Genomic DNA, 72,089 nt, shown 5'->3' with positions numbered 1-72,089 from the left:
TAACGTAGTCAATTGCTTAGGGACAATTCCGCAACTCCTACCACCACTTTTCCACACTCGTTAAACTAACATAATTGTTTCTTTATCTAACCAGCCCCTAGTTTCTATTTACGTGTTCTTTCTTTTCTTGCAAGCATATCCTTTCACACCTACAGAGTACTTCTAGTTTCATACTTGTTCTAGGTAAAACGAACGTAAAGTGTGCGTAGAGTTGTATCGGTGGTCGATAGAACTTGAGGGAATACTTTTCCTACCTTTAGCTCCTCGTTGGGTTTGACACTCTTACTTATCGAGAAAGGCTAAAATTGATCCCATATACTTGTGGGTTATCAAGACCTTTTTCTGGCGCCGTTGCCGGGGAGCAATAGCGTGGGGTGAATATTCTCGTGTGTGCTTGTTTGCTTTATCACTAAGTAGATTTGTTTGCTGTTCTAAGTTGTTCTCTATCTTTAGTTATGGATATGGAACACGAAATACCAAAAAAATTAGGTGTACTTGCTACTCATGGAGATGGGGAACCTCCTAAAACCCTCGATGCTCGTTATGTGGAAAATATTATGCACTTCTTTAATAATCCTGAGAAAACCCCATTAAATTATATAATGGGATACACGTTGGATCAACGTCAATACTTTAGGGATTATCGCTTGACTCAAAAAGTGAAACTATTATGGGATCAAATTCATATGTTGAAATGGTATGCTTGGGAGCTATGCTCGAGATATGATATTACTTGTTGCTCTAGGATGAAGGCTAAACACCTTCCCTTTTCTTGTAAATTTAATGCTAATGAAACCTTGTATTCTTATGCTAATGGTATATATGATTACTATGATGTGGAACAAATAGAAGAGCTTGTTGCTTTCATGGGTGCTTATGAAATTGAAGCTCTGTTTAAAAGGTGTGATGATAATGATGATGCTGCTTACCGATCTGAAAATTTGGTTATGCTTCGTTATTGTTATACTAATTATGAATAAAATTCCCATATTGATTGATTTATGGAGAAATTCTACGCTGACCAAGAAGAGACTAATATTTTGCACGAAACTATGGAAGAAGAAAATGCTGAAATTGTGAGCTCATTAGATGAAAAAGATGACGAGGAGAGCGAAGAACAAAAGGAGGAAGAGCGGACTAGCTACCCGTGCCCACCTTCTAATGAGAGTAACTCTTCAACTCATACATTGTTTAATTTCCCTTCGTTCTTACCGAAGGATGAATTCTATGTTGATTGCTATGATCCCTTGGATTCGTTTGAAATATCCCTTTTTGATGAACTTGGTGCTTGCTATGCTTGTGGCCATGATGCCAATATGAATGGTGCTTATGAAGATGAACTTGCTATAGTTCCGTATGTTAAACATGAAATTGGTTCTATCGCACCCACTTATGATAGTCCTATTATCTTTTTGAACTCTCCCAATTACACTATATCGGAGAAGTTTGCTCTTATTAGGGATTACATAGATGGGTTGCCTTCTACTATTACACATGATGATTTTGATGAATATAATATGCATGTGCTTGCTGCTCCTACTTGCAATTATTATGAGAGAGGAACTACATCTCCACCTCTCTATGTTTACAATACGATAAAATTTCAAGAAACTGCTTATGCTATGTATTGGCCTTTACTTGTTGTGCATGAATTGTTCTTTTATGACATGCCAATGCATAGGAAGAGCGTTAGACTTCGTCATTGCATGATATATGTTACCTTGTGCTCACTACTGAATGACAAATCATTGTTAATTAAAATTGGCTTTGATATACCTTGGGATTAGGGTGGATCCATTACTTGAGCACTTTATGCCTAGCTTAATGGCTTTAAAGAAAGCGCTGCCTGGGAGACAACCCGGAAGTTTTAGAGAGTCATTTATTTATGTTGAGTGCTTTTATACAGTTTTAAAACAAAATAAAATATAGAGGGGAACTTAAAACTTTTTAAAAAAGAGAAGCGATTGAAAGGTGATGCATTGCGGAAGTGAGGGTCGACCTTGAACACTTCTGTTCGTGCTCATGGAAACAATGTAGAATTTTTCATGGAAGTTTCTTGCAAAAATAATTATCCCCTTGTACAATTCCATTGTATTATAAAAATAATGTGCCAAGTAAAGCCTTTATGATTAGTTTGCGTGATAGTTGTTTGATCATGCTGAAAAAGACAGAAACTTTGTGCTCACGAAATTATTTTTAATTCCTATCCAGAAAGACCTTTTAAGTTGATTCTTTTTGTTGCCGATTGATATGCAAATTGCCCTAATTTTCATAATTGTTTCTGAATTTTTGGAGTATCATAAGTATGGTATGTGTTCATATTACTACAGATTGTTCTGTTTTTGACAGATTATGTTTTCTATGCATTGTTCTCTTATTTTGATGAATCTATGGGTAGTATCGGGGGGGGGGGGTATGAACCATGGTGAAGTTTTATTACAGTAGATGTAATGATAATAGGAATTTGGAATGAGTTCACAATAGTACTTGAAGTGGTGATTTACTTTATTATACTAACGGATCTCACGAAGGTTTTGTTGAGTTTTGTGTGATTGAAGTTTTCAAGTTTTGGGTGAGACCACGATGGATGAAGGAATAAGGAGAGGCAAGAGCTTAAGCTTGGGTATGCCTGAGGCACCCCAAAGTAATATTCAAGGAAGACTCAAGCGTCTAAGCTTGGGGATGCCCCGGAAGGCATCCCCTCTTTCGTCTACAATCTATCGGTAATTTTACTCGGAGCTATATTTTTATTCGTCACATGATATGTGCAAATGCTTGGAGCGTATTTTTTGTTTATTTTTCCTTTTTATTTTGTGCACCATGCTGGTATGAGATAGTCCTTGGTTGATTTATAGAATGGTCTTTGCACTTCACTTATATCTTTTGAGTATGGCTTTATAGAATGCTTCATGTGCTTCACTTATATCATTTGAAGTTTGGATTGCCTGTTTCCCTACACATAGAAAACCACCATTTGGAGAATGCGCTTTTGCTTCAATTATATTTGTTAGAGCGGGGCATATCTTTTGTACAAAGAATTAAACTCTCATGCTTCACTTATACCTATTTAGAGAGTTAACAGGAGTTAGTCATTCACATGGTTTGTCATAAAATCCTACATAAAACTTGTAGATCACTGAATATGATATGTTTGATTCCTTGCAATAGTTTTGTGACATGAAGATGTGATATTAGAGTCATGCCAGTGAGTAATTGTGTATTCGTAGAAATACTTGTGTTAAGGTTTGTGATTCTCGTCGCATGCACGTATGGTGAACCGTTATGTGACGAAGTCGGAGCATGATTTATTTATTGATTAACATCCTTTGTGTGGAGGTCGGGATCGCGCGATGGTTAACTCCTACCAGCCCTTCCCCTAGGAGCATGCGTGTAGTACCTTGTTTCGATGACAAATAGACGTTTGCAATAAGTATGTGAGTTCTTTATGACTAATGTTGAGTCCATGGATTATACGCACTCTCACCCTTCCACCATTGCTAGCATCTCTAGTACCGCGCAACTTTCGGCGGTGCATTACACCCACCATATACCCTTCCTCAAAACAGCCACCATACCTACCTATTATGGCATTTCCGTAGCCATTCCGAGATATATTGCCATGCAACTTCCATCGTTCCGTTTATTATGACACGCACCCTCATTGTCATATTGCTTTGCATGATCATAAGATATCTAGCATGATGTTTTCATGGCTTGTCCGTTTTTTGATGTCATTGCTACGCTAGATCATTGCACATCCCGGTACATCGCCGGAGGCATTCATATAGAGTCATATTTTGTTCTAAATATCGAGTTGTAAGTAAATAAAAGTGTGATGATCATCATTATTAGAGCATTGTGCCATGTGAGGAAGTAATAAAAGAGGCCAATGAAGCCCAAATAAAAAAAAGAGGCTAAATAAGCCCACCAAAAAAACGGAAAAAATATATATAAAAAAATGAGAGAAAAGAGAGAAGGGACAATGCTACTATCCTTTACCACACTTGTGCTTCAAAGTAGCACCATGATCGTCATGATAGAGAGTCTCCTGTGTTGTCACTTTCATATACTAGTGGGAAATTTTCATTATAGAACTTGGCTTGTATATTCCAATGATGGGCTTCCTCAAATTGCCGTAGGTCTTCGTGAGCAAGCTTGTTGGATGCACACCCACTAGTTTCTTTTTGATCTTTCATACACTTATAGCTCTTGTGCATATGTTGCATGGCAATCCCTACTCACTCACATTGATATCTATTGATGGGCATCTCCATAGCCCGTTGATACGCCTAGTTGATGTGAGACTATCTCCTCCTTTTTGTCTTCTCCACAACCACCATATTCTATTCCATCTATATTGCTATGTCCATGGCTCACGCTCATGTATTGCGTGGAAGTTGAAAAGTTTGAGAACACTAAAGTATGAAACAATTGCTTGGCTAAAACCGGGGTTGTGCATGATTTAAATACGTTGTGTGGGGAAGATGGAGCATAGCCAGACTATATGATTTTGTAGGGATAACTTTCTTTGGCCATGATATTTTGAGAAGACATGATTGCTTTGTTAGTATGCTTGAAATATTATTGTCTTTATGTCAAATGATAGACTATTGCTTCGAATCACTCGTGTTTTAGTATTCATGCCATGATTAGATTATATGATCAAGATTATGCTAGGTAGCATTCCACATAAAAAATTATCTTTTTTATCATTTACCTACTCGAGGACGAGCAGGAATTAAGCTTGGGGATGCTGATACGTCTCCGTCGTATCTATAATTTTTTATTGTTTCATGCCAATATTCTACAACTTTCATATACTTTTGGCAACTTTTTATACTATTTTTGGGACTAACATATTGATCCAGTGCCCAGTGCCAGTTCCTGTTTGTTGCATGTTTTATGTTTTGCAGATTATCCATACCAAACAAAGTCCAAACGCAATAAAAAACCTACGGGGATTTTTTGGAATATTTATGATTTTTGGGAAGAAGAATCTACGCGAAACGATGCCCGGGGAGGTCACAAGCCTAGGAGCCCCCCCCTAGGTCGCGGCTGGCAGGCTTGTGACCAATCCCTAAGGCGGTTGGGGCCCTTCTTTAGCCGCAAGAAAGATAATATCCGGAAGAAAATCGTGTTAAAATTTCATCCCAATCAGAGTTACAATCTCCGAATATTTAAGAAACGGTGAAAGCCAGAATCTGGGAGCGCAGAAACAGAAGGACACAGAGAGGGAGAGATCCAATCTCGGAGGGGCTCTCGCCCCTCTGCCACCATGGAGACCATGGACCAGAGGGGAAACCCTTCTCCCATCTAGGGAGGAGGTCAAGTAAGAAGAACAAGAAGGGGGCTCTCTCCCCGTCTCTCCCGGCGGCGCTGGAACGCCGCCCGGGACATCATCATGTGACGGCAATCTACACCAACACCTCTGTCATCTTCACCAACATCTCCATCACCTTCCGCATCTATATTCAGAGGTCCACTCTCCTGCAACCCTCTGTACCCTCTACTTGAACATGGTGCTTTATGCTTCATATTATTACCCAATGAGGTGTTGCCATCCTATGATGTCTGAGTAGATTTTCGTTGTCCTATCGGTGATTGATGAATTGCTATGATTGGTTTAATTTTCTTGTGGTTATGTTGCTGTCCTTTGGTGCCCATCATATGAGCGTGCGCGTGGATCACACCATGGGTTAGTAGTATGTTGATAGGACTATATATTGGAGGGCAAGGGTGACAGAAGCTTCAGCCTAGCATAGAAATTGATGCATACGGGATTGAAGGGGGAGCAATATATCTTATTGCTATGGTTGGGTTTTACCTTAATGAACGTTAGTAGTTGCAGATGCTTGCTAATAGTTCCAATCATAAGTGCATAGAATTCCAAGTAAGGGATGACATGCTAGAGTGGCCTCTCCCACATAAAACTTGCTATCGGTCTAGTAACGTAGTCAATTGCTTAGGGACAATTCCGCAACTCCTACCACCACTTTTCCACACTCGTTAAACTAACCTAATTGTTTCTTTATCTAACCATCCCCTAGTTTTTATTTACGTGTTCTTTCTTTTCTTGCAAGCCTATCCTTTCACACCTACAAAGTACTTATAGTTTCATACTTGTTCTAGGTAAAGCGAACGTAAAGTTTGCGTAGAGTTGTATCGGTGGTCGATAGAACTTGAGGGAATATTTTTCCTACCTTTAGCTCCTCGTTGGGTTTGACACTCTTACTTATCGAGAAAGGCTACAATTGATCCCCTATACTTGTGGGTTATCATCCTCCTGGTTCGATAAACCTTACCATCCCCGTGTAAGGGAAATCTGCTGCTAACTACATCTCCACCTTCCACTTGGGGTAACCAACAAGGGGCGAGAAGTACATCCATCCACTTGTCATCAGTGGGTCCCCTGATGTATCTCTTTCGCCCAGTATTTTCTATATATTCCAAAATAATTCGCCGTAACTTTTCAGGACTTTTGGAGCTGTTCGGAATAGGTCTCTAAGGTTTGCTCCTTTTCTGGTCCAGAATTCCAGCTGCAGGCATTCTCCCTCTTCATGTAAACCTTGTAACATAAGAGAGAAAAGGCATAAGTATTGTACCATGACGTGTAATAACAGCCCATAATGCAACAAATATCAATATAAAAGCATGATGCAAAATGGACGTATTAGCAATTTCAACAGAGGTATATTAGATATACGTGTTATTGATGTGTACATTACTAGTAATCCTAGTAGCACCTGGGTATTAGATACCAGTTCAATTGCTAAATGTTGGTAACTCAAAATAAAAGCTATGGAATAAATGGAGACTAGCTAAATGTTGATGTGATCACCGTCGCACGCTCCCTCTACCTTTGGGATTGGTGCTGAATCTAAATAAATGTTATTTGGTGCTTGCGTTGAGCACGAACATGATTAGATCGTGTTTATTGCGATGCGGTTATTCATTTAAGTCAGAGAATAATGGTTATCCTGTTTACATGAATAATACCTTCAATGGTCATGCACCCAATGTGAATGGTTTATTGAATCTCGATCATAGTGATACACACGTTCATAGTATGTATGCCAAAAGATACAAAGTTAGTAATGATAGTACCACTTACTTGTGGCATTGTCGCTCAGGTCATATTGGTATAAAACACATGAAGAAACTCCATGTTGATGGATCTTTGGACTCACTCGATTTTCAATCGTTTGAGACATGCGAACCATGCCTATTGGTGTAGAACGCATGAAGAAACTCCATGATGATGGAGCTTTTGGACTCACTTGATTTTGCATTGCTTGAGACATGCAAACCATGACACATGGGGAAGATGACTGAGGGCCTCCTTTTCCAGTAAGATGGAACGGGCAAGTGACTTATTGGAAATAATACATTTTGATGTATGTAGTCCAATAAGTGGTGAAGCATGAAGTGGATATCGTTATGCTCTTACTTCACAGATGATTTCAGTAGATATGGGTATATTTAATTGATGAATCACAAGTCTGAAATATTGAAAAGTTCAAGCAATTTCAGAGTGAACTTGAAGATCGTCGTGATAAGAGGATGAAATGTCTATGATATGATCGGAGAGGTGAATACCTGAGTTGCGAGTTTAGTATACAATTAAGGCAGTGTGGAAATTGTTTCACAACTCATGCCACCTGGAACACCATAGTGTGATGGTGTGTCCGAACGTCGTATCCGCGCCCTATTAGATGTGATGCATACTATGACATATCTTACCGAATTACCACTATCGTTTTGGGGTTATGCATTAGAGACAACCACATTCACTTTAAAAAGGGAACCATATAATTCTGTTGAGATGACACAGTATCAATTATGGTTTGGCAAGAAACCTAAGCTATCGTTTCTTAAAGTTTGGGGCTATGATGCTTATGCTAAAAGGCTTTAGCCTAATAAGCTTCAACCCAAAGCGGATAAATGCATCTTCATATAATACCCAAAATAGTTGGGTCTACCTCCTATCTCAGATCCAAAACCAAAGTGTCTTTTATCCTAAACGGGTCCTTTCTCGAGAAAGAGTTTCTCTCGAAAGAACTAAGTGGGAGGATGGTGGAACTTGATGAGGTTTTTGAACTGTCACTTCAACCAGAGAGTAGAAGGGCGCAGAAAGTTGTCCCTGTGGCGCCTACACCAGTTGAAGTGGAAGTTGATGATGGTGATCATGAAGCTTCGAATCAAGTTACTACCAAACCTCGTAGGTCGACAAGGACGCATACTGCTCCAGAGTGGTACAGTAATCCTGTCTTGGAGGTCATGTTGTTGGACAATAATGAACCTACGAGCTATGGAGAAGCGACGATGGGCCCAGATTCCGACAAATGGCACAAGGCCATGAAATCCGAGATAGGATCCATGCATGATAACAAAGTGTGGACTTTGGAATAGCTACTTGATGGTCGTAAGGCTATTGAGTACTAATGGATCTTTAAAAGGAAGATGGACGATGATGGTAAATGTCACCATTTAGAAAGCTCGACTTGTCGCAAAGAAGTTTCTCACAAGTTCAAGGAGTTGACTACGATGAGACTTTCTCACTCATAGAGATGCTAAAGTCTGTTGGAATTAGTTGTCAGTTGCTGCATTTTTCGATTATGAAATCTGGCAGATGGATGTCAAAACATTGTTTCCTTGATGGTTTCCATGAGGAAAGGTTGTATGTTATACAACTAGAAGGTTTTGTCGATCCTAAGGATGCTAAAAAGTATGCAAGCTCCAGCAATCCTTCTATGGACTGGAGCAAGCATCTCGGAGTTGGAATATATGTTTTTATGAGATAATGAAAGATTTTTGGGCTTATACAAAGTTTACGAGAAACTTGTATTTACAAGGAAGTGAGTGGGAGCACTATAGAATTTTTGATGAGTATATGTGGTTGACATATTGTTGACCGGAAATGATGTGGGATTTCTGGAAAGCATATAGGGTTGTTTGAAAGGAGTTTTTCAAAGGAAAACCTCAATTAAGCTACTTGAATGTTGGGAATCAAGATATATATAGATAGATCAAGACGCTTGATAAAACTTTCAATGAATACATACCTTGACAAGATTTTGAAAGAGTTCAAAATGGATCAGTCATAGAAGAAGTTCTTGTCTCTATTGTAAGGTGTGAATTTGAGTGAGACTCAAAGCCCGACCATGGTAGAAAAAGAGAAAGGACGAAGGTCGTCCCCTATGCCTTAGCCATAGGCTCTATACTATGTCATGTTGTGTATCGCACTTGGTGTGTGCCTTGCCATGAGTCTGCCAAGGGGTACAAGAGTGATCCAGGAGTGGATCACTGGAGAGTGGTCAAAATTATCCTTAGTACATTGAGGACTAAGGAAATGTTTCTTGATTATGGAGGTGATAAAATAGTTCGTCGTAAAGGGTTACGCTGATGCAAGCTTTGTCACCAATCCGGATGACTCTGAGTAGCAAACCGGATTCGTATAGTAGATCAGTCATTTGGAATAGTTCCAAGTGGACCATGGTAGCAACATATACAGTATGACATGGGGATTTTTAAAATACCAACGGATTTGAATGTTGCAGACCCATTGACTAAAAACCTCTCTCACGAGAAAGACATGATCAAACCCCAAAACTGCATGGGTGTTAGAATGTAAATCACATACTCATGTGAGCTAGATAATTAGCTCTAGTGCAAGCGGGAGGCTGTTGGAAATATGCCCTAGAGGCAATAATAAACTTGTTATTATTATATTTCCTTGTTCATGATAATCGTTTATTATCCATGCTAGAATTGTATTGATTGGAAACTCAAATACATTTGTGGGTACATAGACAACACTGTGTCCCTAGTGAGCCCTTGATGGGCTAGCTTGTTGATCAAAGATGTCAAGGTTTCCTGGCCATAAACATGAGTTGGCATTTGATAAAGGGATCACATCATTAGGAGAATGATGTGATGGACAAGACCCTAATCATAGCATATGATCGTGTCAGTTTATTGCTACTGTTTTCTGCATGTCAAGTATCTGTTCTTATGACCATGAGATCATGCAACTCCTGTACACGAGAGGAATGCCTTGTGTGTATAAAATGTCACAACGTAACTGGTTGACTATAAATGTTCTCTACAGGGATCTCTGAGGGTGTCTGTTGGGTTGGCGTGAATCGAGGCTAGGATTTGTAACTCTATATGACGAAGAGGTATCTTTGGGGCCCACCCGGTAATACAATATCAGAAGAACCTTGCAAGTAATGTTACTAAGGAGTTAGTCAAGGGATCTTGTATTACGGAACGAGTAAAGAGACTTGCCGGTAACTAGATTGAACTAGTATGCAGATACCGATGATTTAATCTCGGGCAAGTAACATGCCGATGGAAAAAGGGAACAACATACGGGACTAACTGAATCCTTGACATGGAGGTTCAACCCATAAAGATCTTCGTAGAATATGTAGGAACCTATATGGGCATCCAGGTCCTACTATTGGTTATTGACCGGAGAGTGTCTCGGTCATATCTGCATAGTTCTCGAACCCACGGGGTGTGCATACTTAAGGTTCGGTGACGTTTCGGTATTATTGAGTTATGTTTGTTGTGACCGAAGGTTGTTAAGAGTTGCAGATCAGATCCCGGATGTCATGAGGAGCTATGGAATGGTCCGCAGGTAAAGATTTATATATAGGAAAGTGGCATTTCCGGTAGTATACCAAGAGTGAAGAATGGGTTTTGTGGGTCCACCAGGACGGGCCCACCCACCCCGGGGGTCCACATGGGCCCAAGAGGTAGCGCACTAGCCCCTAGTGGGTTGGGTAGCTAACCCCATAAGGGGCCCATGCGCCCAAAAGAAAGAAGTGGACAGTGGGAGGAGTCCTTCTTGGGGTAGGACTCCTCCCCACGCCCACCTCCTTGTAGAAGGTGTACTCCACCTCCTTTGCCAGCGGCCAAAGGCCCTAGGGGAAACCCTAGGGCTCCTCCTCCACCCCTTGTTAATACATATAGTGGAGTTTTTTAGGGAAGCGACCACCCGAAAGGCCATGGGCTGCCCTCTCCTCTCTATATCGTCTCCCTCCTCAAGATAAGTTCGATAGAGCTAGGCGAAGCCCTCCGGATTAGTTAACCACCACCGCCACCACGCCATTCTGCTGTCAGATAACTCATCTACCTCTCCGCCCTTGCTTGTTGGATCAAGGAGGCAGAGAATGTCATCGAGCTTTACATGTGCTGAATGCGGAGGTGTCGTCCATTCGGCACTAGATCGAGATGGGTCGTGATGGGATCGCAGGACGGATCGTGATGGGATCACGAAGACATTTGACTACATCAACCACGTTATATATGCTTCCGCTTAGCAATCTACAAGGGTATGTAGATGCACTTCCCCTCTCGTAGATGTTAGTCTCCATAGATTGATCTTGGTGAGCGTAGGAAATTTTTTTTTCCCATGTGACGCTCCCCTACACAAACTTCGCAAGCTCTAAAACCTTTACTCATAATCACATCCACTAAGTTTCAGAATTTTTTGATTTCTTTTTTTTTTGAATTTACGGTTCACTGTGTGGATGAACCAAAGTTGGATGCAACCACTACTTTCCCAATTAGATATTACCTTATTTGTTTATTGCATTCTATCTTTACAATCTTACATCGCTCCCGACTATCTTTAAGATGTTCAATCTTGATGCTCGTAGCTGGTAAGAGTGAAACCTATCATAGCTATTCACTAATGAACTAGTCAGTTGTCAATAGCCATCCACCTCCATTCTGCTATTTATTTTGATATTACCCCTATAACTTTTAGAAGTTTAGAGTTTTATGAAATATCATCATACACTGCATAGCAAATTGAAAATTGGTAAACTGTATCGTTGTTGGTACCATCAAGTTACGTGATGTTTTTTAATAACTTTTAGGTTTAATCATAGGCATAGTAATGAGCGTTGTCTCAATTTTGCATCTAGAACTTAGTGCTCCATTTGTTACACGTACGGTGAAGCTAAGGAAGGCAAAGATAATGAGAGAAAAGTTACTCAACCAAAATCATGGGTTGTTGTTGCAGTAGTTACTATCACAAAAGACATATATTGGTGAAAGGATGATGTTTACCTTAGGGAATATAGAGAAGACAACAAACAATTTTGACAAGTCTCGTCGGGTTCGTGGGGGCATGGGGTCGTGTATAAAGGAATTATAGATCTACATGTGTCGCCATCAAGAAATCAAAGATTGCGACACAGAGATAAAATGAATAATTCATAAATGAGGCCGCTATTCTTTCTCAAGTCCATCATAGAAATGTGGTGAAGCTCTTAGGATGCTTCCTTGAGGCAGAAGTACCCTTATTGGTTTATGCATTCATTTCAAATGGAACCCTATACTGCCATTTTCATGTTGAAGGACCAAAAACACTATCATTGGAAGATTGTTTAAGGATTGCACTTGAGATTGCTAGAGCTCTAGCCTATCTGCACTCAACCAGCATGTCCAAGAAAGCTTCTTATACCTTTAACTTCTTTAGGACATGGCATTTTATCTATTGCATCAACTTTAGCTTTGTCTGCCTCAATGCCTCATTCAGAAATTTTATGCCCAAGTACAATACCTTCATTCACCATAAAGTGGCGTTTCTCCCAATTTGAGACAAGATTTGTTTCTTCACATCTCTACAAACTCAATCAAGGTTTCTCAAGCAATCATAAAAAGAAGTCCCATAAACGGAAAAGTAATCCATGAAAACCTCAACAATATTTTCACAAAATCAGACTATATAGTAGTCATACATGTTTGAAAGGTAGCATGTTCATTGCATAAACCAAAAGGCATACGTTTATAAGCATAAGTTCCAAAAGGGCATGTGAAAGTAGTTTTCTCTCGGTCTTCTTTTGACACAGCTATTTGAAAAAATCCAGAATATCCATCGAGAAAACAAAAGTGTGTGTGCTTAGATAATCATTATAACATTTGATCAATAAAAGGCAAGGGGTAATGATCTTTTCTTGTAGCATTGTTTAATTTCCTGAATCAATTACCATCCTATAACCAGTTACGATTCTTTGTGGTATAAGTTTATTTTTGTCCTTAGGAACAACAGTTATAGCTCCTTTCTTAGGAACACAATGAACACGACTTACCCATCCACTATAAGCAATAGGATAAATTATACCTGCATCCATAAGCTCTAGTATTTCAATTCTTACCACTTCCTTCATCTTGGGATTCAAGCGGCATTGATGATCAACGACATGTTTAGCATCTGGTTTCATATTAATCTTGTGCTAATGCTACTTCTCGAGATTGCGTTGTTTTTCCATTGAAGAGGAAAGGGTGATGCAGCGAAGTAGATAAGTATTTCCCTCAGTTTGTTGAGAACCAAGGTATCAATCCAGTAGGAGGAACAAGCAAGGCCCCCATATTAGCACCTACACAATAATCAAACACTTGCACCCAACGCAACAAAGGGGCTGTCAATCCCTTCACGGTTATTTGCAAGGATGAGATCTGATAGAGATAGATATAAAAGGCTGAAAGTAAATTAAAAGTAAATAAATTGCAGTAAAGTAGTTTTGGTATTTTTGCTTTATAGATCTAAAAATAATATGTGGAAAATAGACCCGAGGGCCATAGATTTCACTAGAGGCTTCTCTCATGAAGGAAAATAATATGGTGCGTGAACAAATTATTGCCGAGCAACTGATAGAAAAGCGAATAATCATGAAGATATATAAGGCAATGATTATGCATATAGGCATCACGTATGTGTCAAGTAGACCGAAACGATTCTGCGTCTACTACTATTACTCCACACATCGACCGACTCCTCTCTCCAATATGATGAAAACCCCATCTTTTTATCCTTGATGGCAACAATGCAATAGGTGCCTCGCTACCCCTACTTTGTCACTGGGTGAGGACACTGCAAGATTGAACCCAAAACTAAGCACTTCCCCCATTGCAAGAACTACCAATCTAGTTGGACAAACCAAACCAATAATTCGAAGAGACTTGCAAAGATATAAAATCATGCATATAAGAAATCAGGAAAGACTCAAATAATATTCATAGATAATCTGAACATAAACTCACAATTCATCGAATCTCGACAAACACACCGCAAAAGAGTATTACATCGGATAGATCTCCATGAAGATCATGGAGAACATGGTATTGAAGACCAAAGAGAGAGAAGAATCCATCTAGCTACTAGCTATGGACCCGTAGGTCTGTGGTAAACTACTCATGCATCATCGGAGAGGCAATGGTGTTGGTGTAGAAGCCCTTCATGATCGAATCCCCCTCCGGGGGATTATCGGAAAAGGCTCCCAGATTGGATCTCTCTGAAACAAAGGCTTCTGGCGGCGGAAAAGTATTTCTTGGTGTTATTCTGATAATGATGGATTTTTTGGGAATTTATAGGACAAGAATTAGGGTTAGGAGACCTGCAGGGGGGCACAAGCTAGGGGACGCGGCCTACCCCCCTGGTCGCGCCCTACAGGCTTGTGGCCTCCCGGCACGTGCCTTGCCCCCTACTCCAAGTCTGGCACGTCTCTTTCGTTCCAGAAAAAATCATTCCAGAGATTTGTTTATGTTTGGACTCTTTTTAATATTCCTTATCTGAAAAACCCAAAAACAAGGAAAAAACAGAAACTGGCACTAGGCTCTAGATTAATAGGTTTGTCCCAAAAATAATATAAAATAGCATATTAATGCATATAAAACATGCAAAACAGATAATATAATAGAATGGAACAATCAAAAGTTATAGATATGTTTGAGACGTATCAGCTAACATAGAGTGGGGCTAATGCCCTTAAGATCAACAAGGGTATATCCAATAGCAGCCGTGTGCTTGATCAGAGTTTTAAGTAATCTCTTTTCTTCATGCTCTGAAATGTTAGAACTAATAGTAACTGGATATATCTTCTTTTCATCAAGATAAGAATATTTCAAAGCATCAGGTAATTTATTTAGATCAAACACGGGATCTCCCTTGGGTGGAGGAGGATACCCTAATATATCAACAAGCAAGTTGTGTTTATGAATAGGTATTTGTCTAAGAAATATATAATGTATCTCGTTTCTTTCATTCATATGCATATCATTCTCATAGTCAAGCAAATATTGTTCTAATGAATCAGTAGGAGGCATGACAATAGAAGCAAGACCAATTATTTCATCCTTACCAGGTAATTATTTCTCATGCGGTTGTCTACTAAACTTAGAAAAATTAAATTCATGAGACACATCACCAAAGCTTACTTTGACTTTCTGAGTAACACAATTAATTTCAGCATTAACAATATTCAAGAAAGGTCTACCGAATATAATGGGACAAAAGTTATCTTGTTTTGAACCAAGTACTAGGAAATCAGTAGGGTACTTAGTTTTTCCACATAAGACTTCAACATCTCTAACAATCTCAAGTGGTGAAATAGTGTCTCTGTTTGCAAGTTTACTAGTGACATCGATATCTTCGCTCTCACATGGTGCTATGACATTCACAATTCTTGATATAAGGTAAAAGGCATAACACTAACACTAGCACACATGCCACATAAGCCATGATAACAACGATCTCCAATTTTAATGGAAACAACAGACATGCCAACAACTGGTTTATTTTTCTGTAACTTATCCTGAAGATTTCTAGAAGGTTTTGCAATTCTACCAGCTTCATCACAGAATTAAATAACGTGACCATCAATATTATTAGCTAGGAGATCTTTAACCATAGCAATATTAGCCTCAACATTTATTTGTTCAGAAGGCTTAGGTTTCCTAACATAACTTTTCTTAACCATAGTTGTAGCTTTAGCATGTTCCTTAATCCTAATAGGAAAAGGTGGTTTCCCATTATAAGCAGTAGGCACAGCTGGATCAACATGACAAAAAATGTTTTATTATTCAATTTTAGTATGTTCCTTTAGTGATTTTTCAATGTGTGGATGATATTTAAACCATTTCCCCTTAGGTAGATCAACATGAGTATCAAATGATTCACAAAAAGAAGCTACTAGCTCAGAGTTAAGCCCATATTTATTGCTAAACTTATGAAAAGTATCACTTTCCATAAAAGATTTAACACAATCAAACTAAAGCTTTATACCTGACTCTCTACCTTTTTCAAAGTACCAATCTTAAGAGTTGCATTTAATTATTTCCAAAAGATCTCATTTGAATTAAGTAGCCCTCTTCACGTAGGAACAAGTAGAAGAAGAATTGAGTAGTAATTGATCATCATGAGAAAGTCGAGCATAAAATTTTTGTATAATCATTTCTCTTGAGAGCTCGAGTTGGGGCAAGTGTGCATAATATATTTAAGCCTCCCCCAAGATTGAGCGATGCTTTCACCTTCACGAGGTCAACAATTATATATAAAGCTCCGATCACGATGGATTAGATGCATAGGATAAAACTTTTGATGAAATTCCAGCTTCAAGTGATTCTAGTCCCATGATCCAATATCATCCAATAGCCTGTACAACATTAATGCTTTTCCCTCCAAAGATAAAGGTAAAATATTCTTCTTAACTTCGTCTCTGGGTAAACCTGCAAGCATAAAAATCCACAAACTTCATCTACATATATCAAATGGTAATTAGGATGAGATGTGTCCATAAGGACTAGCTAGCAGTTCTTCTTCCATACCCGAAGGAACATCATAATAAATATTTTAAATAGGTTGGGAAGAAACTTATTCAACTTTCGTTCAAGGCGAAGATGCCCCAAACAGGCCACTCAAAGGGTGACTATCCATAGTAACAAGCAACAGTAAATTTCAGCACGTGCCGAATATGTTTCCTTACCAAGTTCCACTTACCAAAGGCGCTTCACTGCCCGTCAACAGCTCCAGAAAAGAGTCTTCATGACCCACAAGTATAGGGGACCAATCATAGTCCTTTTGATAAGTAAGACTGTTGAACCCGACGAGGAGAACAAGGAAATGATAAGCAATTTTTAGCAAGGTATTCTCTGTAAGTGATGTGTGTAACAGTGATAGATAGTTTTGTAGCAAGATAATTCATAAAAGGTGACAAGTCACAATAGTAGCAAGTGTACAGAAAGATATCCCAATCCTTTTTATAGCAAAGGATAGGCCTGAAAGTACTCTTATATGAAGCAAACGCTCCCGAGGACACATGGGAATTTATGTCTAGTCATGTTCATCATGTTGAGTTGATTCACGTTCGTTACTTTGGTAATTTCATATGTGGGTGGACCAGTGCTAAGGTTTTTTTTCTTACTTGAACAAGCAACCCACTTATGATTACCCCCTCTCGCAAGCATCTGCAACTACAAAAGAAGAATTAAGATAAATCTAACCATAGCATGAAACATCTGGATCCAAATCAGCCCATTATGAAGGAACACACAAATTGGGGTTTAAGCTTCTGTCACTCTCGCAACCCATCATCAACTTGTTACTCCACTATGCCTTCCCTTAGTCCCATGACATGGTGAAGTGTGGTGTAGTCGACGTTCACACGACACCACTAAGAGAAGCAACAACATGCATATCATCAAAATATTGAACAAATACCAACTTCACATGATTACTTATAACAAGACTTCTCCCATGTCCTCAGGAACAAAAGTAACTACTCACACATCATAAAAAATTTCAAGATCATAGGTATAATAACGATGATTAAGGATCTGAATATAAGATCTTCCGCCAAGTAAACCAATTAGCATCAACTACAAGATGTAATCAACACTACTAGTAACCCATAGATACCAATCTGAGGTTTTGAGACAAAGATTGGATACAAGAGATGAAATATGATTTGGTATGAGATGGTCTAGTGAAGATGTTTATGAATATTGGTCCTCCCACGAAGGATGAAGCATTGGTGATGATGATGGCTTCGATGCCCCCTCCAAGAGGGAAGTTTCCCTAGCAGAATCTCTCTGCCTCTACGAGAGGGCAAAAAGGCCTCTGCCCAGGTTTGAGCCTCGAGACGGCGGCGCTTCATCCTAAAAGTATCTTCTTGATTTATTTTTTCTAGGTTAAAACACGCCATATAGGAGAAGAGAGGGGTCGGGAGACTTGTTGGGGCCACACAAGCTAACTGTGCAGGCCCAGGGGTGGGCGCGCCCTACTGGCTTGCAGCCAGTAGGTGGCCCCTTCGGTATATTTTTGGCCCAATAGTTCTTACATATTCCATAAAAATTATCTGTAAAGTTTCAGGTCATTCGGAGTGCAGTGAATTTTCACCCTTTTTCTTGGTTTTCAAGTCCAGAATTCCAGTTTTCGGCAATTTCCCTCTTTGTGATGTACCTTGTAAATTTAGAGAGAAAAGGCATAATAATTGTATCATAATGAGGAATTATGGACAAGAATATCATAAATATCAATATGAAATCATGATGCAAAATGGAGATATCACTATGATCCCTTGGATTCATTTGAAATGTCCCTTTTTCATAAACTTGATGCTTGCTATGCTTGTGGCCATGATGCCAATATGAATTATGCTTATGGAGATGAACTTGCTATAGTTCCTCATGTTAAGAATGAAATTGTTTCTACTGCACCCCCACATGATGATTTTGATGAATATAATATGCATGTGATTGCTGCTCCTATACGATTATTATGAGAGATGAACCAAATCTTCACCTCTCTATGTTTCCAATATGATAAAATAGCAAGAACATGCATATGCTATGTATTGGCCTTTACTTTGTGTGAATGAATTGTTATTTTATGATATGCCAATGCATAGGAAGAGAGTTAGACTCTGTTCTCACATGATATATTTCACTTTGTGCTCAATACTTAATTACAAATCATTGTTAATTAAAATTGGCTTTGATATACCTTGGGGTCCGGGTGGATTAATTACTTGAGCACTCTATGCGTAGCTTAATGGATTTAAAGAAAGCACTGCCAGGGAGACAACCCAGAATTTTTAGAGAGTAGTTTTATTTTGTTGTGTGCTTTTTAAATAATTAAAAACAAAAAAAGTGGGGAACTTAAAACAATTTCGAAAAGAAAAGTGAAAGTGAGAAAGATGAGCACCGTTGAAGTGGGGGACGTCCTTGAACTTTTGTTCATGTCCATGGAAACTTTGTGAATCTTGATTACATCAAATTTTCAAAAACAAATTATACCCTTGTACAAATCCATTGTATTATAAAAGTAATGTGCCAATATTTACCTTTAGGATGTTTAAATTGCTTGTTTGATATGTGCGGTGCAAAAACAAAAACTTTGACTGTAGTGTTTGATTTTTGATATTTTACTCGAACGTCAAATATTTCTGAATTTTTTACACAATGATGTTATAAAAGTGTTTTAGCACTTCCTAATTATTTATAATATTTTGAGTTACATAATTATATGATTTATTTTCATCTTTACAAACTCTCCTGTTTTTCACAGATTGTTGTTATAGTTTCTTTGCCTGCTTATGTTTGAATTATTATTGAGCGTCATTAACTTGGGAGAAATAAAATTGTGATAGTATACAATAGATAATGATATATTATAATTATACAATAATTTTATGGTAGGACAAGATGAGATTTGATGATTATGTACTAACCTTTCTAATGAAAGTTCTCTTAAGTTTTGTGTGGCTGAAGTGTTCGAAGATCGAGGAAGTATCGATATGAGAAGAATAACTAGAGACAAGAGTTCAGGCTTCACGATGCCCAAGGCACCCCAAATAAATATTCAAGGAGACTCAAGCGTATAAGCTTGGGGATGCCTCAGAAGGGATCCCATCTTTCTTCTTCAACAATTATTAGTATGTCTCGGTTTTTGTTTTGTTCACATGATATGCGTAAATTCTTGGAGCGTCGTGTGCCTTTTCTTTTTCTTTTAGAAATGCACCATGTTGGTACGGGAAGTCCATGCTTGATTTATAGAATGCTCTTTGCACTTCACTTATATCTTTTGAGTATGGCTTTACAGGATGCTTCATGTGCTTCACTTATATCATTTGAAGTTGGATGCATATTTCTCCACATATAGAAAATCATTATTTGTAGAATGCTCTTTTGATTTGCTTATATTTATTAGATCATGGTATCTTGTATAAATAAATTAAACTCTCATGCTTCACTTATACCTGTTTAGAGAGTTAACAGGAATTGGTCATTCATATGGTTAGTCATAAAATCCTACATAAAACTTGTAGCTCGCAGAATACGATATGTTCCATTCCTCTCAATAGTTTTGCAACATTAATATTGTAATATGTGGGTGCATGAGTGGATGATTGTGGATTATTAGGAATATCGGTGTTAAGGTTTGTGATTCCAAAACATGCACATATAGTCTCTAGTTATGCGATGAAGTTCGAGCATAATTTATCGTTGATTGAAATCATTTGTGTTGTTATAATTGGGGGATCACGATGGTTAAATCCTACTAACCTCCTTCCTAGGGGCACGCGAGTAGTACTTTGCACCGAGAGAGCTAATAAAGATTTGCAATAAGTATATGAGTCCTTTATGACTAATGTGGACCCATGGATGTACGCACACTCACCTTTACACATATTTGCTAGCCTCTTCAATACCATGCATTGCCCATTATCACCTCGAGAATCGTTGCAAACTTCGTCGGTGCATCCAAACCCCACGACATGATACGCTCTGTTGCACATAAGACACCTTTTATCTTCCTCAAAACAGCCACCATACCTACATATCATGGCATTTTCATAGCCATTCCAAGATATATTGTCATGCAACTTCCACCATTACATCATATGACTAGTACACTCATTGACATATTACTTTGCATGATCATGTAGCCGACATAGTATTTGTGGCAAAGCCACCATTCATCATTATTGTATGTGTTATGCTAGATCATTGTACATCCTGGTACACTACTAGAGGCATTCATATAGAGTCATAATGTTTAGTAGTTTTTCATTTCGAATTGTAAGTAAATATAAGTGTGATGCTATTCATTATTAGGGCATTGTATCGGTGAGGAAAGGGTGATGGAAACAATGATTCCCCCACAAGTCGGGATGAGACTCCGGACGAAAAATGGAATAAAGAAAAGAAAAGGAAACAAGGAAAAAAGAAGAGAAAAGGGAAAGAAAGAAAGAAAAAATGAGAGAAAAGAGAGAAGGAACAATGCTACTACCTCTTTTTCCACACGTGTGCTTCAAAGTAGTATCATGTTTTGCATGTAGAGAGTCTCATATTTTGTCACTTTCATATTCTAGTGGGAATTTTTCATTATAGAAGTTGTCTTGTATATTCCGATGACGGGCTTCCTCAAATTCCCGAGGTCTTCACGAGCAAGCAAGTTGTATGCACATCCACTTATCTTTAGTTGAGCTTTCATACACTTATAGCTCTAGTGCACTCGTTGCATGGCAATCTCTACTCCTCGCATTGATATCGATTAATGGGCATCTCCATAGCCTGCGTTGATCCACCTAATTGATGTGAGACTCTCTCACTCTTTTACTACTTCGAAACCTAGCACCATACTCTATTCCACCTATATGCTATGTCCATGGTTAACGCACGGTTTATTGAGTGAGGTACAAAATGTTGAAGCACGTTAAGAAGTATGATCCAATTGCTTGGTTTGACATTGAGGTGCTCACGGTTTATACTTTATGCTAGGAATACCAAGTATGATAGGCTATATGATTTTGTAGGCATATCATTCTTTAGCATTGTTATTTTGAATGACACTGTTGTTTGTTAGTAAACCCGAGTATGGATATATTTTTGTCAAATGATAGACCTTGAATCACTTCTATCTCAATATTCATGCCATGATTAGACATTTGTTCAAGATTATGTTAGGTGTCATTCCACATCAAAAATTATCTTCTTATCATTTACCTACTCGAGGATGAGCATGAAATAAGCTTGGGGATGCTTATACGTCTTTATCGTATCTATAATTTTTGATTGATTCATGACAATATTCTACAACTTTCATATACATTTGGAAACATTTTATTTTACTTTTGGGACTAACTTACTTATCCAGTGCCCAGTGCGAGTTACTATTTTTTGTGTGTTTTTTGTTTCAAAGAAAGTCCATATCAAACAAAGTCCAAACGAGATAAAATATTATGAAGATTTTTTTGAATATATGTGAATTTTGGAAAGAAGAATCAACGCAACACGGTGCCTGATGACCCACAAGTATAGGGGATCTATCATAGTCCTTTCGATAAGTAAGAGTGTCGAACCCAACGAGGAGCAGAAGGATCTGATAAGTGGTTCTCAGCAAGGTAATATCTGCAAGCACTGAAATTATCGATAACAAGTGGTTGTGTGGTGAGATGATTCGTAGCAAGCAACAAGTAACAAAAGTAGCAACGGTGCAGCAAAGTGTCCCAATCCCTTTTGTAGCAAGGGACAAGCCTGGACAAAGTTTTATAGGAGGAAAAACGCTCCCGAGGACACACGGGAATTTCTGTCATGCTAGTTTTCATCATGTTCATATGATTCGCGTTCGTTACTTTGATAGTTTGATATGTGTGTGGACCGGCGCTTTGGTACTGCCCTTACTTAGACAAGCATACCACTCATGATTAACCCCTCTCGCAAGCATCCGCAACTACGAAAGAAGAATTAAGACAAAGTCTAACCATAGCATTAAACTAGTGGATCCAAATCAGCCCCTTACGAAGCAACGCATAAACTAGGGTTTAATCTTCTGTCACTCTAGCAACCCATCATCTACTTAATACTTCCCAATGCCTTCCTCTAGGCCCAAATAATGGTGAAGTGTTATGTAGTCGATGTTCACATAACACCACTAGAGGAAAAACAACATACAACACATCAAAATATCGAACGAATACCAAATTCACATGACTACTATTAGCATGACTTATCCCATGTCCTCAGGAACAAAAGCAACAACTCACAAAGCATAATCATATTCATGACCAGAGAGGTAATGAGTAGCATCAAGGATCTGAACATAAACTCTTCCACCAAATAATCCAACTAGCATCAACTACAAAGAGTAATTAACACTACTAGCAACCTTACAAGTAACAATCGGAGTCGCGAGACGGATATTGGTTACAAGAGATGAACTAGGGTTTGGAGATGAGATGGTGCTGATGAAGATGTTGATGGTGACGAGTCCCCTCCGATGAGAGGAGTGTTGGTGATGATGATGGCGACGATTTCCCCCTCCGGGAGGGAAGTTTCCCCAGCAGGATCGTCCTGCCGGAGCTCTAGATTGGTTCTGCTCAAGTTCCGCCTCATGGCGGCGGCGAATCCTCGAAAAAGCCTCCTATTGATTTTTTTCGGACGAAACCCTTCATATAGCAGAAGAGGGGGGGCAGGGGGCCAGCTGGGTGCCCACAAGCCCCCTAGGCGCGACCAGGGGGTGGCCGCGCCTAGTAGGCTTGTGGCCAGCTGCTCGCGCCCCTCTGGCACTTCTTCGGCCCAGTATTTTTTATAAATCCCGAAAAAAATCCTCGTTGATTTTTACGGCGTTTCGAGTTGCGCAGAATAGGTATCTCAACTTTGCTCCAATTTCAGGTCAGAATTCCAGCTGCCGGCATTCTCCCTCTTCAAGCAAACCTTGCAAAATAAGAGAGAAAAGGCATAAGTATTGTACCGTGAAGGGAAATAACATCCCAAGAAGCGATAAATATCAACATAAAAGAATGATGCAAAATGGACGTATCAACTCCCCCAAGCTTAGATCTCGCTTATCCTCAAGCGAAAGCCTAGCTCAATAAATATGTCCACATGTTTAGGGAGAGAGGTGTCGACAAAACAAGATACGAACGTGCATGCATCATTATCATGATCAGAACAGCAATACCAACATATAATCTCTCATGCTAAAGTGACAATTCCTTCACAAAGTAAAGTATGGATCAAGAACCTTACCGAGAAGTAGCAACCGATAGCCATTAGTCATTGAAGCAATTGCAATTTATCACAACATCAGAAAGAGTCAAATAAGAGCTTGTAAAGCAAATCCACATACTCAATCATCTTTTCATTCTCTACAATTGCTACAACTCACGTGGTACTCATGAGATCAAAGTTTCAGCTGGACACAGAGAAAGATAGCGGATTATAGTTTTGCCTCCCAACTGCTTACCTCAAAGGTAATGTCAACAATAATAATTCATGAATGCTTACCTCCAAATTGACATATGAATATAGATCTTTCACTAGCATATGACGTTAGCCAAGATAAAGGCGAAACAAGGAATTGGTGAAGATCACCATGACTCTTTCAAGGGCAAAAAGTAAAGGTACAAGATAGGCCCTTCGCAGAGGGAAGCAGAGGTTATCATGCGCTTTTGAGGTTTGGATGCGTGTGCTCTTAGTGCAGAGGAACGTCACTTTATATTGCCTCCTGTGATAAAGAACTTTATTATGCAGTATGTCGCTTTTATGTCTTCCTCATCACACGTTCGTACAAAGCTTATTTTCCATGCACTAATAGATCATACATATTAGGGAGCAATTTTTATTGCTTGCACCGATGACAACTTACTTGAGGGATCTTATTCAATCCATAGGTAGGTATGGTGGACTCTCATGGCAAAACTGGGTTGAAGGTTTATGGATGCACAAGTAGTATCTCTACTTGGTGCGGGAGTTTTGGCTAATATGAGGTGGAAGCAATCGTCACATGCTAAGGGATCTCTAGTCATATAACATTGGTCAGAACCAAGCAAACACAATTCATTATGTTGTCTTCCTTGTCCAACATCTACTTCTAGGCATGCAATAGTTTAGTGAGTGTTCACAATCATAGATGGTGTCAAAGATGATATATTTATATGTGAACCTCTCCTTCCTTATCACTTCCTATTAATTGCAACAATGACCAAGGTCTACGTTTGTCTACCCTCAACAAGTTTCAATCAACATTCTTTTTATATGTGAAGCCATCACTTCCCATAAGATCATTACATGATCTTTCATGCTTTTGTTCTTTTCTCACTCTTTTGATCATGGCAAGAGGCAAAGCCCTCAACTAAGACACTCTTTATTATATGGCTCACGAGCTCGAATACATCGGGGGTGACACAAAGCAAAACTCAAGACTAAAACACTAAGACTTTTAATCTACTAGAGAAAAAAGAAAACTGAAAAGGAACAAACTAAAACAAAGGTAAAGGCAAAAGATGTGATGGTGATACGATACCGGGGAAACTCCCCAAAGCTTGGCACAAGCCAAGGGGATTGCCCATACCCATGCTCAGTTGTCTTCCTTTGGAGGTGATGGTGGTGGAGTTGTTGCAACATGAGTTTGATCCTCCGTCTTCCAAGGCATAGGTGCTCCATCATGGAAAGATGAACGAGTCTCCGAAATCCTCAAATCTGCAGGCAACCGTATTGATTTAAATCTATACTCATACTCACAGTTTTGGTTCTACAGGTCATAGATCTGGGCCTGGAGGTGATCAATCCTGTCATAGAGCCTGGAGAGGTGCTTCCCAATGTCATTGGCATCGATCATGTGCTTGCTGGTGAATTCCGTGATCATCATGTGGTTGGCGTTGAGTCCACGCTCCACCATCCCTTGGCACTTGAAGACTTGTTGCTCCATTGCTTCGAGCCTGGCCTCCACGCTCCCAGTCTTGTTAGGCCCCTCAACATCACGGATGTGCAACATCCCCTCACGCATCTCGATAAATTGAGGGTGTTGCAGCACTTCCGTGAGGTAGGGATTGATGACCTTCTCGAAGATCTTGTCCTTAGGAGCTTTTGGGGACGTCATAGCAATCTAGATCTGCAACAGAAAGAGGCTCGAAACGAAAACAGAGGAAATCTGCGTGATACGAGGGTCAGACCTTTCGGGAGAATATATAATGATTTTTTTTCAGACCAGAAGGAGTACTCCGCACGAAAACGGAGTCCGGGAGGCACACGAGGTGGCCACAAGCCCCCAGGCGAGGCCAGGGGGTGGGCCGGCACCTGGCAGGCTTGTTGCCTCCTCGCGCGCTTTCTGGATAACTTCCATTTTTTCTATTTTTTCAAATATCCCAAAACGGAGAAAAATTCCTACTGGAAAAGTTTTGGAGTCTGTTTTCTTACCGAATCACATACCTCTTCGTTTTCGGAGTCTGAAACAGGCTGATAAATATCCCTTAGGTATTCTTCCGGAGTTATGGTATTGATAATATTGCTTTCAACATTTATGGGAGTACCTGAGATATAGTGCTTGATTCTCTGCCCATTTACAACTCTCGGACAATTACCTTCCGTGTTGTTGATCTTGATAGCATCGGAACGATATACTTCCTCAACAATATAGGGACCTTCCCATTTAGAGAGAAGCTTGCCTGCAAAAAATCTTAAACGAGAATTATATAGCAAGACATAATCACCTACATTGAACTCATGCTTTTGTATCCTCTTATCATGCCACCTCTTAACCTTCTCTTTGAACAACTTGGCATTCTCATATGCCTGAGTTCTCCATTCATCAAGCGAGCTAATATAAAATAGCCTCTGCTCACCAGCAAGTTTGAAATCAAAGTTGAGCTCTTTGATTGACCAATAAGCTTTATGCTCTAGCCCAAGAGATAAATGACATGCTTTACTGTACACCATTTTGTATGGAGACATGCCCATAGGATTCTTATAGGCAATTCTATAAGCCCACAGTGCATCATCGAGCCTCTTAGACCAATTCTTTCTAGACCTGTTGATAGTCTTTTGCAGAATTAGTTTAATCTCTCTGTTGCTTAGCTCTACTTGACCACTGGACTGAGGGTGATAGGGAGACGCAATTCTATGGTTTCCATCGTACTTAGCAAGCGTTTTACGGAAAGCACCATGAATGAAATGTGAACCGCCGTCGGTCATTAGATATCTAGGGACTCCAAATCTAGGGAAGATAACTTCTTTAAGCATACTGATAGAAGTGTTGTGATCAGCACTACTAGTGGGGATAGCTTCTACCCACTTAGTGACATAATCAACAGCAACTAAGTTGTGAGTATACCCGTTGGATTTTCGAAAAATGTCCCATATAATCAAAGCCCCAAACATCAAATGGTTCAATGACAAATGAATAGTTCATAGGCATTTCCTGACGTTTACCGATATTACCTACTCTTTGACATTCGTCACAAGACAAGACAAACTTACGGGCATCCTTGAAGAGAGTGGGCCAATAGAAACCTGATTGCAATACCTTGTGTGCAGTTCTATCTCCCGCATGGTGTCCTCCATAGGCCTCGGAGTGACACTTCTGTAGGATCTGTCCCTGTTCATGTTCAGGTACACAACGTCTAATAACACCATCTACTCCTTCCTCATAAAGGTGAGGATCATCCCAAAAGTAATGTCTCAAGTCAAAGAAGAATTTCTTCTTCTACTGGTATGTGAAACTAGGTGGTATATATTTGGCAACGATATAGTTTGCATAATCAGCATACCACAGTGCACTACATGAAGTATCGATGACATTCAGTTGCTCACCGGGAAAGCTATCATCAATAGGTTGTGGGTCATCAAGAACGTTCTCTAACCTAGACAAGTTATCTGCTACGGGGTTATCAGCACCCTTCTTGTCGACAACGTGCAAATCAAATTCTTGTAGCAAGAGAACCCATCTGATAAGTCTAGGTTTAGCGTCCTTCTTCTCCATGAGGTACTTAATAGCAGCGTGATCAGTGCGAATAGTGACTTTGGAATCAACTACGTAAGACCTAAACTTTTCACATGCAAACACGACTGCTAAAAATTCCTTCTCCGTAGTAGCATAGTTTCTTTGGGCACTGTCTAGAGTTTTACTAGCATAGTGAATAACATTCAACTTCTTATCAACTCTTTGCCCTAGAACAGCACCAACAACATAATCACTAGCATCACACATGATTTCAAAAGGTAAGTTCCAATCAGGTGGTTGAACAATAGGTGCAGTTATCAAGGCCTTCTTAAGTATATCGAAGGCTTCCTCACAATCATCGTCAAAAACAAAAGGAATATCCTTTTGGAATAGATTGGTAAGAGGCCTAGAAATCTTAGAGAAGTCTTTAATGAACCTTCTATTGAAACCAGCATGACCAAGGAAACTTCTTATACCTTTGATATCTGTGGGGTATGGCATTTTCTCGATTGCATCAACCTTAGCCTTATCGACTTCAATACCTCTTTCAGAAATTTTATGTCCTAAGACGATGCCTTCATTAACCATAAAGTGGCACTTCTCCCAATTCAAGACAAGATTGGTGTCTTTACATCTCTGCAAGACTCGATCAAGGTTGCTGAGGCAATCATCAAAGGAAGACCCGTAAACGGAGAAATCATCCATGAAAACCTCAACAATCTTTTCACAAAAGTCAGAGAATATAGCCATCATACATCTTTGAAAGGTGGCACGTGCATTACATAAGCCAAAAGGCATATGTCTATAAGCAAAGGTACCGAAAGGGTAGGTGGAAGTGGTTTTCTCCTCATCAGATTGTGCAACTGGTATTTGGGAGAAACTGAAATAACCGTCTAGAAAGCAGAAGTGTGTGTGTTTAGACAGTCTTTCTAGCATTTGGTCGATAAAAGGTAGAGGGTAATGATCTTTCCTAGTTGCTTTATTCAATTTCCAAAAATCGATCACCATCCTATAGCCAGTAGTAATCCTCTGTGGGATCAATTCATCCTTATCATTAGGGACAATGGTAATGCCTCCCTTCTTAGGGACGCAATGCACCGGACTTACCCAATCCCTATGAGCAACAGGATAAATAATACCTGCTTCCAGGAGCTTTAGTATTTCTTTTCTTACCACTTCTTTCATCTTAGGATTTAATCTCCTTTGATGATTAGCACCTGGTTTGAAATCGGGATCAGTTTTAATCTTGTGCTGGCATAGAGTGGGACTAATGCCCTTAAGGTCATCAAGAGTATATCCAATAGCAGCACGGTGCTTCCTCAGAATTCTTAGTAACTTCTTTTCTTCATGCTCTGAGAGGCTAGCACTAATAATAACAGGATATATCTCTTTTTCATCAAGATAAGCATACTTAAGAGTATCAGGTAACTGTTTAAGCTCGAACACGGGATCACCCTTTGGTGGGGCGTGGATCCCCATGCAGTTCAACAGGCAAGTTATTCTTAAGGATAGGATATTGTTCTAAGACAACTCTATCTATCTCATCCCTTTCATCCATATGCATATCATTTTCATGCTCAAGCAAGTACTGCTCTAAGGGATCAGTAGGAGGTACGGCAATAGAAGCTAACGCAACAGTTTCATCCTTACTAGGCAACTCTTTTTCATGAGGTTGTCTACCAAACTTGGAGAAATTGAACTCGTGCGACACACCTTCAAAGCCAAGAGTGACAGTTTGCTTCTCACAATCAATATGAGCATTGACAGTATTGAGAAAAGGTCTATAAAATATGATGGGACAAAAGCTATCTTGGTTGGTAGCAAGAACGAGGAAATCAGCAGGATACTTCGTTTTACCACACAAGACTTCAACATCCCTAACAATTCCCATAGGGCAGATAGTATCTCTATTGGCAAGCTGAATAGTGACATCAATAGGTTCTATCTCAATAGGTGCAATCTCGTCTTTGATTTCATCATATAAGGACTGAGGTATTGCACTAACAATAGCACCCACGTCACATAAACCATGAAAACAATGATCTCCTATCTCAGCAGAAACAACAGGCATGCCAACAACAGGCATGCCAACAACAGGCCTATGTTTGTCTCTAGCGTGAGGTTTAGCAATTCTAGCAACATCTTCACACAAGTGAACATTATGTCCCTCAACATCGCCGGACAGAAGATATTTGATAATAGTAATGCTAGGTTCAACTCTAATTTTCTCAGGGGGTGTAGGTGTTCTAATGTAGCCTCTACGTATCACAGTTGAAGCTTTAGAATGATCCTTTATCCTAATAGGGAAAGGTGGTTTCTCAGTGTAAGCACTGGGAACAATAGGATCATTATAGGTAATGACTTTCTCTTCAACTCGATTGGGTTTAACTACATTGACTTCTAAACGAGGATGGTATTTAAACCACTTCTCTTTGGGGAGATCAATATGAGCAGCAAATGATTCACACAATGAAGCTATTAACTCAGAGTCAAGTCCATATTTAGCGCTAAAATCACTAAAGGTATCTGTTTCAACAAAGGATTTAACGCAATCAAACTTGAAATTCATACCTGACTCCTTACCTTCTTTAAGATCCCAATCTTCAGAGTTGCGTTTAATTCTCTCCAATAAATTCCATCTGAAGTCAATATCTCTCTTCATAAAAGAACCGGTACAAGAAGTGTCAAGCATGGTGCGATCATCATGAGAAAGCCGAGCATAGAAGTTCTGAATGATAATTTCTATCGAGAGCTCATGGTTGGGGCATGAATATAACATTGATTTAAGCCTCCCCCAAGATTCAGTGATGCTTTCTCTGTCACGAGGACAAAAATTATAAATATAATTCCGATCACGATGTACTAAATGCATAGGATAAAACTTTTGATGAAATTCCAATTTCAACCGATTGTAGTTCCATGATCCAGTATCATCACATAGCCCATACCATGTCAACGCCTTATCCTTCAAAGATAAAGGAAAAACCTTCTTCTTGACCTCATCCTCGGGCAAACCTGCAAGCTTAAATAAACCGCAAACTTCATCTACATAGATTAGATGCAAGTCTGGATGTGATGCTCCATCTCCTGTAAAAGGATTAGCCAGCAGTTTCTCAAGCATACCCGAAGGAAATTGAAACCAAATATTTTCAGTAGGTGCAGCAGGTTGAGGAGCAACTCTTTGTGCTTCCGTTCAAGGTGAAGATACCCCAAACAAGCCCCTCAAAGGATTAGTTTCCATAGTGACAAGTGACAATAAATTTCAGCACACTATATGAATGTTTCCTTACCAAGTTCCACTTACCAAAGGCGCTTCACTCCCCGGAAACGGCGCCAAAAAAGAGTCTTGATGACCCACAAGTATAGGGGATCTATCGTAGTCCTTTTGATAAGTAAGAGTGTCGAACCCAACGAGGAGCAGAAGGATCTGACAAGTGGTTCTCAATAAGGTAATATCTGCAAGCACTGAAATTATCGGTAACAAGTGGTTGTGTGGTGAGATGATTCGTAGCAAGCAACAAGTAACAAAAGTAGCAATGGTGCAGCAAAGTGGCCCAATCCCTTTTGTAGCAAGGAACAAGCCTGGACAAAGTTTTATAGGAGGAAAACGCTTCCGAGGACACACGGGAATTTCTGTCATGCTAGTTTTCATCATGTTCATATGATTCGCGTTCGTTACTTTGATAGTTTGATATGTGGGTGGACCGGCGCTTGGGTACTGCCCTTACTTGGACAAGCATCCCACTTATGATTAACCCCTCTCGCAAGCATCCACAACTACAAAATAAGAATTAAGACAAAGTCTAACCATAGCATTAAACTAGTGGATCCAAATCAGCCCCTTACGAAGCAACGCATAAACTAGAGTTTAAGCTGATTTTTACGGCGTTTGGAGTTGCGCAGAATAGGTATCTCAACTTTGCTCCAATTTCAGGTCAGAATTCCAGCTGCCGGCATTCTCCCTCTTCAAGCAAACCTTGCAAAATAAGAGAGAAAAGGCATAAGTATTGTACCGTGAAGTGAAATAACAGCCCAAGAAGCGATAAATATCAACATAAAAGCATGATGCAAAATGGACGTATCAGTGCCCGAGGCGCTTCTTGGGGAACGTTGCATGGGAAACAAAAAAATTCCTAGGCGCACGAAGACCTATCATGGTGATGATCATCTATGAGAGGGGGATCGGATCCACATACCCTTGTAGATCGCTAAGCGGGAAGCGTTAATAAACGCGGATGTCGTAGTGGTACGTCTACGCGATTCAAATCGCCATCCCACGAACAACCCCGATCAAGTACCGAACGGACTACACCTCCACGTTTAGCACACGTACAGCTCGATGACGATCTCCGCCTTCTTGATCCAGCAAGAGAGATGGGGAAGTAGATGAGTTCTCCGGCAGCGTGACGGTGCGCCGGTGGTGGTGATCTTATTCCTGCAGGGGTTCGCCTAAGCTCCGCAGAAACCCGATCTAGAGGAAGAACTACGAAGTAGAGGTTTAGGGTTGCACGTGGCAAAGTTGTGTCTCAAAAGCCCTAAACCCTCTAGTATATATAGGAGGAAGGAGGGGCTAGCCTTGAGGCTCAAGGAGATCCTCCTTGGCGTCGGCCGAACGAAAGGAGGGAGGAGTCCTCCTCCAATCCTACTTGGATTAGGACTCCTTCCCAAATTGTCCACCTCTTTTCGATTTTCCACCTTTTTCCTCATGGGATTTATTTGGTTGACTAGTCAGCCCATCAAGGGCCATTGCGCCACCAAAAAATCCATGTGGCCCCGTTGGGGAGTGGTGGGCCCACTAGGTGGGCCCCCCGGAACTCATTCGTCACTCCCGGTACACTGCCGGCAATGCCGGAAAATCTTTCGGAATCCAAATACCAACTTCCTATGTATCAATCTTCGTCTCCGGACCATTCCGGAACTCCTCATGACGTCCGGGATCTCATCCGGGACTCCGAACAAAACTTAGGTCACCAGCACACATAACTCAACTATACAAAAATGTCACCGAACCTTAAGTGTGCAGACCTTGCGGGTTTGAGAACTATGCAGACATGACCCGAGACACCTCTCGGTCAATATCCAATAGCGATAACTGGATGCCCATATTGGATCCTACATATTCTATGATAATCTTATCGGTTGAACCTCTATGTCAAGGATTCATATAATCTCGTATACCATTCCCTTTGTCCTTCGGTATGTTACTTGTCCGAGATTCGATCGTTGGTATCCAATACCTATTTCAATCTCGTTATCGGCAAGTCTCTTTAATCGTTCCGTAATACAAGATCCCATGGCTAACTCCTTAGTCACATTGCTTGCAAGGCTTGTTTGTGATGTTGTATTAGTGAGTGGGCCCCGAGATACCTCTCCGTCACACGGAGTGACAAATCTCAGTCTTGATCCATGCTAACTCAACAGACACCTTCGGAGATACCTATAGTGCACCTTTATAGTCACCCAATAATGTTGCGATGTTTAATACACACAAATAATTCCTCTAGTGTCAGTGAGTTACATGATCTCATGGTCATAGGAATATATACTTGACATGCAGAAAACAATAGCAACAAAATGACACGATCACATGCTACGTTCATAGTTTAGGTCTTGTCCATCACATCATTCTCCTAATGATGTGATCCCATTATCCAGTGATTACACTTGTTTATGGCTAGGAAACCTTAGCCATCTTTGATCAACGAGCTAGTCAACTAGAGGCTTACCAGGGACATTGTTTTGTCTATACATCCACACATGCATTTATGTTTCCATTCAATACAATTATAGCATGGATAATAAACGAATATCTTGTAACAGGAAATATAATAATAACTATTTTATCATTGCCTCTAAGGCATATTTCCAACAGCGCTCACAAGCCAACACAGCGCGACCAAGAGGGTGGTCACGCTCTGATGGCTTGTGGCCACCCATTAAGTCGGTTGGGGACCTTCTTTCGTCGCAATAAATATAATTTCCCAATAAAAATACCCTCTACAACACAATCAGATCTATGGATCTCCTAATATTTAAAAAACGATGAAGAGGTCAAAAAACAGTCGCGAAAACGGAAGAGAAACGAAGAAAAAAAATCCAATCTCAGAGGGGTTTCTGCCCTCCGGGTGCCATGCGTCCATGGACTAGAGGGGAAACTCTCCTCCCTTATAGGGGGAGACCAAGGAAGAAGAAGAAGGAGGGGCTCTCTCTCTCCCCCTCTCTCCCGGTGGCGCCGGAGCTCTGCGGGGCAACCATCGTGACGACGATCTACACCAACAAATTCGCCAAATTCGCCACCATCACCACCAACTCTCCCCCCCTCTATGCAACGGTGTAAAACCTCTTTTCCCGTTGTAATCTTTGCTTAAACATGGTGCTTAATGCTATATATTATTATCCAATGATGTGTCGCTATCCTATGATGTTTGAGTAGATCCTTTTTGTCCTATGGGTTGATTCATGATTGTGATTGGTTTGAGTTGTATATTTTATTTTGGTGCTGTCCTAAGGTGCCTCCCATCCTGCGCACACGTGGGGGTTTCCCGTTGAAGGGTGTTGCAATGCGTTCATAATTCTCTTATAGTGGGAGGCTAGAGTGATAGAAGCTTACACCCAAGTTAGGGGGTTGTTTACGTATGGGAGTAAAGAGGACTTGATGTGTTAATTCTATGGTTTCGTTTACCTTAATGATTTCTAGTAGTTGCGGATGCTTGCTAGAGGTCCAGTCATAAGTTCATATGATACAAGTACAGAAAGTATGTTAGTTCATGTCTCTCCATCATATAAAACTGCAATAATGATTACTGATCTAGTTATCGATTGCCTAGGGACAAATATTTCTCTTGTGTTACACAAATCTTTCTACTAAACAACTAACTAAATTAATATTTATCTAAAACAATACCTAACTTTTATTTTCATATTTTTTATTACCTTGCAAAACTATCTATTACACCTACTAAGTACTTCTAGTTTCCTTTCCGCAATGTAGTTTTATACTTGTTCTAGGTAAAGTAAGCATTAGCATGCTGTTAGAGCATATATATCCATATGTGGTTTTGGTAATTGATGACAATTCCTATGGACTAATGGTTGACTTAAGTTATATTTATAGGATTTGTCCATAGGCACTTCTTGAAGTCCATCTGTTGGGTTCAAGGAGTTTATACGATGACCAAGATGGTATTCAAGGTATTATCCAAAGAATGGTCATAGAGACACAAGGTTGATCAAGATCTCAGACAAAGAGTAAATCAAGATGATCAACACACAAAGCGTACAAGATGTACTGAGAGGGATCAAGTGATCCCATGGTATGGTAAGCATTGTCCATTACGTGTTTGTGTACTAACCCATGGTCTTCGTGAGAGTTCTATGTGGGGGTTACGCGTGTTTCCATGGGCTTGCGTCAAGAGGAAGATCTCATACAACCCATTAAGGATGACGTCAAGTGGTGATCGTCATCAAGATTGCGGTGTGCAAGTTCAAGTGGATCAGCACGAATATATCATGCTTGAAGCTTGCAGTCCATTGTGGTGGCAATGGACTTGTGAAGATATGTTGAAGAGTGGATCACCCATAGTGAGTATGGGGGAGCAATCAAGTAGTCTTCATCAAGCCAACTCAATCAAGAAAGGTGGTCCATCTTGAGGAAGCCAAGATCATCATCATCTAGCTCAAGAGGACGAGGTGCAAGGTATAGGTTTGCCCTTGATAGGTTTTCTATTTAGGAAAGATTGTTGAACTGTCAAGGGGGGCTCTCAAGTGAGTACCTTGATCGTATCGATCGTTGAGAGCTCAAACCATTTGCATCCTTGCATCATACTTCTTGGTTCTTGTTTGGTGTTTCTCTTTGTAAGTTTTAGAGCTTATGGTCATCTTCATGACAAGCTCGAGTTCATCGAAAACGGAGTCCATATGCATCTACTATGATGTTTTCGATGTTGGAGTTTTTGACGGTTCTTCATTCATAGAGGACTCACATCTCTATATCATTGGCATTTTCATATGTGCATGGTCTTAAGATTTCCAACAAGCTTGGGTTTGCTCGATTCGGAGCTCGTATGCGAAAGTTATGGCTGTTTCAGTGGCGAGCGATAGTACCGCTGGACCTAACGGTAGTACCGCTGGCCCTAGCGGTGGTACTGCTAGAGTTGGCGGTAGTACCGCTAGAGCTGGCGGTAGTACCGTTGTCCCAGCGGTAGTACCGTTGTCCCAGCGGTAGTACCGCCCCTGGTCAGCGGTAGTACCGCTCCAGGACTTTAGTACCGTCATCTTTGCGGCTGTACTACGTCGGACTTTTTGCGAAGACTTTCTTGGCGGTGGTTGGCCTGGTAGTATCTTTGCGCTACCATGGGCTCAGCGGTAGTACCACTGCAGCTAGCGGTGGTACCGCTACAGGGTGAGCGGTAGTACCGCTGCAGCCAGCGGTGGTACCGCTGGAGGGTCAGCGGTAGTACCGCTGGAGCCAGCGGTAGTACCGCCGGACTCGGGCTGTAAGTGGGGGTAACTGTCTGATTCCTCCCCCCACTATATAAAGGGGGTCTTCTTTCCCCTTGGCCTTATCCATCTGTTGAGCTCGTGTTCTTCCCCCATTGTTGACCCTCTTAGAGCTTGCTAACTCTCAATTCCTCCAATGATTCTTGCTTGTTCTTGAGGGAAAAGAGAGAGGAGATCTAGATCCACATCTCCACCAATCACTTTCTCCTCTATGTGAGGAGAACCCCTTGGATCTAGATATTGGAGTTCTTTGTGAGCTCCTTGTTCTTCCTCTCATACTTCTCCATAGCTTTTGTTGTTGTGGAGGGATTTGAGTGTGAGGGACTTGACCACTTCGTGTGTTCCTGCCATTGCATTAGTTGCACCGGTTTGAGTTCTCCACGGTGATACGTGGAAGTGAGAAGTTGAGAAGCTTATTACCCTTTGGTACTTAGTACCCTAGATATTGTTCTTCGTGGATGCTTTGGCGTCCTAGAAGCTTGGTGGTGTCTTGGAGCTCAATCATTGTGGTGTAAAGCTTCGGGCAAGCGTCGGGGTCTCCAATTAGGTTGTGGAGATTGCCCCGAGCAATTTGTACGGGTACCGGTAACCGCCCCCAAGGGTTGCCACATGTACGGGTTCGGTGACCGCCCTCAAGGGTCCCTTAGTGGAATCACGACATCTTGCATTGTGCGAGGGCGTGAGGAGATTACGGTGGCCTTAGTGGCATCTTGGGGAGCATTGTGCCTCCACACCGCTCCAACGGAGATTAACATCCGCAAGGGTGTGAACTTCGGGATACATCATCGTCTCCGTGTGCCTCGGTTATCTCTTACCCGTACCCTTTACTTATGCACTTTACTTTGTCATAGCCATATTGTTTATTGTCATATATGTTGTTATCACTTAGTTGTTTATCTTGCTTAGAATAAGTTGTTGGTGCACATAGGTGAGCCTAGTTGTTGTAGGTTTTGTGCTTGACAAATTAAACGTTAGTTTTATTCCGCATTTGTTCAAGCCTAAACCGTAATTATTTTAAAGCGCCTATTCACCCCCCCCTCTAGGCGACATCCACGTCCTTTCACATGCGTATAGTTGTATCGATGGTCGATAGAACTTGAGAGAATATTAATTCTACCTTTATCTCCTTGTTGGGTTCGACACTCTTACTTGTCGAAAAAGGCTACAAATGATCCCCTACACTTATAAGTTATTATCCATCATCAAGTATTTTTGTTGCAAGATTAACTTTGTGGGGGTGTGTGAGGGAAGATAATTAATTAAAAATCTATAGCCCCACACTAAACTTCATCAATTCGCCTGACCCTCGTGAAGATCAAAAATCTTCATGCCCTCTCGTGGTTGCGATTGTTAGAACTTTGTAATATTCGTGGGAAGCAAACAATAACATCAAGTAAAAGATATCATCTAATACAATAGATCTTATCTTCTACTGGCACAATTTTTAAGATCTAGAACTCATCTAGTTCCTAATTCTTTCAGCAATAGATCAAATAATTAGCAACACTTTTGTGCAATACCCTCACATCACAAGTGATCTGGATCAAAACATGCATCTACTCATAGAACCGCTCATGATGCCACTATTTGGAACGTAGTAGAAAACAAAAAAAATGCCCAACCATTAAGGTACTAGATCACTATGAAGATGCATACAAGGTTTGATCGGATCATTGCCAACTTCGAGATAGAGCTGAAGAATAGCTCGTTTAGATCGTTCGTGCAGTCCCTCGAACCATCCACGACGATCCCTCGAACGAAATACCGAAAGCATGACCTCTCTACTGATTGCAAGCGTACACGCTTCATGATCCAGCCGCGCTTCATCGTCCACACCTAATCATCGCCAGAGAATTATAAAAAAAATATTAGAATCAAAATGGGCTTCTAATTATGATGATTAGAGAGACTTAGATCTAACTTAATTGGATCAACTAGAACTAGAACTCTACCACTAGAGGAGGCTCTGAAAAAATTGTGTTCAAGTATAGAAAAATCCTCAAGTATATATAGGTTGGATGAGAGGGAGGGAGCACCACAAGGGGGAAGGAAACCTCCCCCACTTGTCCGGCCAAGAGGAGGGAAAGTTCCCCTCCAATTTGGCCTCCCCTAGCTTGTTGCCTTAGCTTGTCCAACAAGCTAGGGGGCGCCCCAAGTGTTTTGGGCCCTAGGGCCCAATAACTCTCCACCACTTGGCATTTTTCATATTTCTTTGGGCAGTTGATATTTGATTAATTATAAAAGTATATTGATAATTATTAGACCCTTTTATCATTAATTAAACATCTCTAGAGATATTTTCCACCTATATATGAATTTCCCGTATTACTCGGTAAACACGAAAACTCTTTCGGTAACTCTATCCTCTCGAAACTATTTCTAATATTGACAAAACTATTTCATAAGTATTTTCTCATAACCCTTGATCCACTAACACTCAGGAGATCGTGTTTCCCTTAACCTTGTTACCCTATAGGTTCAATAAAACATAGACATGAACAAATTCCCTTTCGTTCAATGACCAATAGCGGAATCGTGAACATCCATATCGATCCCTATGAATAGACGAATGCCATTTGAGCGAATCTTTGGTTACCAGGTGCTATTTTCTTTGCTTCACGATGCTTAACAAATCCCGAGGTGAGATATATCAACATCCTCTTGAGTCATTCTCATGCTCACTATACCGGTCTCCTAGTTACCGGTTTTATTATTCTTTCTCATTGACATGTTCCGTCATCCCTATGACCAATCACCTATGTCTGGCCAGATGATGATGGATGTCGTCACACTGAGAGCGCCCTGAGAATATCTCTCCACCGCCGGAAGAGCAAATCCCACTTTTGAGCTATCTAGTCCCTTGTCAAACTTGCCGATGAACCTGTAAGTTGTCATTATGATCCCGTGTTATAGGTGATGTTTGAGAAACTCCAAAGTCCATCGTACGGTAAGAAAAAAATATGATACTCTCATGGTCTAAGGAACTAAAACATATGTTAACTCTCTGTGTTCTAACAGTTGACTTGTGATGATTGTATCTCAAAGTATAATAAAAAAATAGGATCGTTCTTCCAACTTCATATTGTCAAAGTTGTTTTAAGACTACCGTTGGACTTAAAGATATCCGAGGATCTGGAAAATATGATCACCAACAACACTTGAGCTAGTCTTAGAGGCAAGATTAGGAATTTGGTTTTACCATTTATCATTTCACATGTGCATATGAGTTTTCCATTGAATCACACATTCCAGGATCATGACAATTATATCGTAGAATATAAACTCTTAATCATAAATATAAAAATATAATAGTATAATATTATTGTCTCTAGGGCATATTTCCAACATTTATACCCCATGTACTATTATAGAGGTTGACTAACAGACAAGAGCGATGTTTTTAGTTTTGGCGTCCTTCTTATAAAATTGATAACTAGGAAGAAACTGTATGTGTATAGGTCAGATAATGATGCCAACCTTGTTACATATTAGTTCTCATCACTCAAAAAGGCGACCTTGTTGATATAGTAGACCTACAAGTCATGAAAGAAGAAGAAGAAGACACAGAGCTCCAAGAAGTGCCCCTGCTAGCGGCGATGTGCACGAGATTGTAAGGAGAGAGCCCACCAACAATGAAGAAAGTGGTGGTGACCCTTGAAAAATTGCGGGCTAGAAAGAATCCCGCTCCATATAAATCCGCGTCAAAGAGATACGACGGGGATCAGATTGCTGAGCAATACAAGTCAATGGAAGATTTACTTGTCAAAAAGGATATGCGTCTTGAAGGGGGTGCCGAGGAGTCGAGCAGACAATAAACTACGAAAGAGGAAATCTTGCTGTCCGCAAGGTACCCAAGATGATCACTTTTGGACATGAACAAAGGAAAAGACTATGTTTGTATGATAATGAGTAAATGTTCGACATGAGTGAGGCGTGCTCGAGAGAAAACTTTGTAAATATTCATGCGTTGTTGTGTTGAAGTCATGAATTTGATGTTTTTTCTGTATGTCAACTGAATCACGAACTTCGAGGCATGAAGTCCTTTAGACCTGTGTTTTTGTGTATGTCAGTTGAATTTAGGTTTTGTTTGAATTGTATTTCCTTATCTAGTTTGTGCCAACGAAAGTGTAATGTTCCGTTCCTTTTCGCAAGGTAAACGTTTACATACGACAGTCCGGCCGAACACTCGGGCCGGTCCATCGCGCGACGTCTGATGCGATTAGATCTAGCGGCTCGCATCCCGTCACAGCCTTATCCCCTCGCGCGCGTTTCTGGCCACACGCGAGCACCCTTCTCTCCCCGAGCGACCTTCTCCTCCCCCTCCCCCACCTTCTCTCATCTGTTGAGGGCGACCACCGGTCGTCGTCGTTGAGGACGTCGACTTGATGCGGTGAGAAACTTTCTTCTCCCCCGTGCTTCTACGAGCATCTCGTCCCCCAGCCAAGCTTCTCATGGTTTCGCCGGTGGGGTCGCATCGCCGGGGGAGGCCCTCGAGTTAGTGCTGCAAGCGGAGGCGCTTGTGGACATGGGGCTGCTGCTGGACGGCGATGGAAACCATTTTTTGCGCTCATGCTACAACCGCTGTCAAAAAAAGCTTCAAACCCAGATGAAAAAGCTTCATCCGGGCATATAAAAAGCTGCAAGCGGTCATTGTCATGGCGGGATGCTGCAACCGTTGACGTAAAATGCTACAACCGTTGATGAATAAAGCTGCAACCAGACATATAAAAAGCTGCAAGCGGTCATTGTTATGACAGAATGTTGCAACCGTTGACATAAAATGTTACAACCGTTGATGAAAAAAGCTACAACGAAGGACCGACAAGGTTGCAACAAAATCACAATGCCACCGTTGCTAGCAAAAACTTCGCCGTGGCCGTTGCAGCAAATCATATCACCGGATGTAGCTTTTTTCATTGCCGGTTGTAGCAAAAATCGCAAAGCCATGTGCGATGTAGCAAAATGCAACACTAGTTGCAGAAAATAGCGATGCCGATTGTAGCAAATTGTGATGCCGGTTGAAGCATGCGGCAAAAATCGATGTTATTTCCAGCATCCTGTATCGTGGGTGTGTCTCGCCGTCGCAGTTATGCAGCTCGTCCGCCGGAGCTAGGAAAAGAGGTGGCTGTGGGCGCGGGACTGGGTTAATGGCATCCTCGCCGGGGATGGGCGCCGTTCGCCGGGGCCGATGGCCGTTGCCGCTCGCCGGGGCTGCGCGCGATCATAGCTCGCCGGTGGCCGTTGCCGCTCGCCGGGTCTGCTGCAAGCTGCAAGGGTCGTAGACATGCGATGCTGTGAGCGACGGCAACGGTAAGCGCGGAGTCCACCATTGACGGAGGTTGGCTAGCTGCGGCCGCCTCAGATCTCGCCGTTGACTTCTCCTATGCATGCGCGCTTTGGGATTGTTTATTTTTTATCAGACGAACATAACAGATCCAATGATTACGACAACTCTAATCGGACGATGCAGGACCGGCCTAAGCTGGGGCGCCCCAGTACTTTACGCAACGGGATGGCGCTATCGTGGATGCGCCGTCATCAGCCTAGCATCGTCGCGCATACACACGCGCGCTGCACGTGAGGACATCACGTCGAAGAACCATCTCGCGCGGCGTCGGCCCCAAATCGGCGCTCGGCGGAGAGAACTAACGGGAGGAGGACGGCGACGCTGGCCAGAACTCATGGCTTCCCAAGGCCTCGCGGGCTCCCCGCGGAACGGCGAAGGAAGGAAAATTCCGGCCTCTTCCTGGCTTGTGCGGACGCGGCGGTGCCTAGCTCTGCCGGGCGAGCCGGCCGGCGGAGAGGGCAGGCCGGCGGCACCTACGTCGTAGCGCCCGGTGCCTTTCTGTGGGAATTCGTCAAAAAGGCAGAAGGCCGGCGGCTGCGGAATGTGCCCCCCGTCGTGTGCAACGGTAGCGGCCGCAATGGAGGGGAAGGGATCGATTGTTAGACGAGGGCCGAGGCGCCGGAGGAGGCGATCCCGGGATGGATGGGACCAACGCTCCTCGCGGTCCCATCTGGCGGAGGTTGGTCGCGCTCGGCGCAGGCCATGGTCGGATCGGCGGAGGAGCTAGGCCTGCCACAGGCAGCTCGCCGTGGAAGGGCAGATGCGGATCTGGCCTCTGCCATCCACCATTTTGTAAGCTACTAGGCCAGACAAGCTCAAGTAAACATCCACCTCCATGCTAAGGTAATTTCGTTCACCAGCATCTATGAATTCTCTGCTCGCATCAAGTTCCGTTATTTTTGCCCCTAATTGCGGCTTGTTTACACATCGATGAGTGTGATGTAGCTGATAGTAATAGTATCATTTCTTGAGATAGTGACACACACGACTGTTCTAGTTGATGAATAGCTTAAGCATCACATGTTCTGTTCTAGTTGATGAATAGATTAAGCATCACATGCTGTGAGAGGACATTTGTCTATATCCAAAGCAAACTCGTAGCGAGGAATTGGTACTTTAAAGTATAAACTACTCCCTCCGTTCCTAAATATAAGTCTTTGTAGAGATTTTAATGTATATAGACATACTTTAGAGTATAGATTCAATCATTTTGCTTCGTATGTAGACCCTTAATGAAATCGCTTAAAAGACTTATATTTAGGAATGGAGAGATAAATGGGTACACTCCTGATTTGTGGGAATTTTCTTGTAATATTGCCAAAAGATGACCGTCTTCCTCATCACGCGTCTAAAACAAAATCTAATAGTTTAATAGCTACTCCCTCCGTCCCATAGTATAAAAGCATTTTTTATACTAATGTAGTGTTAAAAATGCTCTTATATTATGGGACGGAGAGACCAAACCCCAAGCGGCCACACATGGGAACCCTGCCCTACTTTTGGCTGTGAGTGCCAGCGGGATGCACAAGATCTCTCTTAATATTATCTTTGCTATTATTTTATTGGGTCGTTAGGTGGATTGGAATACAAAATTGGTCAGTGCCAGTAAAGCCCTGTGCAGTGCTGAATGATTAAAGAGTTCTTTGCAGCGATTGCCAGTTGAGATATAAAGTGATGCAGTGCTTCATTTGGAGATGGGGAGAGAACTGCATTTGCTTGTGGAGATTTAGCTAGCAACATGGAGAGAGCAGCAAGTAGGCAAATGCCCTTCCCGGCTGTGGTTGCCACGGTGCTGCTGCAGCTACTAAGTGCAGTGGCGACAGCAGCAGGATGCAGTACAAGTTGTGGTAACATCAGCATCCCCTACCCATTTGGCATCGAGCCTGATTGCTACCATGACGGCTTTAACCTCACCTGTGACTACTCGTACCGCCCTCCCAAACTGTTCCTTGGCGATGGCACTGTCGAAGTGCTCGAGATCTCCATCCCCAACGGCACGGTGCGCATTAACAGCACCAATATCATGCCAATGAGTCATGATATTGACGGTGCATCCAGGCCCAACACAAGCAGGTACCACACATGGGGTGGCCTCAGAGAGGGAGGACCATTCTTCGTCACACCGGATAGGAATAAATTCCTCGTGTTGTCGTGCAACAACATCCAAGTTATCCTCATGGGAGAGGACAACTCCACCATCAATGCCTGCGCCACTTACTGCCCATCCTTGGGGAACTCAGACTCACAGCCTCAGCTTATCCGGTATCTACTTCTGCATGGCGAATGCTCGGGCCTTGGCTGCTGTGATGGAGGCATCCCCAAAGGCTACACTTCCTACCACATCCAGCTCCAGCCTTCCAATGACTCGAGCTCCGATGCTAAATCGTCAGTATATACAGCCGAGGAGGGGTCCTATAACATCTCCAAACTCATGTCTGAACCTCGCGGCGTGGCACTTCCTGCCTTGCTAGACTGGGTGATCATCAATTCTTCATGCCAAAAGCAAAAGTCTGTTGCTCCTGGATGCCGCAGCAGCAACAGCTTTTGTCAAAACTACACAAGCTATGTCTACAATGGCTATCAGTGCCGCTGCTCTCCCGGTTATCGTGGAAACCCTTACATCCTGGAGGGATGCCAAGGTACAAGTTAAATAAATTTAGCTTTATTCCCTTGTCATAGAAGTTAAAATGTAAATTAGGGCGAGTACAATTTAAACTCAGTAGTTATGTACGTCTGTTGTAGATTTGGAGGTTTTACTGGTGTTAGTTGGTTCTACAGTTTCGAAAATATTAAATACAGTCCCGCTGATGAGCAATATTTTGACTTCCTTTCTAGCATATGGTTTGCTCATCTTTTGTTCTGTTTTGTGATTTCACTAGATATTGATGAATGTGTTCATAAGGAAGCCCACTCATGCCATGGAATTTGCCAAAATACGCCTGGAATATTTTACTGTCGCTGCCCTGATGGGACATATGGGAACCCCCCCTCTATAGAAGGGGGATGTATCAAGATCACAAATTACTCTGCAGGTGACACTATGTAGCATTGATCACCTGTACTATGATTTTATATAATCTCGTATGTGTATGCATAGCCTACCCCAACTTGTTTGGGACTGAAAGGCTTGGTTGTTGTTGTTGTCGTATGTGTATGCACGATCATATTACTAGTAACATTTTGCTGGTACAGATTGGTAACTGTTCATCGATTAATTCATGTCAATTAATAACTATGATCCACTCCAAATATATTATCCAACCGCATAGCTGGGATATTACCTGGAAACATTTTTTGTCAAGATGGCAGATGCAGACATATGTGTGAGAAGAAAAAATTACTGTTCAGGATATCGGTAACTGGTACCATATCGGTCAGGGGCTGATAAGGGATTAATCGGCGAATTGGCCATTTAACTGAATATATCGGTAACCCATTTATTGGTAGGTTAACTAGAGCCATATCTATATAGTCGAGGCTACATAGCAACATGCATTGTATTGAATGTCTAAATATGCAATCCTAGGCTACATGGCAAGTTAGCAACAAAGAAGAGTGTTATCTTGATGTTCTGATGATGTCTAGATCTACATAGAAGAGCAGCAACAACAACACAGCACCACTAATTGTACATCACTATCTAACATCAAAGGAGAGCAGCACAGCAACAGGACTACTTGTACATTACTGGCATAGGAGAGTAATTTTGGGACAAAATATGATGCCCAGTTAACCGGCCCAGCCGATAATTTGGCCTGATAACCGATAAATCGGCTTGTCAGACCGATTAACTGGGCCTCCCAGTTAATGGGCCGAATGGGCCTTTCTCGTATCGGAGGGGGGTGGAATAGCAGTTAACTGCAGTTAATCGGCTGATATTTATAACAATGGAAAAAAAATTATATGTTCCCTTACTTGTTTACTACATTCTACTACTGTTGTTTCTGTTGCAATCTTACATCCACCCCAACTATCTTTAAGATGTTCAATCTTGATGTTCATAGTTGGTAAGACTGAAACCTATCATAGCTATTCACTGATGAACTAGTCATTTGGCATGGCAACCCACCTCCATTCTGCTATATATTTTGAGATTACCCCTACAACTTTTGGAAGTGTAGAGCTTTATGCAATTTCATCATACACTGCGGAGAAAATGGAAAATTGATAAATTGTATCGCTGTTTGTACCATCAAGTTACATGATGTTATTTTCGTAACTTTTCAGGTTTAATCATAGGCATAGTGCTTCTGTGGCCAGAAAACGGAGACATTGTTGTGCGGCGAGATGGTGCTGAAAGGGAAGCTGTCGGACAAGGATGGGGTGTTCTCTTGCAGTGAGGTTTGCGGCCACAATCTGGCATGTGGCAATCATGCCTGCCGGGATGTTTGCCACCCAGGGCTGTGCGGGGAGTGCGAGCTTATGCCAGGGAAGGTCACCACGTGCCATTGTGGCAAGACAATGCTGGAGGAGAAGAGGGCTAGCTGCTTGGACCCAATCGCCACCTGTGACAAGGTATGCGAAAAGAGATTGCCGTGTGGAGTGCATAGGTGCAAGGGCACTTGCCACGAAGGAGAATGTCCACCGTGCTTGGTGCGTGTCGAGCAGAGGTGCCGCTGCGGCTCATCAGGCCAGATGGTGGAGTGCTACAAGGTCTCGAAGGAAGAGTTCCGTTGCAACAAGCCTTGTGGCCGCAAGAAGAATTGCGGGAGGCACAGATGCAATGAGTGCTGTTGCCCACTGTCGAAGCCATTTGCTCAGCATCAAGGTGACAGCATGGATCCCCATTTCTGCCAGATACCATGTGGCAAGAAGCTCCGGTGTGGACAGCATGGATGCCAGCATCTCTGCCACAGCGGTCACTGCGACCCTTGCCGTGAGATCATATTCAGTGAGCTCACTTGTGCGTGTGGCAGGTCATCTATTCCGCCACCGCAGCCTTGCGGCACACCAACTCCATCATGCCCACACCAGTGCATTGTCCCTCAGCCTTGCGGGCATCCAGCTTCGCACCAATGCCATTTCGGGGACTGCCCACCTTGTGTTGTGCCAGTAACGAGAGAATGCGTTGGGGGACATGTGATGTTAAGGAACATCCCTTGTGGTTCAAAGGATATCAGATGCAACCAACCCTGTGGAAAGAACCGTCAATGTGGACTGCATGCTTGTGCCAGGCCTTGCCATCCTCCCCCTTGTGATCCACTGCCTGCAAATGGAGAAGCTAGTTCAAGCTCTGGGGGTAAAGTTTCATGTGGACAATTATGTGGTGTCCCAAGGAGGGAATGCAAGCACACTTGCAACCCCCCATGCCACCCATCATCGCCTTGCCCAGACGTGAGATGTGAACATCGTGCGACTATTACCTGTTCTTGTGGCCGTATCAGTACAGCTGTGCCCTGCAGCGCTGGTGGAGCTTACAATGGTGATAGTACGTTCGATATCTCTGTCATGCAGCAGCTGCCAATGCCTCTCCAACCAGTGATAATCTAATGGGAAGAGGGTATCTCTTGGGCAGAGGAAACTCTGTTGTGACGAGGAGTGTGCAAGAGTGGAGCGGAAACGAGTCCTTGCTGAAGCTTTCGACATTACCCCACCCAATCTGGACGCATTGCATTTTGGTGATCAAATGCGTCGGATTTGCTTTCTGATCATTTCAGGCGTGAGCCAAAGTGGGTGCTGGCCATAGAGGAGAGGTGCAAGTTCCTTGTCCTTGGGAAGACAAGGGGGAATTCTTCAAGCAACATTAAGTTCCATGTCTTCTGTCCCATGTTGAATGATAAGAGAGATGCTATCAGGCTTATTGCAAATAGGTGGAAGCTTTCTGTCCAGTCAGTTGGTTGGGAGCCAAAGCGTTTTATTACCGTCCATGTGACACCCAAGTCTAAGGTTCCTGCTCGTGTTCTGGGCTCCAAGCCTGGTGTCCCTGTCTTGGCGTCCCATCCTTACTTTGATCCGATGGTGGACATGGATCCGAGGCTCGTCGTTGCAATGATGGACCTGCCAAGGGATGCTGATGTTAACTCTCTAGTTTTAAGGTTCGGTGGGGAGTGTGAATTGGTTTGGCTGAATGACAAGAATGCTGTTGCAGTCTTCAGTGATTCAGCTAGAGCTGCAACGGTGCTGAGGCGGCTTGATTATGGGTATGCTTACCAGGGTGCTGCAATGTTTTGCCCAAGCAGCATCACCCAGGCTTCCTTGTCGAGCAATGTGTGGGTTGGAGCACCGAGAGATGGAGGAATGAGCAGTGCCAGTCCATGCAAGAAGGACTCTCCCTCTGAGCTGAAGCCGAACCCGCCTGCATTGATGACAGTGCTTGGTCGTGCCCCAGGGACAAGTGTGCTTGGTAATGCCCCAGGATCAGTGTGGAAACCTGCTGTTCAGGTCACGGGCTCAAACCGGTGGAATGCTCTGGAGTCTGATGCTGCAACCAGTTTCTGGGACAACCGACAAACGTAAGCCTCCTCTTCGCACTGACACGGGATCCAGCACTTCCGCTCCTCGCGTTGGCACAGGATCCAGCGACCTTGGCTCAGTGGTTGGACATGCGGTTGTACAGCCCAACGACCCGAGTTCAATTCCTAGAATTGACAGGTGATGCACAGGGAGTTTTCTTCCATTTATTGAGGATCAAGTTTGACGTGTGGTGAAACCACTCATCAAAAAAAATCTTGATACTCATTTAAAAAATTCTGAGGACCATGTTTATCTTGGTACTCATACTAAAATGGTTGTATGCATCCCTAGTTGGTGCAGGGGCTGGGAAGTGAAATTCTTCCCAGTTTTAGGATGAGAGCCTTGGCTCAGTGGTGCACAGGGGTTTTCCTTCATTTATTGAGGATCAAGTTTGATGTGTGGTGGAACTATTCATCAAGAAATATCTTGATACTCATTTAAAAAATTCTGAAGACCATGTTTATCTTGGTATTCATACTAATATGGTTGTATGCATCCCTAGTTGGTGCAGAGGCCGGAAAGTGAAATTCTTCCCATTTTTATATCCTCCCAACCCTAGCCGCCTCCCCCTCCCCCTCCCTTCCTCGCCGCCGCCTGAGGCAGCCGCCGGGCAAGCCCGGGGCGCTAAGGATGGTGGCGGCGGGGCCTAGGCTGCCCTGCCTCTGCGTGGGGAGCCCCGGATCTGGAACGACGGCTCCATTGGCGAGGCACGGCAGGCTAGCAGCCGTGTGGGCGGTGGATATGGCGTCTCGGCCGCGCGGGCGGCGGGATTCGGTGGTCGTTGGCGTCCGGCGACGGCTTTTGCGGTGGCCAGTGCGCGCGATCTGGCGCCTCCCCTCCTCCCCTGTTCGGCGTGCGGGCCAGCCTGGTCGGGCCGTGCTTCCTTGGATAGCCGGTTTTGTACAGGAGGCGCTGCTGGTGGCGGGGATCTAGTTCGGGCGAAATCCCTGGTCGGCCATGGCCGGCTGCGTCGTCGACGCTTGATGGCGCCATTCCCCTCCTTTGAGGCGTCGGTATGGACTGATCCCCTCACTTCCCCTTCCCCTAGGTCTCCCGGACGAAAGCCTTTACTTTGTTGGGCGGCGGCGGAGCTCACGGCGCCGTTCCCTTGTTGAAGGCGCCGCTTTGGGAACCTTGGGACTGGGTGGCGCTTGTGGGTGGTGGGCGACGGCGGTGGTGCGGCCCTATCCTAGCTTGGATCTCCGTCTGTTGCTTGGAGATGGACTCGGGTAGGTGAAGGTCGTCGTTTGGTGTCATGGTGGCGTCGATGGCGGAGGCACCTGCCAAGGATGGTACCTCAATTTGATCTGAAGATGAACCAGTGAAAGATGGCGGCGACGACACATGTGAGTGCGTCGGACCGGTTTGTGCCCCAAACCCGGTATGTGGCTCGGTCAGGGTCTCCGGCTTTAGATGTTAGGCTTAGGTGAGAGGTCTGATTATTTGATCCAGCTTACACCCCTTCATCATATGGATAGGAGCAACGTCAGATGTTGCCAAGATGACGGATTTAGGCATATTGTTGTACTGCTTTGTAAGGTCCTCGAGATTAATTAATAATATGGCCGCATGCATCTTTCAGATGCAGAGACCGAGGGTCATCCTTCTTTTCTAAAAAAACAGAATCCAGCGCAGAACCAAGCGCCGGGCAATCTGTGAGCAAGCTGCAGCCTGACGTCGAAGTGGAAGACTGGGAAGAAATCGTGTGAATGATGAGACGAAGGTAGTTTGGTTAAGATGACTCATTTTTATTCAGATGCCATTTTTATTATCTCTAATATAAGGATGTTATATTGAAGCGGTTATTTTGTCACCTTCGAAGTAGTTCCTGGTCGTTGCCGGTTGCGGCTGTTCAGTTGGGAAGCATCTTTTGTCATGAAAAATAAACAGTGAGTCGTCCTCAGATTTCCTGCGCTTTTTTAACATCAGAGTTGGTTGCCTAGCCTAGCTCTTGTCTCAGATGTAGTCAATACCTGGGTTAAACTAAACTAAGCTCAAGCTGTGTTGAGGGCATGTGGCATCAAGTTGTGAATGTTTGCCGCTTCGGCCCTGCTTTTTCCCCCCAATTGATTTTTAAATGTGTCTTTGTTTATGATGTTCTTCAGACTAGTTTGATTCTTATTTACTTCCTCCGTACCTAAATATAAGTCTTTTAAGATATTTCACTAGATGTCTACATACGAAGTAAAATGAGTGAATCTATACTCTAAAGTATGTCTATATACATCCGTATGTAGTCCATTAGTGAAACCTCTAGAAAGACTTATATTTAGGAACGAAGGAAGTACAATGTTGTTGAAGCTAGTTAATTACCATTCTCATTACATTGATTTCTATGCTACACAGGAAGCATCTGCTTCCACCTCTTTTTAAGAGGTCTAGCATTTGGCTGAGTTGACTCAACGAGAAATATGGGGAAAAATTAACGACTTAAACAGCAAATGCCATATGTATGTTAGAAGCTGCAGTGACCACTGATGAGTGTACTTCATTTGTCAACCAGCATTTAGAAACTAGTGATTCTCCTTGCTTTCTTGGGGAAAACTTGCTCTTTGCCTAACTACTACTAGCAAAATGATCGTGCGTTGTTTTTTGTAATATTGTATCAGCTGTTTAAATAAATAAATGCTTGTCCCAGCATGGCCCCTAACTTTCTGCAAACTAAAGAGGTTATCTGAAAATTCACATCAATCGAATCAACTGTATGTCCTCCACATGGCGGATGACAAGCGTGATGATTGTTTTTATTAACTTAAAGGTAATTTTGGTGAAACACGTTTTTATTTCGCTTGTTTTTCATGAATTTGTTCTGCTTTGAGTGTATTCCCTCCGTTCCAAAATAAATGTCACAGATTTAATATTAAATTAATAGAAATTCTATATTAAAACATCAACACTTAATTTGGAACAAAAGGAGTATTCAATAGCAATGAAATTACCTGGAGGTAGCCGACTCAGTTGAATTTCATTGGACTTGGGTCCTGGCACAAAGCTATTTAGTTAGTTGCAGTTAGATTCCGTTGAGCACATTGCGTTTTATTTGCCGGTGATAACAATCTTCACATATAACAATTCCTCGTTTTTTATATGATTACAACACTTTTTTTTGAGCCAGATTACAACACTTCAGTTAGCTAAATTTAATCGAGTGCTGTTTTCTGACTTGAACCTGCAGAACTGATAATCTTGCTAATAGGTTGCAACATTTCGTATTGAGACAAGTATACATTGATGGTTGCCTAAATGCGGAGGCCATGACTACAACTGTGGAACTAGAGGTTACGGCTTACAACACTAGTGACTAAAGCTGTGGAAGACTACAGCTGTGGAACTATATAATTTATTAGTTCCACAGCTCTAGTCACCAGTGTTGTAAACGGTAACCTAACTAGAAGGCCCGTTAAAATTAATTTCTTTTGAAAGGCTGCTGCGTAATCAGCATCCTGCTGGTTTAGTGCTTGACAAATGACTGTTTACCTATCATAATGCATATGTAACCTTCTCATAAGATTACTCTATGCATGAGTGCCACAGATGAAACTGGATATTTCCATGCCGCTAATGCGGTTGGTATACCTTACTTTCATTTGTCTTCCAATTTAAATTCCTTAACTCAGTTATAATATACTCGCTCCGTATAAAAATTTCCAAAATATGAGATGTTTTTGTAGGCTAGTTTAGCCCAGCCTACAAAAAATCTTATGTTTTGGTAGACAGGTAGTAGACAACAACCAACAAGCAAGCAGAACCGATGCAAAGCACACAACAACTCATCACAATTATATAAGATATGTTGTTTCATTAACAACACATACATCAAACCAAGCTGAATTTAAGGTTCATCAGTCACACACCACACACACTGACACTGGGTTGACGCGCACCGATGCACACACACCCTCTTATTACAAACATTGCCATCAAACCAACACAAACCAGCTGGGTTGTGAACACCACACCAATTCAATCAAACATACCAAGATCAAGGCAGTTCGGTGAGAAGGAAACACACCAATTATTCACCGCGCAGGCAGCTGCAGCGGCGGCACAAACACACTTAATTTGCAAACAAACATGCAGCTGAAGAAACACCAAGCTCGAAGCCATGAGACGAGGAGCTATATATAGCAGAAACAATGATGTTTTGCGTAGTCCAACTTTCTTGCATTGCACCACACAGCACAGAGCAACGCACGTCGGCATCAACAGATTACCTTTTTTTTCGAAATGGATCAGCAGATTACCTGAGAAATGAAGAATGAAAAACGAAAGCATTAGTGCTTGGTTAATGAACATTTGCCATAATTAAATACCCTTGCGACGGACCTTAGATAGGAGCCCCTTGGGAGGGTCTTCTTGTAGTAGGCCGAGTGACGTGTTTCGAAGAGCGATGGGTGATGTCCGGCATCCAGGCCATCCCATTCGAGCCTGTCCCACAAGTCCTTCTCGCAGTTCACCAGTGGCTTAGGACCTTCACGTGCTACAGCAGGAAGACGCCTGAGAGCCCAGCAGTCCCTGATGCCGACCGACCGCAACGCAGGTGCAAACAATCTGACCTCACATATCTGCTCCAGATTGTGAAGATGGTATAGTTTGATGTGCTTCAGGTTCTTGAATGTGAAACCAGATGACGTTCCCTCAACGTACTTGTATTCCGATGCAATGTCATGTGGGAAAACATGCCGGAGGTTACTGCTGTCACGTGGGAAAACATGCCGGAGGTTACTGCAGTACGCGATCTGGAGGGTCTCCAGGTTGGGCAAGGTGAAGTAAATGGGGAGGACAAACACCAGCCTTGGGCAATTATACAGGTATATGTGCTGAAGTTGTTGGAGAGTCTCATAATAGCGAAAAAAGTCATCCCAAGTTTTATTGATGCTTTCCCAGATGCAATAGGCCACGAGGAGATCAGATGCTGAAAATGTGTTTATAACCCGAAAACGATATGTTCCATTCCGACGTGAGAACACAGAATGTAGCTTGGGGCACCTCTCAACATGACACCATTTTAGTCTCTCCCAGTTTGCTGGGGGGATAGTAGTGATGGAGCAATTGTCATGCACATGCACTGATTCAACATATTCCGCGAAACCTCCGAAGTGCCCTTCATCTTGCATACTCTCTAAATTATAGCTTCCTTTACCAATCTCGATATGCACGTTCAAAGTTTGGAGCTGTCGACGGTTCCACACCAAAAGCGAGCATGTAACATCTTTTGCCAAGGCAATATCATTATACGGTAACAACGACCTTGTTGGAACCAAACCCTGTCGGCTAGATCCAATCTCCTTGATACTTTTGGTGATGTTGGCTTGGCTACTGCTCGTACAAGAGATAAGGAGGTACATCTTGGAGAAAGAATTTTGTGATCGGCTATTGAGCGCCTCTGAGAATGACCAAATGAACCTTCCATCCGTAAAAACAATATGTGCCTGAAAGCCAAAGGATCCTTGTTCTCCACACCAGACCACTGATCTTTTCGCCCTCTGAGTGTCCACATGTAGAACTTCCAGTCTAGGTAATCCTTGCCAGATTAGGCTACGGAGGCGCTCACAGCCCAGTAGGAATAGCTTCTTGAGTTTTGGGACATCCATTGCATGGAGGTCAATTATTTTAATGGCTGTACCAGAGAGGTCCAGTTCCTCCAGATTGGGCAGTGCACGCAGGAATATGTTTTGCAATCGACCACAACCGTCTAGCGAGATCTTTGTCACCTTGACTATTTCAACTGGAGCTAAAGGCGACTTGAGGCGCAATTCCTGTTGTGGCAGGTGTATGGAATGTGTCCAATTATCTGGTAGGCCATAACCATCGAAGCTAAAACTTTCAAGTTTTGGAGGAGCTCCTTTCAGTGCAACATGGTCTAAGCTGGAACAACCATCAAGAACAAGCATCTTCAGGCTTCTTGCGGATGATAATGTCGGCAATGATTCCATGTGAGTGTTTCCTGACAAGTCAAGGAGCTCCAGGTTCATCGTATCTACAGAAGAGCAACTGTCCACCGTGACCACATCTGAAGATTCTGTTAATCGGAGCTTCTGAAGCTTCTGTAGCTTTTTCCATGCATGACTTACAGTCTTCCATGAGACCCCCTTTGTATTTAGCTCCCTGAGATTGGTCATCAGTTCAATCATCTGAGGCAAGAAAACATAATCTGTGAAACGTAAGTCAAGCACCAACAGGTTCAGAAAACTTGTCCCTCCACTTTGCTCCTTCCCAGTGTTTGCACAATGGTCAAGCCAAAGGAATCTTAGGTTGTGGCAGCACTGAAAAGGAGGAGATGCAAAATTGAAGCTGCAGTTGTATAGTTTTAGCACACGGAGGTTGTTGCTGGCTAGTTGAAACAAATCATCACGTACATATACTGGATCATCTCCCTGAAATGTTAAGAAATACGATGATGCACTGCCAGGAACATTAGAGATATCTTCTGCACTTAGTTTGTTGGAGGTGACTGAATACCAGCCTACATAGGTTTTTTTCCGTCCATTCAAATAGGATGCTAAACGTCTTCTTTCTCGAGTATAATTGCCCAACAGTGGTATCAAAAGATATAATGTATTGCCAATCTCCCATGTTTTGTCCTCACCAAGGATTCCATCACATATCCAGTAGTTACAAGCATGAGTCACCCAATCATAGTCAACACTAGTAAAGTTTCTAGGTAGTCGTGTTGTTAGGAACAGTGAGTACAAGAAGCAATCTAAAACTGTTTCTGTGTTGGTGCCATCCATACCGGTGTCATCAATCACTCCAGCAGCTTCTTTGTGCAGTACATTTTCAATATGTGGTACTATATCTGGAGAATATACCGCTGGGTAAATACAAATAGTAGCAAGAGTGTGCATCAACTTGAATTCTTTCCACTTGTCCTCCAAAAATCTTCCAAGATAGGTACATAACAGTTTGCCTTCACCATAAAGAGGAATGCCGCACTCTACCAGATCAATATCTGCACTTCCTCCATTATGAAAAATGATTAGAAACCTTTCATTTCTTAGTGACTTATTAATCAAACTTGCGATCTTGGTATCGCTTTTCTAGAGCTGGTGTCTACCCCATTGAAATCATCATCTTCATCCTCCTTATCAAATATGTGCATTTCATGGCGAAGGTTCAACTCCTCCGCTATTTTTCTCTGCATGGTCCTCGTGCTTTTCCACAGGGAGCAGTCCACATGGACAATTCTGTCAAAGTGCTTTCTCATGTAAGAATCATCACATATTGTGGATTTTAGAAGTTTCGATATAGCTCTAAGAACAGCCCATCCTCCCCATACCCGATAACCAGTCCAGTCAAACCAACCGCAAAGCAAGAATGTTTTAATGTTGCCTTCTGCAGTACCATCGCTTTCACACAAAAGATCAACCACTTGTCTGACGGCGTCATCAAAATCCTTCACATACTGCAGTGATAAATTGTTATTTCATACAACTGCCACAATACGTACCTTGGTACTATAATTTAAATTAGTAGCTATTCTACGTAAAAATAAACAAAAACAACAAACGATACAATCGCAATGATAATATTAGTGGAGGTATGTGTCGTGGGTTTAAGCCTGATAGTAGATGTGTAGGGTACGAATGAGATGGGCAGAGTCCTAGCTACGACGAGGTTGTATGAGTTCAGGCCCCTCTGCGGTGGAGGTAACAGCTCTACGTCTCAGTGCTCTCGGAGCTTGTTACCGAGTGTAATATGGAATACAGTAATTTGCTAACCCCTTGACCAGTGGGAGAGGGCGGCTTATATAGAGTGCGCTGCCCTCCACAATGGTTCTGACTCAGGGGTGGAGTAGTGGTGATTGAATGCATACGTTACAGATAACGTATGCTCTAAATGCTAATAAATGCACCCGGAAACGTACGGCAGTTTCCCTCCAGAGAGGTTACGATGTACCGAGTGTATCCAGTTGGTTGGCCTGGTGCTCCCCGAATGCTAGTCTCCGACTGGATGATTCTGGGCCTGTTACCGACTGGATGATGGGGACTCCTTAATTCAGTCGGGGTAGACTTAAGGTCCTGTCCTTTGTGTTGGGTAGTCCTTGGGTAGGACATGTAGGGCAGGCCGATGACCCTACCCTAGGACTATGACCCCATCATTAGTCCCCGAATGGATTGGGGTTGAAACGCCGAAGCAGTGCTTGAGGTTCAGATCCGACTGGACTAGGTTCGGCTTGGGCGTTGCTTGTCTCTATCCATTTTATCTCTCTTGACCAGCGCTCCGAGTGGAGGTGCTTGTGAAACAGACTGTCGGGCACCGAGTGCTTCCGCGGCATCTTTTGACGTGACCGGTCAACTGACAGCGGCGGATTTTCCGGGATCTCAAATTTCGGGTTCCGCGCGCTCAGCGGGGACGACGTCAGCGCGCTCGAGTAGCGCCTGACTCCTCGATCCTCGCGCCTTCAACTTCTCCACTGATATCGCCACGGCCGGTCGGGCAGATAAGATTTCGGGCCCATTCGCCAGTGACCCAGTCGGCGCTCTATTTAACTCTGGGCGGCGAGACTCCTCGGTTACGCTCGCCGAATCTTTCGCTCCCGCCTGCTCCGTCTTTCACGCCACCCCCTGCGCACCTAAGCTTCTTCCTCCTCCTCCTCCTCGAGGACTCGCCGTCGCCTCCATGACCAAGGGTCAGACCAGCAAGATGGAGGCGAGGAAGAAGAAGAACAAGGCGGCGGCTGCTCAGCGGCGGCAGCGGCCGCTGCCGACGGGGTGGATCCAAGGAGATTTCCTCCCCTCCACGGTGACGGAGGGGGACCTGCTGGAGCTGGTGGAGCACGGCATGCTCGTGCATAAGTCCTGGAGGTTGCCGGCGGACGACGAGGTCGAGCCGGCGCCACGGGAGGGAGAGCGCGTCTTGCTCCTCAGCCATGTTCACAGAGGTTTCTCTCTGCCCCCGCATCCCTTCTTCAAAGGCATCATGAATCACTTTGGTGCTCAACTCCATCACTTCCCTCCGAATGCCATTGCCCATCTTTCTGCCTTCATTGTTTTGTGCGAGTGCTTTATCGGTTGCCCCCCCACTGGGGTTTATTCAAACACATCTTCTCCGCCCGCTCCCAAACCATCAAACGTCTTAGTCAGTCGGACGACAAGACGCACCTCCTCCAGCTCTGCGGGGGTTTAGGGTTCCAGAAGAAGAGTCGGAGCAGCTACCCCGCTCTCCAGTTGAGCGAGTCGGTTAGGAACTGGCAGTCGACGTGGTTCTACTGCCAGGACATAGCCTGTCCGAATGCATCGACTGGGCTGCCTCCGTTTAGTCTAGACCGTCCCGCTCCGTCCAAACAACTCGCGCTCTCAAAGGCCGAGAAGAACGATATCCAACCTTTGGTTGAGGCACTCGTGGATGTTGTCAGGAGAGGGGTCACCGATATAGACCTGCTGGAAGTCTTCCTCGGTCGGCGGATCCAGCCTCTGCAGGCTCGCGACCACGCTATGTGGCACTACACAGGGCCTGAGGATTCCACTCGGACCAACGTGGTGGGCATACTCGAGGAGAAGGTGACCTCGTTGGTGCTCCAAATCACGGGTCCCTGTGAGAACCCCAAAGGAGCCCGCCGAGTGACGCCTTACATCGCGGACAACCCTCCACCGAATCAGGTGAGTGGCATCAGCCGAGTGCATTGAATCGTCTTGATTCCAGTCGTTTACTTATATCTCCGTGTGATGCCTAATGTTTCCGATTGAACTCTATGCAGGCGTGGACCAACTGGTTCTCCCCCGTCTCGAATGGGAATCCGAAGGAGGAAGAGGAGGAAGGCAGCCAGGAGGGGAGCGTGGAGAGCGCCGAATATGTCTCCGACAGCGGGGAGTCGGAGGAGGAGGACAGCGAGGAAGAGGAAGAGGACGAAGATCGCGACTCGCCACCTCCACGGCCGGAGCATCGGAGTAAGCGTCGACACGAGCCCGCCGTCCCTTCGGCTCCTCCTGCGTCGTCGAGTGCTCCGCCTGCTGCTCCGGTGGCCCCGAGTGTTCGAGGCACCAAAAGGGCTAGGGACGCAGCCGCCGAGCCCGCCGGCCAGTCTTCCAGGGCGCCCAAACCGAGTGGGCCCAAACCTCGGAAGGCTCTGCCGCGAATGAGGGTTGCCATCCCCGTCACATCCACGTAAGTGAATCTAACTTTCGGCTCCTTCTGTTATCCGAGTGAACTCCCGCTTTACAAGTCGAATGGACTTCACTCGACAGGGTCGCCACTTCTGCAACCTCTCCGGCCCGCCAAGGGGACGACCCCATGGACACGGACAACGTCGTTTCATCCCAGCCAGGTGTGTTGTAGGAGAGTTGGGTGTTTTATTCCTGCAGACTGTGTCATTCTTTCTTTTTCTGAGACGTCATGTCATTTGCTTTGCCAGGGGCGATTTGCCTGGACGGGGACGACCAGGGGAGAGCGGACCCGGCCGTGGAGCCTGTCCTTGAGGCTGCTCCTCCTGCTGCCGCCCCTGCCGCCGACGCTCCACCGACCGAAGTGCCTCCACCGACTGAACCGGTGCCGGTGGGTGAGGAACCGACTGGGGCGAACCTTGGAATGCCCCAGGAACTTCCCACGATTCCCGGTTCGTCGAATGCTGAATTCAGCATCAGGTGTGTCCCAGAGGAGCAGGTGGGAGCGGCCAAGGGGGCCATGGTGCAGGCGGAGTTGATGGCTGGAGAAGCCAAGAGGGCTTACGACTCCGTTGCGGCCTTGTACCAGCGGAGCTTGGAGCTGCGCGATGATATCCGAGTAAGTAGTCTAGTAAGTATTTACTATTTACTCCTGTAACCCACTGGGTGGTATTGATTTTTGCAATCGGTTCACTCTGAGTGAACCCAGTGGATGTAGTCCCCGAGACTTCTGTCGAGTGCTTGCACCGACAGTTGTCTTTATACATTTTGTCGTTAATTTGGTTGTGTCCGGAGACAGGATTTCCGAGTGCGAGTACTTATTGCAGTCGGAGCGCTCTTACGGTAAGAGTCTTCGAGAGTAAGTTGCACGCAGGTCGAGTAGTATTGGCCTCGGAGGAGCAGTATTTCCGAGTGCACCTCAATAGGGCGGGCCTGTTTGAGGTGCATGCCAGTGGGGTCACTCTCAGTGAACCCACTGGGTGTAGTCCCCGAGACCGCTGTCGACTGCTTGTGTCGGCAGGGGTCTGAAGAACTTAGCCTGTGAACTGATAAACTTGCTGATTCCTCTTTGTTTCTTGGTGCAGAAAACTTGTGAAATGGGAATGGCTTATGAAGCCCTGAGAGCGGAGAGGAACTAGTATGCTGGTGAACTGGAAGCTGCAATGCTCGCCATGGCCGGCATGAAGGACGCTCTGGAAGTACGAGAGAAGTCCTTGGAGGAGGCTCTGGAAGCAAACAGGGTGCTGACGGCGGAGGTGGGGAGGATGGGGAAACAGAGGACTGAGCCGCACAATCAGATGGGCATCCTGAACAAACGATGCATAGCTCAAGAGAAGTATGTCACCGACTGGGCTGCGCAGATGATGACTCGTCTGGCTGGTAAGTCTTATGCTTTGTCGAGTGGTTGTACCGTGTGCCGTACACTCGGTTTTTATTGTCGGCTTGCCCGTTTGCTGCAGACTTTTGCGGAGACGCGGAAGCTGAAGCAGCGGCTGTGGAGCGGTCTATTAAGGACAATGTTCCACTCGGCGAGGACGCCAATCGGGATCTGCTCCGGGCACATATCCGCGTAGGCAAAGTAGGTCCTTTCATCGGTCGACTGAGAGAGATCGTCGGCCGAATTAACAAGGAACTTTGGCCGGAAGACGAGTCGCGGCAGGAGATGGAGACCCTGACGGGGCGACTGGAGGAGGTTCCGAGCCGAGTGCAATCCTGGAAGAAATCGGCAGCGCGTTGCGGTGCTGATGTTGCGCTGTCCTTGGTCCGAGTCCATTGCAAGGAGGTGCGGGAAGACAAGCTGAAAGCATTGAAGGTCGCCAACACGAAGAAGCTTCGATTCGAAGACTTCATGGAGACGTTCCTTGAGACTGCTACCCGCATCGCTGATGGAATCGACTTGGACACTTTTGTGGAGCCCTCCAGTCCTGACGCCGGCCCAGCTGACGCGTGATCAAACTTTATCCTCGGTATGCCGAGTGTTTACCTGTAAGATACTCTGGCCACTTCTGTTGGCCGTCACACTTTTAAATCGGTGCGGGTAAGCTTGATCCGCACCGAGTCAATTATCGTTTCTAGACTGTTGGAGTCGGAATGAAAACATTTAGTCTTTTGTTTGAATGCTGTTTTGAGTGCAACATTTAGTGCGTACTCGGAGAAGATTAAGACTTAGGTGATTCTTGGTCACGTCTAAGTCCCCGAGTGCGACTTGTAGTGCACACTCGGAGGAAGTGGTTACTTAGGTGATTCTGGATCACGTCTAGGTCCCCAAGTGTGACGTATAGTGCACACTCGTAGGAGGTCAGTACGTGGGCGATTCAGGATCGCAGCTAAGTCCCCGAGTGTGACGTTTAGTGCACACTCGGAGGAGGTTAGCACTTAGGTGATTCTTGATCACAGCTAAGTCCCCGAGTGCGACGTATAGTGCGCACTCGGAGGAGGTTAGTACTTAGGTGATTCTTGATCACAGCTAAGTCTCCAAGTGCGACGTATAGTACACACTCGAAGGAGGTTAGTACTTAGGTGATTCTTGATCACAGCTAAGTCCCCGAGTGCGACGTATAGTGCACACTCGAAGGAGGTTTTGTACTTAGGTGATTCTTGATCACAGCTAAGTCTCCGAGTGCGACGTATAGTGCACACTCGAAGGAGGTTAGTATTTACGTGATTCTTGATCACAGCTAAGTCCCCGAGTGCGACGTATAGTGCACACTCGAAGGAGGTTTTGTACTTAGGTGATTCTTGATCACAGCTAAGTCTCCGAGTGCGACGTATAGTGCACACTCGAAGGAGGTTAGTTTTTAGGTGATTCTTGATCACAGCTAAGTCCCCGAGTGTGACGTATAGTGCACACTCGAAGGAGGTTTTGTACTTAGGTGATTCTTGATCACAGCTAAGTCCCCGAGTGCGACGTATAGTGCACGGAGGTGGTTAGTACTTAGGCGATGCCGGATCGCAGCTAAGTTCCCGAGTGCGACGTATAGTGCACACTCGAAGGAGGTTTTGTACTTAGGTGATTCTTGATCACAGCTAAGCCCTCGAGTGCGATGTATAGTGCACACTCGAAGGAGGTTTTGTACTTAGGTGATTGTTGATCACAGCTAAGTCCTCGAGTGCGACGTATAGTGCACACTCGAAGGAGGTTAGTACTTAGGTGATTCTTGATCACAGCTAAGTCCCCGAGTGCGACGTATAGTGCACACTCGAAGGAGGTTTTGTACTTAGGTGATTGTTGATCACAGCTAAGTCCCCGAGTGCGACGTATAGTGCACACTCGAAGGAGGTTAGTACTTAGGTGATTCTTGATCACATCTAAGTCTCCGAGTGCGACGTATAGTGCACACTCGGAGGAGGTTAATACTTAGGCGATTCAGGATCGCAGCTAAGTCCCCGAGTGCAACGTATAGTGCACACTCGAAGGAGGTTAATACTTAGGCGATTCAGGATCACAGCTAAGTCCCCGAGTGCAACGTATAGTGCACACTCGAAGGAGGTTAGTACTTAGGTGATTCTTGATCACAGCTAAGTCCCCGAGTGTGATGTATAGTGCACACTCGGGTTAGTACTTAGGCGATTCAGGATCGTAGCTAAGTTTTTTTTGATGACCGGAGTCTGCGACCGTGGGAACACTCTGAATCTGCATGAAACTGAATCTGTTGTATATATTATTTCTTCAAAACTTGTTCGTTACACTGCTTCAGTCGACGATCACGTATAAAAACGCTTGAGGAGATCTCCGTTCCATGCGCGCGGCTCGTCTGTCTCCCTCTGAATGTTGTAGAGTCTGTATGCTCCGTTGTTCAGCACCTTGGAAATGATGAAAGGCCCTTCCCAGGCCGGAGCCAACTTGTGTGGTCTTTGCTGATCCACTCGGAGCACCAAATCGCCAGCTTGGAATGTGCGACTCCTGACGTGACACGCGTGAAAGCGTCGCAGATCTTGCTGGTAAATTGTTGAGCGAGTAAGTGCCATCTCGCGCTCCTCCTCTAGAAGATCGACTCCATCTTGCCTTGCTTGTTCTGCTTCGGCTTCGGAGAAGAGTTCGACTCGCGGGGCATTGTGAAGCAGGTCACTTGGAAGGACCGCTTCTGCTCCATAAACGAGGAAGAACGGTGATCGCCCCGTTGATCTATTCGGAGTGGTGCGGAGGCCCCAAAGCACCGAAGGTAACTCGGTGACCCAAGCGCCAGCAACGTGTCCTACCTCTCGCAGGAATCGGGGCTTCAAACCTCGAAGAATAAGCCCGTTCGCCCGCTCAGCTTGCCCATTGGATTGAGGATGTGCTACGGAAGCAAAATCCACTCGGATACCCTGACTCGCACAGAAGCCCTTGAACCTGTCCGAGTCGAAGTTTCTTCCATTGTCTGTGATTATGCTGTGAGGCACCCCGAATCTGGAAATGATGTCCCTGACAAACTTGACAGCTGTTGAAGCATCGAGTTTCTTGATAGGCTTGGCTTCTATCCATTTTGTAAACTTGTCGACTGCCACCAACAGATGTGTGTAACCTCCTTGGCCTGTCTTGAATGGTCCGACTGCGTCTAAACCCCAAACTGCAAATGGCCACACAAGTGGGATTGTCTTTAACACAGATGTTGGCTTGTGGGACTTGTTGGAGTAGAACTGACAGCCTTCACATCGGTCGACCATATCTTTAGTCATCTCGTTGGCCTGCAGCCAAAAGAAACCGGCTCTGAATGCCTTGGCGACAATCGCTCTTGAAGAAGCGTGATGACCGCAGGTTCCCGAGTGAATATCTTCTAAGATCAACTGCCCTTCCTTAGGGGAAATGCAGCGTTGAAGAACGTCCGAAACACCCTCCTTGTATAATTGACCGTCAATGACAGTGAATGCCTTCGACCTGCGAACTATTTGCCTGGCTTGAACTTCATCTTCTGGAAGTTCTTGCCTTAGGATATATGCGATGATCGGCACAGTCCAATCGGGAGTGACAACCAGAATCTCCGTGACCAAATCAACCACAACAGGTACATCGACTTCAGTCGGATCTGTTGCGCTCTTGGGTTGTATCGGTTCTTCTGTGAAGGGATCTTCTTTGACTGAGGGAAGATGGAGGTGCTCGAGGCAGACATCACTCGGGACTGGTCTCCGAGTGGATCCGAGTTTTGCCAACTCACCAGCCGCTTGGTTCTTCAGTCTTGGAACATGGTGGAGCTCTAGACCTTCAAACTTCTTCTCCAGCTTCCTCACTGCATTGCAGTACACTGCCATGGTGGGGTTCCTTACGTCCCACTCTTTCATCACTTGGTTGACCACCAAATCCGAATCGCCGTAGACCATCAGGCGACGGACGCCGAGTGAGATGGCCATGCGCAATCCGTAGAGGAGAGCTTCATACTCCGCCTCGTTGTTGGAGGAATCAAAGTGTATCTGGAGCACGTACTTGAGCTTGTCGCCTTTGGGTGATATGATCACAACACCAGCGTCGGATCCATTCAACATCTTAGACCCATCGAAGAACATTGTCCAATGAGCCGAGTAGATGTGAGTCGGTTGCTGTTGTTCTACCCATTCTGCTATAAAGTCAGCCAGGGCTTGAGACTTAATAGCTTTCTTGGCCTCGAACTTGATGTCACAGTACAACATCTCCATTGCCCACTTCGCCACTCGGCCTGACGCGTCTCGGTTGTGGAGAATTTCCGACAACGGAGCATCAGAAACGACAGATACCGAGTGGTCTTGGAAATAATGGGCCACCTTCTTCGCAGTCATGTAGATCCCATAGATAAGTTTCTGATAATGGGGATACCTCTGCTTGGAAGGGGTCAGGACTTCGGAGACGTAGTACACTGGCCGCTGAACTTTGTATGCTTTGCCTTCTTCTTCTCGCTCGACTGTAAGAATAGTACTGACGACTTGATTTATAGCTGCGATATATAAAAGAAGGGGCTCTTTACTGAGCAGAGCAGTAAGAACCGTCTGGGTGGAAAGTAGGACTTTGAGGTCGTCGAATGCGACTTGTGCTTCGTCTGTCCACTCGAAGGTATCCGACTTCTTCATGAGTCGGTACAGAGGAAGTGCTTTTTCGCCGAGTCGACTGATGAACCTGCTCAAAGCCGCTAGGCAACCTGTGAGCCGTTGAACATCGTGTATTCTGACCGGCCTCTCCATTCGGACGATGGTCCCGATCTTTTCGGGGTTAACGTCGATCCCTCGTTCGAAAACGAAGAAACCGAGTAACTTTCCGCTGGGAACACCGAATGAACACTTGGCTGGGTTGAGCTTGATATCGTACCTACGAAGGTTGGCAAATGTTTCTGCCAAGTCAGTCAGCAGGTCGGAACCTTTGCGTGACTTGACTATGATATCATCCATGTATGCCTCCACATTGCGACCGATCTGGTCGAGGAGACATTTTTGGATCATGCGCATAAAGGTAGCTCCTGCATTCTTCAGACCAAAAGGCATAGTGATGTAGCAGAAGCACCCAAACGGGGTGATGAAGGCTGTTTTTAACTCGTCGGGACCATATAGACGGATCTGATGATAGCCCGAATAGGCATCAAGAAATGACAACCGCTCGCATCCCGCAGTCGAATCGACAATTTGATCTATGCGGGGGAGCGGAAAATGGTCTTTCGGGCAGACCTTATTGAGGTGCTTGAAATCAATGCACATTCGGAGTGACTTGTCCTTCTTGGACACCATGACGACATTTGCGAGCCACTCGGAGTGGTGAACCTCGCGAATGAAGTTGGCAGCCAGTAGCTTGGCCACCTCCTCTCCGATTGCCTTCCTCTTGTGCGCGGCGGACCGGCGCAGGCGCTCTCGGACAAGCCGAGCGGCGGGATCCACATGCAGTCGGTGCTCAGCCAATTCCCTGGGTACAGCCGGCATGTCAGATGGTTTCCATGCGAAGATGTCCCAGTTCTCACGGAGGAATTGGGTGAGCTCGGCTTCCTATTTAGGATCGAGGGTGGTGGAGATGTTCGTCGGGGTGGCTGAGTCGTCCGTCGGGTGGATGCTGACCTTCTTCGTCTCGCCCGCCGACTGGAACGCGAACTCAGAAGCTGGTTTCTTTGAGCGCATCAGGTCGGCAGGGTCGACTGTCTTCTTGTACTCGTCGAGCTCGAGTACCGCCATCTGCTGGTCAGCGATTCTTGATCCTTCCTGCAGACACTCCTCGGCACGCTGACGGTTGCCTGTGATGGTGATAACGCCTTTTGGACCGTGCATCTTCAGCTTTAAGTACACATAGCATGGACGTGCCATGAAACTCACGTACGCCGGGCGGCCCAAAATTGCGTTGTAAGCGCTCTGGAAGTCTACCACCTCAAATGTGAGCTTCTCCTTGCGAGAGTTCTTGTCAGAGCCGAAGATGACTTCTAACGCGATCTGGCCGAGTGACTTGGCATTCCGTCCAGGGACGACTCGGTGGAATTGCATATTGCTCTCGCTGAGTCGGGACATGGGAATGCCCATTCCCTTGAGAGTGTCAACGTACATGATGTTCAGTCCGCTACCGCCGTCCATGAGGACTTTGCGCAGTCGGACTCCTTCCACCATCGGGTCGACGACCAGAGCCTGTCTTCCTGGGGTGGGGACATGCGTTGGATGATCCGACTGATCAAAGGTGATCGCAGTCTGAGACCACTTAAGAAACTTGGGAGCAGTCGGAACGGCCATGTTGACCTCTCTGTTCACCAACTTCAGTCGACTCTTGCTTTCGACGTCAGCAAAAATCATGAGGGTTGCATGGACTTGGGGGAACGGATCCTCCTTGTCCTCCTCATCCTATTCGGGATTCTTCTCACTCGGTTGCCCTTCGCTGAATCCCTGGATCAGGAGACGACACTGCCGAGTGGTGTGCTTCGCGTATATGGGGTTGCCCTCTTCGTCCATCTTCGTGTGAATTGGGCAAGGCTGGTCCAGGATGGGATTGTTGAACGGCTTCTTCTTGGGGGTAAACTGCGATTTCCCTTTGCCCTTGAACTTGGCGCTGGTCACAGCTGCAGCTTCTGCTTGCGGAGTGGGCAGAACCTTTTGTTTCTGCTTCCGAGTGTTACCTCCGTCATCATCGCCGACTGTCTTGTGTTTGCCGCTCCGGATGCTGTCCTCTTCTTCGCCATTTGCATAGCGAGTTGCTATCTCCATCATCTTGCCCATGGAGATGTCGCCCGTTCGGCCGAACTTCAAGTACAACTCCCTGTACCGTACGCCTGCCTTGAATGCGCAGACCACTTGATGCTCGGTGACGTTCTCCACCGTGTGGTAGAGAGTTGTCCATCGCTGGATGAAGTCGCGCAAGGGCTCATTCGGCTTCTGGACACAGTGCTAAAGCTCCACGAGGCCTGCAGGTCGTTTGCACGTCCCTTCGAAGGTTCTGATGAACACTCGGGCCAGATCTGCCCAACTGTAAATGCTTGAGGGGGCCAACTGGTTCAGCCAAGCTCGAGCCGAGCCGTCGAGCATCAGAGGGAGGTGCTTCATAGCGACATGGTCATCTCCTCCTCCGATCTGGACTGCCACTCGGTAGTCGTCTAGCCATGTTTCGGGCTTGGACTCCCCTGTAAATTTACCGATTCCCGCTGCCAATCGGAAGTTGGGCGGGATGTCAGCCGAGCGGATGGCTCGACTAAAACACTCGGGGCCGGACACGATGGTCCTGCTTCCACTCGGACGATCCATACCGCGACCATCGCGGTGGGCTCGAGCCCTGTCGACTCTTCGCTGGGTGATTCGCTCCCTCGCGTCGGGTCTTGGGTCGTAAGTGTTGTCGACCGAACGCCGATCATCATGATGTCGGGACCCATAGGGCCCATCCCGCGGAGGGGTGCGTGAGCGGCGGCGATGCTGATGAGAACCAGGGCTGTGAACCGATCGATGCGTGTTTGCATGGACGGAACTATTGTGGATCCGATTGTGTGACTGGGAGACTGCCGAATTCTGCTGCTGTGCCGTGCGCAACAGAGCTCGGATCTGCTCGATTCCCCTTCCTGCCTCTGAATCAGTCGGCTGGAGAGAAGAAGGCAATCTGGGCAGCCGCAGCCAAGTTGAGGAGAGGTGTGCGGAACAACTCCATGTTGCTCCGCCGAGTGTGCCGACTGGCAGAACGACGAGGTGGACGGCGTGCACCGGATGCTTCGCCGATTTCGCCCCGGCCGGCTTGACGGGGATCTTCGTGGGAGTTGGCCATGTGTACTTCTGCTGCAGGCCCACGACCCGAGTACTCGGAAGGGAGCTCAGTCGGAACCGAGCCCGAGCACTGGGAACGCGGGGCAACCACAACAGACTCCAGAACTGCCACCTGAGAGGACGCGATCTGACGCGCTCAGGCATGTTGCACCCAACGTTGGAGACGTGGACTGCGAGACCGTTTGTTGCGGCGCATGACGGAGGTGCAAGTCGATAATGGAGTCGATTGTTGAAGAAGGAGAACGCCGCGAGCGCCAGCACGGAAGTGCGTGGCCCCGCGACGGGGAAGCGTCTCGACGTCGAGAGGCGCCTCCCGAAGCCACGCCGAGTCGTCGATGGTGAAGGAGAGAACGCCGAAGAGGATTTGGCGACCCATGCTCGAATCTCCACTAGACGACATAACGAAAGGAAGTAGTCGCAAACTCGCCGGAAGTCGCTTAGACGCCTGCCCCACGGTGGGCGCCAACTGTCGTGGGTTTAAGTTTGACAGTAGATGTGTAGGGTACGAATGAGATGGGCAGAGTCCTAGCTACAGCGAGGTTGTATGAGTTCAGGCCCCTCTGCGGTGGAGGTAACAGCCCTACGTCTCAGTGCTCTCGGAGCTTGTTACCGAGTGTAATATGGAATACAGTGATTTGCTAACCCCTTGACCAGTGGGAGAGGGCGGCTTATATAGAGTGCGCTGCCCTCCACAACGGTTCTGACTCAGGGGTGGAGTAGTGGCGATTGAATGCATACGTTACAGGTAACGTATGCTCTAAATGCTAATAAACGCACCGGGAAACGTACGGCAGTTTCCCTCCAGAGAGGTTACGATGTACCGAGTGTATCCAGTCGGTTGGCCTGGTGCTCCCCGAATGCTAGTCTCCGACTGGATGATTCTGGGCCTGTTACCGACTGGATGATGGAGACTCCTTAATTCAGTCGGGGTAGACTTAAGGTCCTGTCCTTTGTGTGGGGTAGTCCTTGGGTAGGACATGTAGGACTATGACCCCATCAGTATGCATCTAGTTTAAAAGTTTAAATTGATTGGAATTGTATAGAAGTTACAAAACACCAGTTTCTCCCATATATATCCTCGCTAAGTTTGATGTGGGTTACTGCCCTCGCCTCGCCCAGTCCGCTAGTATGATTTTCAAATTTTTATATGTTGAGAATATTGCGGATAATACTTTTCTCATTATCTCTTTAGCTCCTAATGTGTTGTCATCCCATGCAATTTCAAAATACACAGGACAGATGGGGTGAGGATAAGTGAGTATCATGTTCAAATTAAGGACGTGGACCTGTGTGTGTGAAGAAGGCAGGCATGGAGGTCTTGAGTCATACATAGAAGGGTGTGATGTTTTTTTTGTCCGTTGTATAACGTATAGAAAATTATCTCGTTAAATTAATCAGTGTATAATGTCTTTCTAATAACACGTTATAGCACGTTAATAGTATATATTCAGGGACGACATTATTTCATAGAACGCACTATTTTTTTTCTTTGGTTGCAACGCACGGGCATTACTAGTACTACCTAAGTACATTCGACCTTAAAGACTGCATACTACGTACTCTCTGGTGTTGATAGATACTAGTATACCTAGCTAGCTTGTATGAAAAAACACGTGATGTGATTATAACTATACCTGGTATATATACTAATATGTGATAATATACCAGATACCATTTGTTTACTGTGGGTTTCTCCAGCCCAAAATTTTGCTAGTGCCATGGCAACGTCATGATAATTGACAAAATGAATATTTAAACACACAAAAAATATAAATCAAGCAATGGACTTGGTGAGGTTAGTTAAGGAGAAGAGATACCAACCAGTTTGAGCTTAGTTGATTGTTTGGACATGTTGAACTTCTCGAGACAAAACTAATACCGGGACAAGAAGACCAGGACAAACATACATCTAACCCATGGGCCGCGGATCTCTCCACTCCCTACAAAACCAAGATGCTTAAATCCCTCATTATACGCTATGCTATGAAAATCTATGACTAGACAAAATTATAGACTATATATGGTTGCACAAGATGCAACTGCACTACCTGTACAAGCGTCAAGGGTGAAGCAAGTCGACGAAGAGCAGCTGCTGAGAAAAGAAGAATTATCCCCAAGAAATTCAGTCCCAGGCGCGAGGCCAAGATATAGATCACCCGCGCATCATTTTGGTTTGAACAGAAGAAAACTTCGCTCTTTTTTATTTTGTGGTAGAGCTCTGGAACAAAATGCGCACTGCAAAGAGATAGAGCAGAGGCGTATGCTTCAGAAAGATATGGGTGCTGCAATGGCAATGGCGCACTAAGCTGCTTTTGGCATCTATCTTGCTGCTGCTTTCCTTTTGCCAAAGCGTTCATGCATGCATTGCAGGTTCCTTGCTTGCATTGCAGGTAATGTATCTTGGTGCCGGTCCACTCCGTGGTCCTTTTTTTCTTTTCTTCCTTTTGTTTTTCAGAGCAGAACCTGTCCATCCGGCTCTTAGCCTTATTTAAGCTTAGGTTCCACATCATAATAAAACAGCTTTTGTGGTGTCAAGTCTTTGCCACATTAGCTAAATGTGCAAACATTCAGCCAGTCAAATTTAGTACTGTTTGATGTTTTTGTATGTTGCTTGGTCATTTCTCCTCCTAATTTACGGACAAGTTTCCTTGTTGACCTGTAAGTAGTAAACTACTTAGAGCATCTCTAGTAGAACCCCCAAACCCTTAAAACAAAAACCAGTTTTAAGGGTTGAGAATTGCACATTTTTGACATTTTTAAGGATTGAAAAACAGGGGTAAAGACTAGAACCCTCAAACCCAACCCTTATAACGGAACCCCAAACCTTAAAACTGTCATTCATATATCATACATTTCATCACATTTCATCATATGACATTTGACATTAAAACAATAATCATTCTAGTTATTATTACAACACCGAATAAAACAACATTGACATTAAAAAAGTAAAAAAAAACTCACCGGTGAGCGGAGGAGCGGCGTCCGAGGCGCGGTGGGGCGGCTGCCGGGGCGCGGAGGGCCGACAGGACGGCGGGCGGAGCGTGGGGACGGCGGGGCGTCGGCCGGAGCGGAGGGGCGGCGACCGGGGCGGAGGGGCAGCGGCGAGGCGAGATGCGGACGGCGGCGGGTGCGGAGGGGCGGCGGCCGGGGCGCGGCGGGGCGGTGGCCGGGGCGGTGGCCGGGGCGCGGTGGCGCGGAGGGGCGGCTGCCGGAGCGCGAGGCGGCGGCCGGAGCGGCGGGTGGCGAGATGCGGCGGCGCGGCGGGTCGACGAGGCCACGGCGGGGGCGCGGGGCGCCGGGGGGGGGGGGGGTGGCGGGTCGACGGCCGGGGGGCGGAGGGGCGGCGGGGCGGTGGCCGTAGCGCGGAGGGGCGGCGGGGCGAGATGCGGCCGCGGGATTTCTTCTCGCGCGGGGGAACCAACTGCCTCCCGCGCGAGGAGGGAAAATGAGTGCGGGTTAGGGGCAGTTTCCCCCCCCCCCCCCAACCCTCACTTCTACAGGCTGGGAAGGGGTTTGAGGGTTCGACCTCTAAATTTTTTTACGGGTTTAAGGGTTTAAGGGTTCTAGTTTACGCCGTTTTTCCGATGAAAACTGTAAAAAAACGGTTATTTTAAGGGTTTGAGGGTTTGAGGGTTCTACTAGAGATGCTCTTAGAGCATCTCTAGCAGATACTGCAAAAACGCGAAAACTGTAAAGTTCCGGCGAGTTTGCGGGCCGGGCCCAGTTTGATGCGCAGAGCAGACTCCGCATCTTCAGCCCGGCCTGTAAACGTTTTCCGCGAATCCACAAATGTACGTGGGGGGTAAGCATAAAAGCCGTCTCGGCTCCCATTTGCGGGGCCAAGCCCTCATCTCCGCCGTCGAATTCGTCGATGTCGTTCCCGATTTGCTCGCCATGGACGCCCTTCCTCCACATATGCAGCAGGAGTGGCGCAGGTGTGTCGCCGCCGACGCCGCGCGGAAGCGGTCGTCGCATAAGTGGTCGGGGAGGGGGCTCTCGGTGCCAGCGTCACTGCTATGGCGGGAGACCGAGGAGTTCGACATCCGCCACGGTCTCGTGCCGACCCCCGCTCCTCCCGCCGCACCCGCGCCTCCCGATTCGCCACCGTCGGAGTTTGAGGAGGGGAGCTCCTCCGACACCTGGACCCTCTCCACCACGGCGTCGTCGCCGTACACTCCGGCCCGCGAGGTCGCCGTCGACGAGGACAACTTCGAGATCTACGATCCAGCCGCCTTCGAGGGCTCGGTGACCCGCGAGGACTTCGTCCCCGAGGAGGTCCTCGCCACGGTGACCGGTGCGATCGCGGCGCGCTCCCGGAGGAGGTCGAACACGACGCCAAGCGCCGCCGCCGTGAGGTCGAAATCGATCAGCTCTTGCTCGAGCAGGGCCTCGAGAAGGACCGCCTCCACCGCGAGCAGGAGGCCACCAAGGCGCGCGAGAAGGGGAAATCCGTCGTCATCTACGTCGACTCCGACTCCGACGAGGAGACACTCCGGCAACGGTGCGGCCGCACCCTGCGAGCTCTGATGAACTAGTATTGGATGAACTAATCTTCCGCGTAGTTTGAATGTTTAAATTTACAGTTCTGTTTGCCGTGTCTGTTCTGCGCAACACGTTTCTGAAACTGCAACCCAATTTGCACTTCAGAAACTGCAACCCAGTTTGCATTGGACTGCAAACTGCGTTTGCAGTTTCAAAAAGTGCAGGGTCTGCTAGAGATGCTCTTACACGCTAATTTTCCGAAGACCCTGCTGATGTGACAAGTGCATTTATAAGTACATATTTGAATTACTCATTACCAATTAGCTAACAAAAAAGCACGATCAGTGTATGCGTGGGAAATAGGGATGGAATGCATGAAAATCGAACTGTAAAGTTGTTTCCAGCAGAAAATGAGGCGAATGTTTCTATAAGAGCTGAGTACCATGTTTTGGAGAAATGTCTGTTGAGGGAAACTTGATGAAAAAAAACCCCACTGAAATGGCATGACGCTATCTCAACATATTAGTAGACA

The 72,089-nt window shown here is 44.7% G+C and overlaps 1 protein-coding gene and 2 pseudogenes across 1 annotated transcript in view; 1 reads left to right on the top strand and 2 right to left on the bottom strand.

Moving 5' to 3' along the window:
- The first annotated feature begins 43,125 nt into the window (after positions 1-43,125).
- On the top strand, positions 43,126-49,911 carry LOC123408558 (annotated as a pseudogene).
- Positions 49,912-51,561: 1,650 nt separating this feature from the next.
- LOC123409014 lies at positions 51,562-69,924 on the bottom strand (annotated as a pseudogene).
- Positions 69,925-71,621: 1,697 nt separating this feature from the next.
- Positions 71,622-72,089, bottom strand: part of LOC123408557 — a 4,748-nt gene continuing 4,280 nt past the window's right edge. The window contains exon 3 of the mRNA XM_045101639.1: positions 71,622-71,754. Coding sequence (XP_044957574.1) covers positions 71,622-71,754 — 133 coding nt within the window. The remainder of the gene's footprint in view (positions 71,755-72,089) is intronic.

Source organism: Hordeum vulgare, chromosome 7H, assembly GCF_904849725.1.
Source record: "Hordeum vulgare subsp. vulgare chromosome 7H, MorexV3_pseudomolecules_assembly, whole genome shotgun sequence".
Classification (NCBI taxonomy): domain Eukaryota; kingdom Viridiplantae; phylum Streptophyta; class Magnoliopsida; order Poales; family Poaceae; genus Hordeum; species Hordeum vulgare.
Note: the sequence above shows the minus strand (reverse complement) of the source record. Positions and strands in the feature narration are given on the sequence as shown.